The sequence below is a fragment of the Perna viridis genome, chromosome 9 (assembly GCF_037379345.1).
Source record: "Perna viridis isolate PV_CMFRI_1.1 ecotype Kerala chromosome 9, ASM3737934v1, whole genome shotgun sequence".
Taxonomy (NCBI): domain Eukaryota; kingdom Metazoa; phylum Mollusca; class Bivalvia; order Mytilida; family Mytilidae; genus Perna; species Perna viridis.
Genome location: NC_142453.1, coordinates 19,138,705 through 19,210,793, shown reverse-complemented (window position 1 = coordinate 19,210,793; position 72,089 = coordinate 19,138,705). Strand labels below are relative to the sequence as shown.

At 31.7% G+C, this 72,089-nt stretch overlaps 3 protein-coding genes across 3 annotated transcripts in view; 2 read left to right on the top strand and 1 right to left on the bottom strand.

Moving 5' to 3' along the window:
* LOC148607208 (fibrinogen-like protein 1) overlaps nt 1–2,838 on the bottom strand; it is a 3,090-nt gene extending 252 nt beyond the window's left edge. The window contains exons 1-5 of the mRNA XM_088543505.1: nt 2,706–2,838; nt 2,156–2,286; nt 1,671–1,767; nt 1,012–1,176; nt 1–256 (exon numbers count right to left, since the gene is read on the bottom strand). The exon at nt 1–256 is cut by the window's left edge and continues 252 nt beyond it. Of these exons, the coding sequence (XP_088399631.1) occupies nt 15–256; nt 1,012–1,176; nt 1,671–1,767; nt 2,156–2,286; nt 2,706–2,838 (768 nt within the window). The 3' untranslated portion in view covers nt 1–14. The remainder of the gene's footprint in view (nt 257–1,011; nt 1,177–1,670; nt 1,768–2,155; nt 2,287–2,705) is intronic.
* Nucleotides 2,839–35,494: 32,656 nt separating this feature from the next.
* Nucleotides 35,495–47,719, top strand: LOC148607207 (fibrinogen-like protein 1). Its single transcript, XM_088543504.1, has 5 exons — nt 35,495–35,603; nt 36,278–36,411; nt 37,573–37,669; nt 38,681–38,845; nt 47,383–47,719. Exons 1-5 carry the CDS (start codon nt 35,495–35,497, stop codon nt 47,634–47,636), a joined length of 759 nt encoding a protein of 252 aa, XP_088399630.1. The 3' UTR covers nt 47,637–47,719.
* A 4,736-nt stretch (nt 47,720–52,455) lies between these two features.
* Nucleotides 52,456–64,808, top strand: LOC148607206 (angiopoietin-1-like). Its single transcript, XM_088543503.1, has 7 exons — nt 52,456–52,495; nt 53,386–53,388; nt 53,671–53,835; nt 62,488–62,606; nt 63,386–63,482; nt 63,658–63,822; nt 64,561–64,808. The coding sequence occupies exons 1-7, from the start codon at nt 52,456–52,458 to the stop codon at nt 64,806–64,808; spliced, it is 837 nt and encodes a 278-aa protein (XP_088399629.1).
* Nucleotides 64,809–72,089: the final 7,281 nt, after the last annotated feature.

Genomic DNA, 72,089 nt, shown 5'->3' with positions numbered 1-72,089 from the left:
ACAAGTTTTCCTAGCTACGGATAAGGCTTGATCATCATGGTGATTCTGGATAAGCCATATCGACTTCGCCAGGTTTTCCAAATCATGTATTGCTCTCCCCATGCACCTGGGTTATATAGACCTAATACGTTACACTGCGAACATCCCCAATACCACCATCCCGATTTTCGGCTCGTTGGGCATCCAGTTTGGCGATCCCTTGTGACAAATGGTCTACCACTCAGACTTCCGAGATGGTAGTTTAGCATTGAATCACCTGAAAATGAATAGAACTGCACATATTTTATTTCTTATGACCCCTTTCTGTATTATGTAGGTAAAAAATCTGTTAAATAATTTGATGATACCGCCAATACAAAAAGTGTTACACAGCAAGGTGTAATTACCCCCCCCCCCCCCACACACACACCACTTCCACCGCTGTAGATAGACAAGAAATATATACCCCTGCCATACCAAAGCCTTTGCACAACCCCGTCATATCTGTTGGATTCCAGTAAACAGAAAACTGTGAAAAAATCAATGCATTTCAGCTGTTGAAATTGACAAACTTATTGATTACTCATAAAGTATCAGTATCAGTCGTTATAAATATGAGGCAGGAGGTGATGCATGGAAGCTGAACACCCATTGAATTTATTTTTACTTCCAATTCAGAAACACTTCCTTACCGCATAAACAGTTTGTCATTCGGTACATGCACTTTGTGACAAAAATTACATAGATTGTTTATGAAACTGGTCCTATGCAAGAGTTATTAGGTTAATAGGAAGCTGAATGTATGTTAAACTGAAATAAAAATAAAATAAAAAATGGGGTTTTCTACACCATGGATCACCTCTTCCATTTAAAGTGTAAATTTTATATAAACTGGTACTGACTTATTGTATCATTGGAGTGTACTTATTCGATTGAAGTCTTTCATATCTTATGACATCACTTGTAATAAGTGGGATCATTTTTGTCCCCTAGGAGTGTATTACTCTATCTTCGTGTGAATAATATAATTACCGGCCGTTCCAGAATAACCAGAAAGGTTGAGCGTATAGCTGTTTGTTTCATTAGCAACCCCAAATGTAGAATATAATGCGTAAGCAGTCTTCCCATCAATATCAACTAGATCAATCCTGACCTGGTACTGGGTTCTGGTGGTTATCTGATAGAGATTTTCGTTTCCTGGAGAATGAAAGGAGAGATTATACAATTCAACGTGAATAAACTCGATTAGCTTATGATAATTAGTTAATTTATTGTTAGTTTGTTTTTGTTTTGGCTTTCCTCTTCCTGTATCTTTAGATGGATCAGAAATTCCAATTAAAACTAAAACATTAAAATTACAATATGATTAACATAAGTACTAATAATAATAATTTGAGTTATGAATGAAGTGTAAACACATGTTAAACAATATTGTAAACAACAAAATGTTTCCAATTGCGGTAGCTTCTTACGGTACATTAGCATTATCAGCATTAGTGTCAGAATTTCGACTTATATATATTACTGCGTTGGACAAGTTCAATTTCTTGTTTTGATTTCCAATAGACTTTCAGATTACAAGACCTTAATATATTTTGACCACAACGGGGTTTTGTATAGGATGACATCAAATTGTCCCGAATTTTTGTTTTAAAATTATATTTATCTTTAAAGGAAATAAAATCAAATACCTAGCCAGAATTCTCCCGATAGATTTCCAAATCCAGTTTTGTAGTCTTGCCAAATTCTATCAAAGTCAACAGATCCATCAAGCTTTCTACTTATAACCTGAACGAAGTAAATGTGGTAAATTGTTATTCGTTTATTTTTGTTTCAACACATTTATTAATTAATCTCTTTTGCCCCAAACATGCCCTAAGATCAAAGGTATGTATTTGAGTCATGAAGGTTTGAAATTCTTTGCAAAATCATGTCATTTAAGCTAAACCATTGCCAAACAATGTCTAATGGATGAAGTTAAGCTTAATAAAGTTTGAATTTTTGTTTCTTATTTTCTTTATGTAATTTCAAGTACTTGATATAACAAGATTAGGCATACTGTATATGTCAAAGAGATAACAACCCCAGCGGGTTGAAAATGTCAGCCCAAGGTTACCCTTTGGTACATATTTGAACATTATGTATACATGCAGTATATTTTCTGTAATGTACATACTGTCCATCCACCAGATGTGATTGTCATCTCACAGAACACATTGATGGAAAGATAATCACTCTTCGGTTTGATCTGGTAAATTCCACTCGTACTGTTAAGGGGTAACTCACTGCAGTCATAAATTGGGTGTTCTGAAAAATAGCAACCGAATTAAAACGACGCGTTTGGTTGTTTATTACATTATAAAAATAAAAGTAAGTTTATTCTCAGGAAAGTAAAACAAGAGAACGATTAACTTTCGAAGCACCCGATTTTTGTCTTATCCACTAATTTTAATTTATTATTTGATTGACATTTTGAATGTTATTGTGATTTTATTCAACATTATCCAGTTGCTTGAATTCTTCCATCGTAACGAATTATTTATATTTCTTCTACCGCGGCAGATATATGATGGTAATTGCGGCATGAGTCATGAATTGAATATATAAGAGAACGTATGAAATAAACATATTTTCTAGTAGATAATTCATGATGTAAGACCTAGCCTTAAAATGACTTTTATAATTTACACAGATGCCCTGAAACACCACGAAAAGGTTATACATACCTTTTCCTAGTAATTGTAGCACATAGGACCCAGTACTTGGTACAGTTGTTAAAAAATGACTATTTGACAGTACACATGTCTTTGTTTTGCTGTCATATCCGGCTGAGAGATAAACATTGAACGAAGCATACATTGCACATTCTAACAACGAGAACGCTTTGAAATCAGTTTCAGTAGAGTTTATCAAATGAAGTTGCACGTCGATGTTCACATTGTAATTAAGTATACTAAGTGCAGAGCAGAAAAACAGAAAACTTCCATCGACCAAAAAGAATATCCTCATGATCACTTTCTAACGATCAGGTCTTCTCACAGCTGTTTGGTAAATAAAGGCCGATAAATAACATAATTAAAATATGGCGCATGTTATGGAACCCCAAACATTATGTATTGAAGGAATCTAACAGAACAAACCGCTTCCATAACAGGTAAATATTCAATTTAATTTACACCGTTCTACAAATTAGGCTGATGTAAACGAAATGATACGTTCATCACTTATTAATGCTAATGATTTAGTTTAAATATTGTTCCACTCATGCAAATCAGACAACAAAAGTACGTGTATTTCTTAGTCCTTTAACATGTTCAATATAACAAAACTATGACTAGAAAAAATGGATATTATTTTTTGAAGGTGTGATGGATTTGTTTACACCTATCAAGTAGGTGTTTTTGAGAATTATATTTAATACTTACTCGTTAGAATGTTTATGCTGTTTAATGAAGCATAACATTCAAATAGATAAAAAGATCAGATACCACCGTTGGCGAAATCAAGTCATTGAAGACAATGTGATGGAAGTAAACATTTGTTGCTTCAGTAATTGTTCTGAAATAGTTCTTTATAAGTATAGCATATTTACACCCTCCTTTATAATCGAAAATGCATATTTGTATTGCCTTCCTATCTTGTGGATTTTTTTGTCATATTCGTTGTGTTGGCTCCTTTTGTTTTGTCATTTTTTTGTTTTGTTTTGTTTTGTTTAGGTTTTGTTTTGTATTCTTACTGCTTGTTCGTTTTTATTGTCTGATCTTGTTTTGCTTCGTTCTGATTTGTTGTATTGTTTTGTTTTGTGTATTTCGTATAGTTTTGCTATTTTCTATAGTTTTATGGAATATTTTTACTTGTATTGTTTACCCTCTATATAAAAAACAAAATGTTTCATTAATAATAAACATAGATTACTTGAAATTGATTTCTTCCTTATGTCAAATATAACAGTTCAATGGCAATATATTCACTAATGTATCTATTCATCATGATGTTTATTTCTACAAAGAAGATGTCTATATAAATATTAGATATACTTTATGACAGAGACTAGAAAAAAAGTTCTTTAGTACAGGTTTGTCTTTAAAAAAATGAGCCATTAATACCATTGGGAAAAAAAATAACAACATATCCTTTTTACTCCATTAGAAACTGCCTTATTTCTCAATGACGTCCTTCAAAGAATCAATAATGAAAATCAAGTATTAGTTGAGATATCATAGATTATTTAACATGCCAGGCACCACTCTATATAAAATTCAGACACTGCCTATGGTTAGGTGATTCATGTTCTAGAAAAACCCACTGAACAAACGATGCTTTTTTGGTCTACATATATTATATTCTTTTGTGACAATATTTCTTTCTGTTTTGATCTGTACTTTTAAGAAAATCGACCCTTACCCTTACATTGAGATCAATTAAACCGAAACAAAATCAAGAACGATACTTCTTGCAAAGTCTTAATTTCATGTACAATCTTTATTATTTTTTTTTCTCAAAGTGCAACGCCAAAATGAAAGGCGAAGGCTGATTATGTTGTTGAATACTGATTCTGAATAAACTAATCAAGTAAATTCCATGGGATTACACTCATGCATTTATCACCTCTATTCTGATTTTTTTTTATAAAGAATGCTACTTGAAAATACAATTATACATTGCATCTTTCCCCTCATCACATTTTACATATTGTCAATATTTTCTTTCATGCAACAATCGCATAATGGTGGAAACAAAAACGACCTGATAATGACTGCACTGTTACATACATTTATTATTTTAAATTTATCATATAGATTCATATAATGAGTTAAACAACACGCAATGAAAATACTGGCATATTCAAAATCAAGAACAATATCGGCATTTACATATAAAACTGCGTAGGAGAATTACAGTCAATATATACATGTATGAAAATAAATTATTTAAGTATTGAAATTAATGATACTGATCGGATTGATAATATGGATTATGCATATACATTGCCTATAGAAGTGAACATCATGAGATTCAACGTTATTGACAGCTTTACAGAAATATGATTGCCTTCCTATCTTTAAGCTATGCTCCGATTTGAACAATACTGTCGAGGTTATATTTTTTCAAAGGGAGTTAGGTTCGTGAATATTTCATGAAGCAGAAAAAATATTCAAGAATGCATTTAAAACGACTGTATATTTTCAAACATAAACAGAATTTGTTTTTGTTTATTTTCACTTGGTACCATCTAAAGAATGATATTTTCACTTACACACACTTTGCCAAAGACCTCACTTTGTGCTCGCTATCAAATACTTGTTACACGAAATTCGTTAACTGTAGTAAAAAAAAACAAAAACAAATATGAATATTTTTCAACGTTTTATTTTGCTTTGAAATTTGCACATCGTTAACATTATAAAAATCAATTTCAAATAAATAAAAAATCAAACTTCAGCTTGGTGATAGATGTACGATAAAAAATCAAATATATCAAAAACAACCTTTAACGGTTCCTTATAATATAATACAGTTATACCTAAAAAGGTGTTTTGTCAACAATTTAATTTTAGAAATCGCTTTAAAACTCTTACTAAACCTTGTAGCTTAAGAACAAACTTCTTTTGGAAATAATGCCAAATTAAATAAAAATTTAAAGACGGAATCCAATGCATTTGTTTTTATATATACATTTGTAAACTTCAAAGGATTTTCTATGCTTCCATACCTAAAACAAAAGTATGCACAACTGAATTTCGTGCTATTTTATTCCTTATTGATATTAGCAAATACATAATAGGTTAGACAAGATTTAAAATTATTTAGATTGTTGGTAATGGACCAAAGCTAAAATATAAAATGTATATCATTTAATTTAAAGCATTTTGTCTAAAGAAAACCATGTTTCTCCCCAAAAAAATCTGAAGCCAAATGCAGCTGACATTATCTCTCAGATACTTAATCAGCTCTCGTGGTTAACAACATAAGGTCTTTCTAGCATTACGATATGTATGTACAGGTATGCCTTTTATGAATTTAATTCTTTTCCTGTCACGGCAATTGTAGGACTCCGTTCTACATTTATTGTGAAAGCACTTTAATTTATGGATAAGAAATTTTGTGGATTAGGGAAGAAACATAAGTTCCTTGATTCGTGAATTCATGGTTTCGAGGTTTTCAGTATATACGAAATCGCCCTTTCAATGGAAACGAAATTTCGTGGTTTGGCTTCCCACGAAAACCACGAAAATTGATACCCAAAGAACAATAGTATTTTCATAGAATATTCTTTCAATAACTAACATCTATAATGCAATAGTTAAATTTGAGCAATCGTGATGCATAGACGGTATATTTATTTGCGATATTATGTCACTGACAGAATATATCACTTTATCGCCTATTTTCATAACCTTATATGAGCTACCTGTGTATCATAGCGTTACTGTCGAGATTGGGAAGGCACTAGTGGGGAAGAAAAAAAATAAAACACGTTGTATAAAAACTGATTCGATTTAATATTGATTAAAATTGCATTTTAAAGACAATAACATTATATTAACTAGAAATAGAAACGATATACGAATTTGGCTCGAATCGGAAAAAGCGCCCAGCGTTTGACCTCAATTCCAAGTCTCATCTGCATTGCATATTTTTCTTTAATATTTCAAGTTAATACACTGTTTTTGTATATATAAAGTGTATAAACTTTTAATGATTATTTTTGTCGATAGATGTGAACAATATATGTCTATCTTTAACACAATGTTGCTTTATCGGTATCCTCCTCTCTTATTCAGTATAGGTGGAGCTCCGCAACACACAAACAAACAAACAGTGAAAATTATGTGTAAAATAATGATAAAATTAGCATTTTAATTGCGATTTAATACTTGACAACATTCATGCAGAACTTATCAAGCAACTTTCAATTCTTATCTGTCAACAAATAAACTTTGATTTACTCTTTTGAGTATCATGCATGAACCCAATTTAATTCATGAAACCAATGGAATTTGAAGCAATAACTAAATAATGCAAAATATCACTATAAACCATCGCTATAAAATTTATATTACTTGAATAGAAAGCTCAATTCCAGTCTAGTATTCATATTAAGACTGCTACTTAAATTCAATGAATCATAGGTTTTTCTATACTTATTTTTAATTCGGATAAGAGACGAATAAACACAATTGAAAACAGATTATATAGTCTTTTAAACTAGCCTAATCTTGACAGTCGTGCTTAAGTGTGTTTAATACATAGAAACAAGAAATGACTGAAATATTTAAAAAAAATCGGAGGATCTCAGACAAAATAATAGTACTGTATTACGTCGTCCATTGAAGGAGGTTTACCTAGGGTAAGGGACATAACTCTTGAAATCAGTGATTTGTATCATATTCAATTGTGTCCCTAACCCTCAAATACTCCTTAAAAGATTTGAATATAGCTAGGGAACACCTTAACACACTTGTCTATGTAAATCAGAAAAAAATACTTGATATTTTTTGTTCATTTAAACAAATCTTATTTGATAGCAGTATATATTATTTTTACAACAGATTTACATTTTAATGTATAAGACATTAATTAAAAAATAATTTGTCGCTCTTTGTGAACATCACACTAGCTTATTAAGTGTTAAAATCTTTGATATTTCAAACATCACTTTTTTCAAAAAATGAAGCACATTTCGACATGTAAACGCGATGTGGACTGAAAAGCGAGAAAAAGATACCCGCAAAACAGACTGTAAACAGTATATATTGCTAATAATTTTTGGAGACCGCGAACACTGATACCAGCGAATATCTCAATTTGACAGAATTTGTGAAAATAAGCAACCGCAAAAATTGACAAGGTTACAGAAAATGTTAAAGGCATTACGGAAAATATTGGAACAAGTAAATAGTAAATAAACATTTACTGTAACGTATGCATCTTACATTTTAGTTACTTTATGTTCTTTGTTGTGTTTCTCTGTTTTCCATGTCTGGTCTTTGTCCCTGGATTGCATTCGTTTGATTACCGCCTTGGTTTCCTTGATTACTCATATATTAGTAACAAAGACACATTGTGTTAGTTCAAAGAATTACACAAGGATTATCTCTCCTTTTTTTTTACTGAAGAAATATTACTTTGAGGGTCTTGACATTGAAAAATATGTCAATTTAAGCCGGGGGGGGGGTTCTAAGCCCTCGTGCTATAGTACTTAAGAAAACATGCATCGAATCACCATTACCATTGCAAAGATTCTGAAGAGAAATGCATGGAATTACCATTACTCTCGCTAAGTAATTCATTGAATCACCATTACATTTTACTATCAGAAAGAGAAACCAGTAAATAAAAAGGCACAATCAAAACACAGTACATGTAAGATAAATATGCGTTGATGAAAAGTTTTCATCTTAGGGAAATTATTAGATTTATTTTTTAATTGATCTTCTTTGGCACCTTTGTCAAGAATGTAGATAACAAGTAATTATGTGTCAATCCTTGTGAGAATCAGGCAGTAGGTGAACCCCCATCATATTGATAGTTTAATTGGACTGTTTGCATTATCAGAATAAAGGAAAACCTACAGGTCGGTGGGGCTTTGACATGCATGTTTCTGATGTCCCCATTTTACCTGATTCTTACAAATACTTATGCTCAAACTTATTAAAATGTCGACAGGATATAATAACTTTTTGATCGGTCTTTTGAAATTGTTAATTACGTAGCTTTTATAACGAAGTTTAAAATCAAAGTTTGATAAAAAGAAAATTTGTAATTAATTACTTCACTTACAATAAAAGGCCAACTAAAAATGATGTCTTGGTCCTGAAGTCATTCTCACGTTACAATTTTATCTCAAAAAGAAAAAAAAATTAATAATAATAATAATAATTCAAAACCTGTGTTCAACATAATTTTTTCTCTTCATTGATTAGTGTAAAATACGGTTTTCCTTCTGATTTGGACGATAAAAAAGGAGGAAAAAAGAAACACTGATTAACATGAATCAAGGGGAAGGCCTATGAATCAAGAAAATCAAAATAAAGAAATAATCTAATAATTTTTACCACTCCTACCCATCCCATTTAGGATCGCAATATTTTTTCTTTTGAATTAGCACATTATTTTTTTTTTATTTTATAGGATTTTCAAAAATATTTAAAAAAAAGCAAAAAGAACCTTCCTACGCACCAAACTTTTTGATAGAAAAAAACTTCTGTACTGGTAAATTAGTGTTTTGGTCGATCAGTTAGGGGGAGGGGGTGCACCGGGGGGTGTTTCTAAGCCCACGTGCTACAGTACTTTAAGAAAACATGCATCGAATCACTATTAACCATTGCAAAGATTCCGAAAAGAAATGCATGGAATTACAATTACTTTCGCTAAGTATTTTTTTTATTTCCCCATTTCTTTTAGTATTCTTTATGTAAGATTATTTTATATTTTCAGAGGTAAAAATCATGACACACTATGGGAAATGTGACCATCTTTTTGCAAATTATGTATTTTTTTTAGTATTAAGTGTTTTTGTTGTTTTTTTTAACACAATCTGTTATCACTGTACTTTATTCAGTAAACTTGATGAAAAGTTAATCTAAGTCTGTGTATTGTATTAGTATGAACATGCACAGTAGATATTGCCACATCACTGTTATGGCGGAGAAAACGACCAAACATTTGCTTCGCAATATTGAAAGTTCTTAGATCGTTGGGAATTTTTCAGACCCTTTATAAGTTTATATTATCTTCCCTGTATCAATTTAATCCTTTTGATCAGTGTAGCGAATAGTCACATTCTGAGACGTTGCATAAAATTGATTTGTTGTGACATGTATCGTTAACGTGATCCTCTATCCTACAAAATAATACCTAGATAAACTGTTCCGTACTACCATACATCGTGTACTAAGTTACAGCCCTAGATTAATCTTACGAGGAGGAATAACCTGGCCACCGAAAGCTATATTTTTATATAACTTAGCTGGCAGAGTGGTCAAGATGGCTGGACTTTGTGCAGGCGGTGTTGCCATAGATGCCACAGCTGTACGAGAGAACGACCAATAATTTGCTTCGCAAATTGGACAGTTTTGACATCGTTGGGATTTTTGAATTTTTCAGACCTATATATTTATCAGTGAATTACCATTTTTTTCCCTGTGTAATCGATTACGATATTTCAAATTTATTTGAAATTTATTCTGTATTTTCGATTCCCGATTTTCCCTTTGTGGTATTCATTTTATTCTTTATAACCCATGATTTTGATAAGCTTTTGCTTCCAAACTGCATTTTCAATTGTTCGATTGATCTGCACGAACTTATTAATCTATATTTATTTGAATTTACAATGCCGCTTTGAGATTAGACTTTAGTTCTCATCATGCATTATGTATAAGTATCAAAATGAGTTGCTAAAAATGTAAACATTTATATAGATTTCTTCAAAAGACAAGTTTAACATTTTAATTTCAGAGGCATTAATTTCAATAAATTCATATGTGATCTAATATCATGAAGTGTAACCTTGAACTCTAAATTAAGTAGAAGTTGAATAAACCAACAACATATCGCACAATTGATATACATGTTAAACTTTTAGTATATATAAAATATTTTCTCTCAAAACGAAAAATTATTGTCTCTATTGTATTTCTCTCAATACATTTAAGAAGAAGGAAGAATTTAAATTAAAAAAAATATCTCATGGAAATACATGTAAAATCACAGAAGATATTCCGTTCATTTGACTCTAGTTTGTTTCTAGAAAAGCAGAGGATGCCTACCGGTGCACCTGGTCCATGCTCCCAGTATTTAATGGAGTCTGAGTTGCTCATTTGCTTTTGTTACTTTGTATGTATGATTTTAGTTACTCTATGATCTTCGTTGTGTATATCTGTTTTCTATGTCTGGTCTTTGTCCCTAGATTACATTCTTTTGATTACCACTATAACCTTGGTTCCCTTGATTACTCTTTCAAATGGGGGTGTTCTTGCGTCTTTTCTTTCCATTTTATAAAAGATTCCCGGTACGGAAAACATCAAGCAGGAGGTGATTCATGCATATCAAAAACCCACTGAATTCAGTTTAAACCGTTATAGATCACAAACCAGTCTTCGTTTTTCATTTTGGGGTTGCGTTTTTGAGATAAAATTGATAAAGATTGTAAATGAAATTGGCACTTTGCAGGAGTTATGGTTCGTAATTGATTTTGTTTGATTTGGTTGATTTCAGTGGAAGGTTAAAGTGTAGATTTCTTAAAAGTACAGATCTAAATATAGAAAAGATATTATCACATAAAAAAATATTATATGTAGACACAAAAATCATCGTCTTGGTTTTTCTACACCATGAATCACCTTACCATATGCGGTATGTGAATTTTATAAGGACTAATAATAAAAGTTGATTCATATACATGTTTGTAGTTTTAATATATAATTATTTAATAGTCTTGACTAAATTTGTTTTTCAAGGGCTGTGAAAATAAACTACATGAACATTATCAGGTTTTTTTTTAAACACATACTCCTATCTTTCATAGTTTTATATATAATTATTTAGGAGTCTTGAACAAAGTTGTTTTTTCAAGAGCATAGACATAAACTCTGTGGACATTATCAGGGTTTTTTAACAGACATTCCTTTCTTCCTCGTTTTAGCAAAAAAAGAGACAAGGATTTATCGATTTTCGGTGTATACTTGCAGCATGTATCGAGATAATGTTCCTTTGTGCTTTTTAAAAGATGTTGAAGTATTGGTTTCTTTCATATCCGGGTAATAGGAGAGAACTATGGATTTAGCTGGTAAACTTACGTAACGAATACAGAAGATATGGTACATTTTTATACTGACTTTATAGTAAATATGAATTGTTTCGAATCCGGGACTTTAATATAGTTATTTTCTATCTGATCAATTTTTGAATTAAGGGAAACATGATTCTAGTGGAAATCAAAAGATATGAAATGAAAAACAGACAAAAACAACAAAGATCACACATTTAAAAAAATGATACATAAAAGTGAAAAAAAATATAAATGAGCAACTCGGATTAAACTCAAAATTGGGAGCATGGACTAGATGCACCTGTAGAGTAAGTGTCCTCTGCTTTTCTAGAAACATCCGCCGAGTCACCCCGAAAGAATTAAGTCCAGGTTAGACGAAAGAGGAAATGAAAGAAAAAAACTATGACACGTTGAATAAAATCAGTTTTCATGGGACAGATGAATACATCGTATCGATCCACGATCGTGGTGACGGCCTTAAAACTTCTGTATTGATGACTTTAATCTTGGAGCAAAATAACCACTTTCCAGAAGTCTAATTGTAAGAAGTCTAGGACGATACGAAATGTCTGCGTAGTTACAAGCTCTGGCATAATGTATGAGTTGTGATATGAAAACTCAAGACGCAGGTGCTGAAGGGATGTTGCCGCGAGATAAAATGAAAGTTAACAATACGGACTGCATTGTGTTTGTCGTATATTTTGTCAAAACGTTTTCTCTACCATCGATCTCTAAGTGTATGTCATAAGGCTGATTTCATAGTATCTTTAGTATCCTTTATCCCAAGTTCTTTGGGTTAGATGCGAGGTATCAAATCCCCGAAATTAGGATTGGTTAACGATAATACGTCATCCTTATAGTATAAACTGAGATTAAAGAATCTAGTTTAACGGTGTTCAATCTTTTGGATCTGATATGGTCAGCCTCATAAGCTTGCAGGAATAGGTCAGCATGTAGAGGAACACAATTTGTTCTCATTTGAATGCCGACCTTTCGTTAAAAAACGCGTCACCCACACTGGACAAATATGTTGTCGATCAAAATCTAGCACATTGAAAACATTTGGTAAATTTGGAAGATGATTTGGCGTTATTTTAACAAAGTATGAGGAATCTCTACCAAAATCTACTTTTTTTTTGGAATAACAACGATGTATAATGTTTTTGAGTCTGGAATTTAACTGAGTATGGGGAAAGAAGTACAAAGAGTTTAAATTGTTTAGGTTTTAATGCTATTGTGTTCTGATAATAATATTGAATTTATGGTTTCCATAAGATCTTTTGAATTTTTTCAAGATCCACATTGAATGCCAAAACGAGAGTAACAAGTGTCTTGGTAAGAGTAGAGACCTTTTTATACAGCTGTGAGTATAGACAATAAAAGTTTTGAAAGAGGTTTGGTGATGCATTTTTCAGATCTAGCTATTTAACTTTGTTTGTATAGATTCTTTTGGAGTGTAGGAATCCACTACATAGACGGAAGATCACGTTTAGGAGACAATATTGTTTTGGGCTTCATCTGCTGGTACGACAAAACATTTGTCTTGTCTTGTGTAGTAGAAAATTTAAATTTAAGATAAAAGAGTTCTATTAGTAAGGCCATGTTTTGATATGTGCATACAATAGAACTGCGAAGCATCAGAAAAAAAGAAAAAAAAATCAAAACAATTCAGACATCGTGATACTCATTTAAAAGACAGATTTTTTAAGTGATATTTGTTGACGTAGAACCTATTTTTAGAGTATAACACCATTACAAATTTTGCGAGTATGGTAGTAAGATGCAGTAGTCCAATATGTACGAATATCATATTCATGAATCGGGGAAATAAACAGACACATTTTTAAAAAGGCTTTATCTTATTATGATATGTTTATAAAAAACAATTAATACAAATTCTGAATATTTCGGTTTGCTTTACATATTTTGAATATTTGAGCTTCGGGGATATCATTTCATTCTAATTGTCATCTGGACTTTTGTAAGCAGAAAAAAGTAGTTTTTAACTAAGGTTTGTCTTGATATCAATAAAAATACCGGGATGATTAAAATACCCCCCCCCAAACGGCTGAAACGCGACCACATGAAACATAGACTAGCAATATAATTATAAACTACTATAAAAACCGGGAGTGACACCGGGAAGGTAAGCATGTCTTGCTCCGCTAGCAGCACCCGCTATATTTCAAGTGAGTATAATCCAGTAAACATCTAGCAACAATAATACTATTCCGCAACGATGTACATTAGGGTACAATTGTTCATGTTTAACACAATATCATCTTATAGCCGTAGTGAATATCTATAATATCCGATATTTTCAAAATTAGATTAAGGTAACGAAAAATGACCATAAAACATACCCAATAATGAATATTTATTTTAAATTAGAGAAATTGCTTTTGAACTTGAAATCATAAAGCAATAAGTCATGCGAAAAAAAATAACATAATGCCATAGGGAAACACTTTACCTGAAGATTTCATAGAAATAAAACGTATATCTCTCTGATATAATAAGACGGTATCACGACGTTTTCAAAATATGACATTAGTTTTAAAAAAGTGTAATCGAAAAATCAATACATATATTAGTCGGACCTCCGTATACAAGAGCATGGTCATTGACATATTGAGGTGCACTATGATTTAAAAAACTCAAAATCCGCACCCTCTTCCTGTAGGAGTTAAAACAAATCTTATCTCTCCGGGCATGCGCATGTGAACTTAAAATCAAAATGTTGGTAATTTCAACGCACTCCTAAAATAACAGTGTGATTGAAATGATTAATTGTAGTAGAAAATCGTTGTAAATATTATGGCCTAACCACTTTGTTTTGGGTCAAAGGAGCTACTTTATTGTGGCTCGAAGTGTCAAGTTCGGTGGGTATTCTTATAAAGGTAAGACGATGGTGCATTTGTTGCATTACGCCATATTTGTTCCCTTTTCTTTTGTAAAATCATCCACAAGCTATCGAAATAAGCATAAAAATTGACAAAGCAAAGCATGCAGATTTTTTTGAAAATACGAATGGACATAAAATAAAATGTCAAAAGCATATACGTATAAAAAATATACATGTAACTTGATTAAGAATGAAATTTAAAGTCCTCGGATTGCAAATGAAAACCAAGAGAACAAATGCAAAATAAAAGGCATCCTGACACAAGTTTTCCTAGCTACGGATAAGGCTTGATCATCATGGTGATCTTAAACAAGCCATATCGATTTCGCCAGGTATTCCAATTCATGTATTGCTCTCCCTGTACACCTGGATTATATAGACCTAATACGTTACACAGCGAACATCCCCAATACATGAACCACCATCCCGATTTTCGGTTCGTTGGGCATCCAGTTTGGCGATCCTTTGTGGAAAATTGTCTACCACTGAGACTTTCAAGTCTGTAGTTTTGCATTGAATCACCTGCAAATGAAAAGAAATGTGCATATTTAATTTCTAATGATCTTGAAGACTGTTTTCAGTATTATATGGGTAGAAAATCCGTTAAATATTTTGCTGACACCGCCAAATTCAATAAGATGAGATACCCCCGCACACACACACACACACACACCATAGATTGATAAGATAAGTATATCCCAGCTATACAAGTTTTTGAATAACCTCCGTCATTTCAGTTGGATTCCAGTGAACCAGTGAACAGAAACTGTAAAAAAATCAATACATTTCAGCTGTCGAAACTTGATGATTACAGATAAAGTAATTTCAGTATCTTCTGTCTTTACAAACTTCCGGTAGGATGTGATGCATGGAAGCTGAATACCCATCGACTTCATTTTACCTCAAAACTTCAACTCAGAAACATTTACTGACCACGTAAACAGTCTAAGTTTTTCATTCAGTTGACGCACTTTGAGATTACATACATTGTGTATTAAATTGGTCCTTTGCAAGAGTTATCGTTATCAATTTTGTTTGATTACATGTACGTTTTTTTCATTTGAAGTTGAAATTATGTATGAAAAAAAAAAACAACGATTTTGAAACATAAAGGACTATTGTTACGTTAAAATATAGCGTATGTAAACCGAAAAAGAATCGTTTGTTCAGTGGAGTTTTCTACACCATGAATCACCTCTTCCATTGAAAATGTATAAATTTCATATACACTGTAAACTGGTACTGAATTATTGTCCCATTTGAGTGTACTTACTCGGTTGAAATTTGATTTCATATCTTGTAACATCACTAAAAAAGTGGAGTCATTATTGTCTCCTAGGAGTATATTTATTATATTTTCGTGAAACACACATAAACGTATAAGTTTATCTATAACAAAAAAGAATTATCAAATTACCGGCCGTTCCAGAATAACCAGAAAGATTGAGTTTATAGCTGTTTGTTTCATTAGCAACCCCAAATGTAGAATGCAATGCGTACGCAGTATCTCCATCAATATCGACTAGATCAATCCTGACCTGGTACGGGGTTCTGGTGGTTATCTGATGGAGATTCTCGTTTCCTGAAGAATTAAAAGAGAAATTATACTGTTCAACATGGCGTCATTTTTTACCCAATATATAAAGTTCATTACCTTATGATAATTAGTTAATTTTTTGCTTGTTTGTTTTTGATTTGACTTTCATCTTCCTGTAGCATTAGGTTGATAAAAAATTCCAACTTAAATTTAATGATAACAATTTGATCGAAAAAGTACTGTTATTTTTAATTTGGGTTATGAATATCTTAACACATTTTTAGCAATATTGTATACGAAATAATGGCATGTTTCCAATTGTGGTAGTTTCTTCTTTTTTGTTTTAGTTTGTATATAAAATAAGTGGTTTGGTTAATAGGAAGACAAGTTTAATTTCCTGTGTTTCAGTATATATTCAAATTACAAGGCCTTAATATAAAATGACTCCATAGGGCTTTGTTTATGCAGACATCGAACTGTCCAATTACTATTTAAAAAGCATATCTTTATAATATACAGTCATTACCTAGCTAGAATTCTCCCAAAAAATTTCCAAAGCCAGTCCTGTAGTCTTGCCAAACTCTATCAAAGTCAACAGATCCATCGAGCTTTCTACTAACAACCTGAACGAAATAAATGTGGGCAGTTGTTAATCATTTATTGTTATTGAAACAACATTGTTTATTAATCTCTTTGCCCAAACATATCCAGAGACCAAAGGGGTGTACTCACATCATACAGGTTTGGCATTTGTTAAGCAGCCCAAAACTAAAGCATAGTCAAGTAATTCCTAGCTTCCACGATATAGACGGATCGTTTATTCTTGAAAATCTTCGGTTTATTTTCTATCTCCATATTGTCAATTAACAGAGAGCATTAGATTATAATGATTGAATGATGAATTTCAAATAGTTTCCTTTAATCTAAACATCAAAATAGACCATTGACTAGCATCTTTTCTATAATTTTACGTTATGAAACAAATCTTTGTTAAATAATAAACTATAATTTTTGATAGCGATGTTCATTTATTTGTCTGGATTTTGAGTTCATTTGTATTTGTTTTATATTTAGAATACTATTTTTAAGACTCACAGCACTTTCATGTTGATAAACGTCCTACTTTGAAGTACTGATAGGATGGGAAAGGGTGATGACAAAGAAGATTATCGATAGGAAAATGGGAATTTTCAATAGGAATAGTAAAGAAATGGATCCAAAATATTAATAATTTATTTAATTTTTTAATTCATGTAATCATAATTTATAGGTTGATGGTATGGCGTAAATCAAGAGATGTATATGAGAGAAAAAGAGTTCCATAAAATTCCATATTGATTTTGATCTTTTATGCAAGGCACACCTCTATCAATATTTGACTACGGTGAGTTACCATCAGACACTACTAGTGGTATTTACCAACTACAACTAGACGATGGACACACTGTTCAAGTTTTCTGCAACATGGCTGTTGGCCCTGGCGGATGGATCGTATGTTGTCAATCTACTTAATCATTAGTGTCTGTTTGAATCAGACAATGAGCTTAATCGTGATTAAATAAAATTTAAGATTATGTTTAATTTTGCCCGCTTAAACAATAGTACAAAATACTACATTTCTAATGTATTTTGGGGAAATCTAGTCTTTATGTGGTTAAATTTGCACAATTCTACCTTTTACGAGCAGAAACTAAACTGTTTTCTTACATGCATTTAAAGCATAATCGATTAATTTTTATCATTTGAGACAGAATGGCCTTCTTTAGAATTAAAAGAACCCAAATGAGTGTTAATATTTTGTCGGGTTGATAGGTTATCTACATACCTGTTTCCAATTCAGTGATATTTGCCCTTCCCTAACAAAGAGCTGCACTATGAATGCAAGTATAAGTATATAAGTAAGGATGAACTTTCACTATAAACAACAACATGTTGAGACTTGCACCTTACATTTATTCAAACTTTGATAATGAAATAGTTGTTAAGCATGAAACTCATTTTATTACACTAATTCCCCTCTAAAATACCACTATTAAGTCAAGACTATGTATAATTTTTTTTAATATTTGATGCATCTAAAAATCTTAATCAAAGAATGAAGATCAAACAAGTTACAATTCATACACAGTTACAAGAGTAAATGAACAATTCGGACTCCACTAAAAACTGGGAGCATGGAACAGGTGCACCAGTGGGGAAAGTGTCCCCCTCTATATTCCCTGACTGATATTGTAACATAAATGTTAGAAAACATATACGGTATTACCATGTTTTTTCACGTCGTGACATCTTTATTCTAAGGCTTAATAATAATATATAATTATGTTTCACGGCAGTAAGTAGACGGTTTGATGGTTCTGTTGACTTTAATAGAAGCTGGATAGATTGTAAAGCATGGTTTGGAGACAAATCTGGGAAATTTTGGTTAGGTATGGAAATATAAAATTATATGACAACAATAATACACTAAATAAATTTAAGTTGACAGTTTATTGCAAAGAGCAATCACGAGAACCTTAGTTCTAGCGGAACTCAAAATGTATTCCAGGGACAAAGACCAGACATGGAAAACAGACACACACAACAAAGAATATAAAATAACAAAATTATCACATCCAAAGTAACAGAAGTAAATGAGCAACTCGGACTCCACTGAAAACTGGGCGCATGGACCAGGTGCACCGGTATGGTAAGCATCCTTTCCGTTTAAAGAAATATCCACCGAGTGGTTCATAAAAAGTACGGCGAAGACGAAAGGAGAACAATGACACGTTGAACAAATCAGTTTTCATGATGCAGATGGATATACCGTAACAGGGTTTTATAATATTTAAAATGTTTACAAGGTACACATATGAATATGACCTCAAATTTAATCAAAGAATGCTGCAACATTTATCGTGCATTTTTGTCTATTGTGGTCTTGATTGATCGTTGTAAAACAAACGACAATAACGTAATATTGCTTTCAAAACTTCATTGAATGAATATTTTAACATTTCTTGTTTTCATTTAGGTACCTTTTTGTTTTATTACATATGTTAAAATTGCAAATTAATTTCCGTTGAAATGATCTACGCAAACCTTAAACATCACAAAAATGTTTGAAAAAATGTAAAAAAAATCAATTGTATTGCAGATTGCGATAAAGGAACACGAATAACAAACATAACTCAGAAATCGTTATAGAGTTTTCATCAGCGTATATAAAAAATAAGGAAATGTGGTATGATTGCCAATGATATAGTCATCAATCAAATGTCAAGCATCGAACTATTACACTGAATAATTATTTATGTTTCTATAGGTAACGAATTCATCCACGAGATAACATCCAGAGCACGTACCAAGTCAGGTTTGATCTAGTTGATGCAAGCGGATGAACGGGTTTTGTCTTATATTCAAACTTTGAAGTAGCAAACGAAACGACAAATTACAGGATCACTCTTTCCGGGTTCTCTGGATCGGCAGGTTGGTACCTAATTCTCAATGATTGAGTAATGTAAGGCTAATTCTGATTGGTGTTTTTTTAAACAACTCTTTACAAGTATTGATCAATTCGTCATGCATGTTGCTAAAACGAATAGAATAAATCATTGCAAAATTTATTTGTTTACAGAATAAAACTAGGCTTTTTTCATTCAAGCCTTTAATATAGACATAAGGTATAAATCTTTGCGAGAAATCGACACTACAATCCAAAAACCCAATATTGTGTATTAATTATCTTGTAAATTTACAACGGAAAAGTGTTTGAAAATGAAATAACTAAAATAATTGCTAAGGTAGATATGATTTTAACAAATAATGTTTTGACAATATATAACGCTGTATAAATCTTATATATTACACATGAGCTAACGAATATAGCTTTTTGAGGCATAAAACATATTGTAATTTTTCCAGTCACCCGATCGACCCTCCTTCAGACCACCAACAAATAAGATTTTATTCGTGATTTAAAAGAAAAGTAAAAATGCCTGGCCTCTCTTGCAGACAAAAAGAAGAAAATAAGCCCAAAGATATTTTATCCTAGATGGAAAAAGAAAGTGTTAGAGATACTGGTTGTTTTTACAATTTTTAGAATCGATTATAAGCACACATTTTGCCGTGGACTATGTCTATTACATGTTTAATCTTTGCAAATTTGGTTTTCATTGTATTCTGAGTTTGGTGTAACAATTATTTCATTCATAAGAAAATACCTATCTACCGAACATGCAAATGTTTAGAGGGGTCATCGACCTAACCTGATTTCTCAAAATTGATAAACCCGGGTGTTAGTTGAAAGTTTCTTTGTAAGATTAATGGTATATTTGTCTCTTATTCAAAACAGGGGATTTGTCTAAATTGAAACTTGGCCTGTCAGGAACGCCATTTTCTAGATGGGACCAAGATAATGATTTATCAGAGCTCAAATACTGCACAAGAAGAACATCTGGATGGCGATATACAAGTCGTGGAAGAAGCAATATCCTTGGTCTGTATGACCCAGGCAACAAAGGCGTGAAGTACATGGTTTGGAAACGTTGGAGAAGCTATACTGCTTTAGCGAGGACAACTCTGATGATAAAAAAAGTCTTTTAACTTTGAGACTTTGAAAAAGATATATATATATATTATAAATGTCAAATTGTACAATTTTTAAAAAAGGATAAAAATAAAGGAAAGTAGAAATAACCGGTGGAAATCATAATTATAGTTGGTATACAACCAAAAAAAGTGCAGACACATACATGCACGGGCACATATATAAACGTTTCTTCCGTATGTACAAGATTATTTTTTTTACTGTTATTAAACTAATTATCCATTTTTAAAACACGAATGCAATTAACGATAATATACAAATATAAACAAACCATTTAACTGTACTTCAAATACCAAAATATGATTACCAAGAAATGACACAATTTACACAAAACTAATGTAAACATTTTTTAGCGATTTCTATATGTAAATATTGGTGTGAAACTTGGAGGAATGATTTAAGGAAGTAAAAAATAGTTTTTAATGCATCCAAATGAGAGCTAAACGTGTACATAGGTCCACCACAAATTATTTTTGCAATTAGGGTTAGTTTAGATTTTTGTTTTGTTTTTTTATGGTTGTTTTAATTTTGTGTTTCATTTTTTTTAATTTTAAGCAAGTACCAGTTCTTAGCATATCACTTATGTGACGATATTTTAACGCCGATTGGTGTTTGGTTTGTTAATATATTTATTTGATAATTTTCTCCGCGGATAACGGAATATGAATACGGACATCTAGAATGATTCACAGGTAAACAGGTTGCATCTATCTATCTATCCACCTACCTGTCTATCTATCTTAATGCGTGTGTTTACATGTTTGAAACACCAAATTTAAATACATAGCAGTATTTTTTAACCCCTTACATTCAGTATGGCTTATCGTTTATTTTTCCAAGCAATAAATTATAAAAAAAAATTTCCCATTTCATGGTTCATTTATCATGGAAAACAGAACTGTATAGACTATCCCACTCCCCTGCGTCTACGACCTTTCGTAAATAGAATATCTTGCGATAATCATCATTTCCTTGTTATGAAATTCTTAGCAATCTGTGAAATGAGACCAAGACTAAATTACAGGATTGTACCTTAATGCTTGGTTAAAGAAATAAATCGCAGAAACTCCATTTTATCATTGTTTTACAACGAGCTGGCCATTTATGTCGCATTGTTCACACAGAGCGAAAGCGAAGGGTAAGATAACGATATAAACGGCCAGCCAGCGGTAAAATAATGATAAAATGGATTTCTCGTGATTTACTTTGATTCTAATAGGAATAGTTTCTCCGTGTCTTTGAAAAGACACAGCCTATGTTGGTCGTGTGTTTATCACTTTTATACCATGGCTGTCATATCAGAATTTATCTGTCATACGCCATGTAGTAACTTGGCTCTTGAAGCTTAAAGACACAAATGATATTTGATATGAAAAACAGGCAGTTTGTTGATGAACAATTTCGGATTTAAATAGAGACAATTGATAAATTTGTGTTTTCCTTTCACCAATACCGTGTTGTAACAGCGTTTATGGCCGTGTTGACATTTCAGTTTAAATCTGTTGATTCTAATCAGCCTTTTGAATGCTTTAATTCAATGAAACACTTCAATGGAAAGTAAACGATGTCGGCCGATACCAATGTTATCAAGAAGAAGAAAAGTACTGCCAAGGGAAAACTTCATGATGTATGGTAGATGTTAAGATGCGTTACAAAAATGAGGCAGACCTATTTGTATCAAGACCATATATTATAAAACATTGACAGAAAAGTACCGTGTGGCTAATACAAAGGATTGCAATGACCCAAGAATATATGACCTCTCAGGGTTTTTATTTCCTGTCTTCTCAGCAGAACAAAAATATTTCATCAATTGTGGTTCCGAACAATGTTTCAAATGGTTCAAATTTCAGACACTAATATAGGAACAAATGGACCAGGTTATCAATATATAGCGCAACTAGCCCGGTCCAGTCTCAAATGTCGATTTGCGTCAAATAGATAATTTTTAATCTTCGAAAAATCACAAACTAACATTTAATTTACTCAAAATTTACAGTTTATTTCAAAGAGACAATAAATACACCTTATTTTACGTCATGCATACACCCAGACCTTAAGGAGGTAGACCTAGGGTAAGGGACATAACTCATGGAATCTACAAGCGTTCAAATGATTTATGAGAGTTGTGTCCCTTACACTAGGTCTACCTCATATATCAGTTGTAGATACGATTTTGTAACAATGTTTTAAATAATAATTTTATAACAAATGAAATGACTTCCTTTTTTTCTTAGTGGTATTATATAACGACATCATTAGCTTATGGAGTATACATTTTACAGTTGATCAGTTACGGTTGCGCATGGTACTTGCAAGAAGAACAAAGAGTAATCAAGGGAACCAAGGTCATAACGGTAATCAAAATAATGCAATCCAGGGACAAAGACCAGACATCGAGAACAGACAGTATGAGTTGTGATATGAACACTCCATACGCAGGAGCCGAAGGGATGTTGCCACAGATGAAAGGAAAATTCTGAATGAAAAGTCATCACGTTTGTTCAATAGTTTTCCTTTACCATCGATTTCTAAGTGTAGGTCAAGATATGAGGCTGACTTCACAGTGTCTGTAGTATCCTTTATCTCAGTTCTTTTGGGTAGATGAGATATATCAAATCCCCGAAATTAGGATTGTTTAAAGATAATACGTCATCCATATAGCGGAAACTGAGATTGAAGGATCTAGCCAAACGATATTCTTTCTTTCTGATCAAATCAGCTATAAAGTCAGCCTCATAAGAGTGAAGAAATAGGTCAGCAAGTAAAGGAGCACAATTTGTTCCCATTGGAATGCCGACCGTTTGTTGAAAAACACGTCCACCACACTGGACAAGTATGTTGTCGATTAAAAATTTCAGCATTTTGTAAACATCTTCCTCTGTATATTTGAAAGATGATTTTGAATTATTTCTCTACCAAGAACTATATATTTGTATCTAGGTGTACCATCTTTTTTTGGAAAAACAACGATGTATAATGTTTCTAAGTCGGGATTTTAACTGAGTATGGGGAATAGAAGTATACAGTGTTGCAAAATTATAGGTTTTAATGCTATTATATTCAGATAATAGTCTTGAACTGATTGTCTCCAAAAGATCTTTCGAATTTTTTAGGATCCACATTGAATTAATACCACTACGGGAGTAACAAGTGTTGTGGTAGGACTGCAGACCATCTTTGGCAGTTGTAGGTATAGAAGTTAAAAGTTTTGAAAGAGGTTTAGTGGTACATTTTGCAGATCCAGCTATGAAACGTTGTATGGATTCTTGTGAAGTTTAGGAATCCAGTACATAGACGGTAAATCACAATCATCGTCCTTGGTAGAGAGACCAAAAGAGGATAGCACAGATCCACAATCTCTTCTTTGGATAGAGTGGTAGCAGTGTAGGTCTTATCAGTCTTATCACTGCTATTTTTTTCTACGTCTACTTCTGATAATAAACATTGGATATAAAACGTTTTGCAGACAAAAACAATATTGTTTTGGGCTTTGTCTGCTGGTACGACAACATATTTTTCATGTATAGTAGACAATGTTTTTGCTACTTCTGGCTCTTTGAAAACTGACGCAGCCTTGGCACTCATTGACCTACTTAAAACTGTTATTCGTTTCAAAATTATAGACCTCACGGCCTTTAACCACTCTGACAGAGAATCAATGTCTTTTTGTTCTCGTTTTATCCATTTTCTTGCATAGTCCTCGACGGCATCCATAAGAACTTTAAAGTTATAATTCCAATTGATGGAGCGTGGTTAACGGTACTTGGGACCTTTGAAAGAATATTACGTAGAGATTCGTTTTCGATAATGGTTAAATCTCCCGTAACGACGTGACCAGAAGGACAATATTTGAATGGAGAGCTTTTGCAAGAACGGTCGGGTGGTTTAGCCTTGAAGTCCTCAATCTCGAGGTTCTGCAATAGCCTTTTATAATTGAAAATTTTTGATGCAATGGGTGCAGTATAGGAATATGAAATAATTGGTATGGATTTGTCTTTGAAATATGGGGGAAATTTGTTGGTAACGTTTTTGTGATGGAGGATGTTAGCCAAATTAATTGCATCTATACCTTTGTTAACAAACGGTAGTGGAAGAAACGATCGTTTTTTTTCATCTTTACTTTTCACACAAACTGGTTTAAAGAGTCTGTGGAAACCAATATCCAAAATGATGGCAACAAGTCTGTATAATGATGAGGTGGGGTCAGAAACAGGAGTGTCAAGACTTGTTTTGTAAAGGGAGTGTAGTAGAGTGAGAGGTAAAATTAAGGAGTAATCTCCATTTCTTCGATGAAATTCAATGCTTTCTATGTAACTTATTTCTCTTTAATTGTTGCAGTTTATCAAGAACCAACATCAAGCTTTGAAAAAGGATGCATTTGTGAAGTAAATTGGATAAAACTATCTTGAAAACATAATTGTCATGTGCCACCCACTGCTTTGTCTTCGTATCTTTTACACCCTACGCAGTAAAAATGTAGAAAATGTAAAGTTCATGTTTTATATCAAAATAACCAAGCAATTACATTATCACTTTTAAGTAGGTACAAAGTCTGTTGAACTCCCCGACATTTGTGAACAGATGATTCTAAACACTCGTAATACATGTAAATACCTTTCAAAATCTAGTGCTAGAGGAAACAGAAACACATTAGCTCTTTAGAAAAAAATGTAAGTTCGCACATATATTTTAGGTAATCTAGATATAAACATAGTCACTTCACCCTTTAAATACAATTTTGTTTGGTTTAAAATATATCATGTCAATTATTTTTTTTACAAATGCACTGATCAGTTACTCACATTAGATGCATTAGCTGCATTTGTCACTCATTCCAGTACCTATGATAAAATCGTGATCTTTAGAGGTAGACCATTAGCTGCATTTGTCACTCATTCCAGTACCTATGATAAAATCGTGATATTTAGAAGTAGACCATTAGAATAATGAACATAATGAATAATAAACTAATCTGAAAAAAAAATCTGCAAGTGGAACTCTAATGTACATGTAATAAAACTACAAGTAGAACAGCCAACACTTAGAACATCTGATCGATTCGGATTCTCTCCAACATAGTCCATGACAAAACTCAAAATAATAGAAATTAATACCTAAAGCACCTGACTAAACGTGACCTTTTGAGCGAAACGTTGGCTACCTGCAACCAATTCCGGAAAAAAGAACACAAATGGTAAAACGCAACAAATGCAACATCGTATAATCTTTATAGATATAGTAAATACTTACATTGATCACCAAAATGTCTACAATAATTGTAACAATAAATATACCTCAATAAAAAAAATAAGGCAATGCAAAACAAGTAATATGTACTGAAATATGTATAAATGCAATGAATATACAAACATGAACCTACAAAAATAAATACATATTGCTTTACTGTTCGTCGTTCCCCCCATATGTTCAATTAAGTGTTATTTTGGTTATTATAACCCAATTAAATGGGGATATCAAGATAAGATTTGAAAAAAAACCTGGCGCAATCAAACTTGTCTGTTGAAACTATGATGATCAAGCCGCACCCACAGTCAATTTGTTTCTCTGCGAACTTGTTCATTGGTTCTTTTTATAAATGGAGTAATTGTTAGTTTTACACACATTTCAATTTTGATTAGTATTCTTTGTTTGTTTTTATGTGCTACCTGGGTGATTGATTTCAACGGTTCAACGCGTTTATTATATTTTTGTTAATGTTCTATTCTTTTTGGTCCTATATTGAAGGAAGCGGCTATTTATATGATGGCATCATTTGCATTATATATAAATGACTTCTTATGAATCTTCAAAATCACACGAAAGATAAAAACGGTTAAGAGAATGCATCCTTTAATTTGATATATCGATATATTGACGACGTTCTCTTCCACCAGAACAAGAAATTACTACTGTAGACTACTGACACAGCTTCCTCCTTGCCATTTTAAGAGATTTTCATCTCAAATTTTACGACATCATAGTACGAAATGCATATGACCAACAGAACGATTTTTTATTTAAAAATAATAAATAACTGAAATATGTTGATATATTTAGCACTGTACTGACCAATCTTGAGCTTTATTTTTTGTGATGAAATAAATGGAAGTGCGAGGGGAGGTTAATGTTGAAGGCTACAAAACCTCCGCTGACCTATTTTTTTTCATTTCAGAAATATCCTGTAGTATCCTTTATTTCAAACTTTATCTCAAGCATCTCCGCTTCGGCTCTCGTCCCTCCGCCTGTCCTCCCTTGCTCCTGGATTCCGCGGCGCTTGTTTACCCCCATTATATTCATCAGCAGACTAAGCAACACTTTTTCTAAATATCGAAAGAAACGTAATCAACAGTAAACTGACTCCGATGAAGCGAAAGCATTGTCTACTATACATGACAAATATGTTGTCGTACTAGCATCTAAAGCCCAAAACAACACTGTTTTTGTCACGAAACATCTTATATCCAATGTTTATCATCGGAGGTAGACGTAGAAAATAATATCAATGATAAGACCTATACTACTTTAATGCAAAAACAAAGATAAGCATAAAATATTTTTATTGTTATGAACCACTGGCCCGGAGTTTCTTCTTTTCATGTTTTTTTTGCAATTTTTAACAATTAACAAAAGCTTTCGGTTGGTCTTGTTTTATTGTTTAATGCTCCTATATTAGCGAGTACCGAACAAGGGATTTCGAGGTTTTTAATGCAGACGACTATATTATATATCTTTGGAAAGGTCTTAACCGTACTTTCAGAATTGCTTGGTCGTAAAAATGGGAAGTGGTCACAATTGTTTTTAATTTGCAAAAACAGCAAAGATGAGTTTTCAAAATCATATAACATTTCAATAAAAATGTCGTTGCAAATAAACCAAATTTTAAAATTATATCAAAATTGCTTTTTAATGAATTTAAATCTTTAAGTTAGCATTTTCATTTTTAAATTTACCTACTAGAAATTCTTTAGAATTTAGGAAAGACACACTTTATTTTGTAAAAAAATTTGGAGGTTTCCATATCAAACGACCGGCTTTTTTCTTGCCTTATAAACATAAAATAACTTATGTTTTCCTCACAAGAACATATTTCTTTTCTTTTGAAAACCTAAGATTGTGGTTGATATGCTCCTTTATTGCTCGAAATGCTGGTTTTTAAAACGCAAAAAAAAAACGGGCAAAACGGGCAAAGGTTTTAAAGCGTTAACTTATAATCGAAGACACTTGTTTATTATATCCAACGAAAGGTTGCGGGTATTTAATGTTTTGGTCCGTTCAAGTATCTGTCCGTACGTCTGTACCTGTGTCTGTCCGAACGTCCGTGCGTCCGTGAGTCTGTCCGTGCGACCGTCATAACGTATTGTGTCCTAGGTAATGCCTCCGTTTTTTTACCGATTTACTTTAAACTTTAGTGAATGATTAGTAACAATAATATCTCAGACGTTTTTTCACTTACATCGGTCAATGGGCAATATTTTATTTGGATTCATACATGTAAAGGTGTGAATATGCTAAAGTGTGTAAATGTTTGCGTGTTGGGTATTGTGCTCGCTAAATTTCTTCAAATGCTTCCCCTTTTAGTTCGACAATCATACAACTACAAATATCTTAATCGGCAGCTAAACCAAAAGGTCGAGGGCCACTGGCATCCTCAGAAGGCAGAATAAAGCATGTTGTGTAAGACGACAGGGGTCCATTAGGGGCCTGACGGGTGTATTTTATTAGAGAAAGACATGTAAGGCAACAATGAGAATAATGAAAGCAAATGAATGCCATAAATCTTTTTCACTCTTCACTATTAATTAGTAAATAATGCTTTAAGAATTTAGAGTCTAATTATAAATGCTCATTTTTAAAATTTGTTCTTTTTTACCCGAGGTTGCTTTTTTGCTTTTTATATGATTTTAATTTGCCCAATGTGAGAGAACGGCTCATAAAACTGTCAAATGTTGTATGCTGCATGCCAAAACACTTTGTGTATTTCGAGACATTCTTGTTACCTAATACAACTTCAAAACGAGCAGATCCAATTGGCTATATGTCTTACACAGAAGTATGTAACTTTGTACGGCACAGTTGGGTTGTTTTCCTGAAAGCATTTGGTAAATAGGAGTGACTGCATATAAATCTGTATCTACTAACAGATATCAAAGACTCCCATTTCCCATTTTTTTCCCAATGATGAATTAAAACACGGCAGGGTATAAAAGCCATCATACCACAGAATGTGTAACTGAAGACAGACGCTCAAGTATGTACAGAAAATTGTCGACATGCCTGCTCACATATTTCAGCACAACATTGACATTGTATTTCTGATTCTTGAACACAGTACACAAAATAATTTGCTGTTTATCAATTGTAGGTAATTTACATGGTAGCTCAACAATAGTACGTGGTAAATTTCTAAAGAAGTACCAAGTAATGAGAGACTAAACAAGAAAATCAAGGTTATAGCGATAATCAAAATAATCATAAACCACACCGTGATATGAAGCAAGGATTCTATGAGAATATAAGTGCTCAATTAGAAATTATGACCTTCGATATAGTACAACTGCAAAGAGATGTCAATACAAGGTTTGACTAGAGCATTTGTAAGCAATTACACAATTCATTCGGACAAATCTTAACTTTTTCTTATATATACAAAAGGAATTCAAAAAAAGGTTCCTTGTTCTACATTGCTGTAAGATTTATCATCAAAAAGTCATGTAATAAACCCTGTCGGTAAAGAAGGCAAAGTATCTAAAGGTTTCATCCGTGTCATTTTGTTCACAGTAGGATATTTATTGAAGAACAGTAATCATAAGTTTGCGTCTTAGAACTGAAACATCCAAATACAGTTTTTTGGTTTCTTTTTCTAAAGTTTGCGCAGACATTCGTAGTTTGACACATTTTTTTTCAGTTTTTAAACTAAAAACTCTTAGTGCCTAAGACAGTTGTGAAAAAAACTACTTGATACAAAATTTGACTTCCCCTGACCATGATCACATCAATAACTCTGTTGTCCAGGAAATATTCATGAAGAAAATGAGTTGGTCTAAATGACGCGTATTTGAATATCTTGTTGGTATGCTGAAAGCGATATTAGTTTTTTTTTCAGCAAGAGACTTTTTTTCAGAACGAACAACTCTACACTTATATAGATTTAATAAGTCACATGAATGGTACACATATTCTCATTTGAGTTTTTGTCAATTCTGTACCACGCCAAAGTTATGCTTTATTTTGAAATACAAATGAATACGATGGAGTTTCCGATCTTTTTTGCATAAAATGCAAGACGACCAATTGTGTAAGGTATAAGATATAGTCAATTTGTTTGAACATGTACCCAAAAAAATAGTTTTTCTTCGAGTTTACCTTTTTACACATTCAAAAATAATGAAAAACTCGATTGAGATTGAAGAGTAATCAAGGGAAAAACAATTCTAGCGGAAATCAAAAGAATGTCATCCAGGAACAAAGACCAGACATGGAAAACAGACAATCACAACAAAGAATGTAAAGTGTCGTTTATTTGTACGAGTCTTTTGTGATGCCTAATTTTGTTTGAATGAATGTCATCGAATGTATCAAATTCAATAAGCAACATTCTATATACACCCCTTTTCCTGCCTTAAAGAAGTTATAAAAGTCGGGAATATTTTATCAGTTGATAAGTGGCTAGTTTCTGCTGTGACAGTTTGGCATATAATGCCAGTTTATTGCATTTGTATACGTTTCAGAGGCAGGGTATGCATTCAACTGGATTGAAACTCGATCATGATACGCAAATATTATGTCTTTTTAAGGAATATTTCAATTTACACGATGAATAAAATGAGGCCGGGATAAACAAGAACGCAATCCAGAAGACAGCTCCACTGCTATTTATTTTAAAGGCTTGTAAAAATAACAAGTTGCATCATTGATCATCAATAAGTGAAAACATGGCTCAAATGTATTTGAAATAAGATTAAAAAAAGACTTATGAAAGTTCAAATACGTTATTTTGAAATCTAAAGAAATGTGATGTCATTGTGTTGTTTTAAGGGAGTCGACTCGTTGCATTTGATTATTTATAGGTTAATATTGTTTTATAAGATTTTCTCCTTTTTATGACAATGTTTTATCTTTCTATTAAGAAAAGAAATTATACAGCATCAAAAGTTTAAAAATATGTCGAATTGAATTTCACTGTATAATTACGAGCTTTTCGACAATATCTTTGATCTCGGGAGATTTTTAAGAAACGTGACCACGGGAAACTTTTACGACCAATCAAATCTTAAGCTATGATGACTTTCTTTCAATCCATATCAAAATTAGCCATGTGTTAGGTAGGTGCTTAAATACCTTAACGGGAGGCATATTTCCAAATTGCGCTCGCCCTATAGTAAAACATACGTACATGTATATGAGGATGTTAACTTCCGATACTCAGTACTTTGCCTCTTTTTTAAGGACGACTCGGTACTCCAAAGATTGAGTACCGTACTATGAATCTTTAAGAAATAGAACTTGGTGCTCTAATTATTTCGTATTTGGTACTCAATTCTTACATTAAGCAGTACTCGGTACTACTTTACAGATTTACTGTTAATTTTAAACATTATTAGCATGTCTAACGTTCCGCTGGAGTTTTTCAACGATTTTTTCAACGTTACTTTGAAATATTGAAACAATTATCAACAACGATCAATGATAAAGGAATGAGATATAAAATTAAGACATGAAATAAGCCCTCAAGCTAGGACACTGTACGGGTGCTTGCTGATTTACAAAGGCAAGGATATGGAACCAACCATGAAAAGTGCAGACAGTTCATGGAAATAACTATTTTCTAGTAAATAAGAGACCCCTCCAAAGTGTATGCACACCCAACCAGCTGGTCAGAAATGACGATTTAGTATAGAATTTCTTATAAAAGGTCATATTTAAGGTATATTCCACCTTTCCAATCTGCGTTGAGAATTGTACCTCCAGTCGGCACACGCATTATTTGAATTTTTGCTTCTAGTGACGGCTTTAAAAATCCAATTTTGTTTTGTTTTTTTTTTGTTTTCGGTGAAGTGGGCTCAATAAAAGTTTAATCAATTGTTATTGAAACAAATCACAGCGAAATGAAGGAGAATCAAACATTTCATAATGTTCTCACGGATACCACCCTGAACTACGTGAAACACGTGTACTGCATATCGAAATTTACAATATATAAACTGGTATTTTTTTGTATTTAAGAACCACTGGGTCAATACCACTGCTGGTGGACCTGAGGTCCCCAAGGGTATTCACCAACCCAGTAGTCAGACTTGTCTGACACCGAATAGTATCACATTTTATCTACCATATTTATGAAATCTTGCAGTATTCCAAATTCAAAAATACGTAAAACACCGAGGTTTCATTCCTTGCATTGCATAAGGTCGAACCTCTCGGTAATGGATTTGGCTTCCTATTTCGATAGATTTGGTTATGAGTACTTCTTGTATACAATAATGCTGCTGATGAGAGTTTACTCATTGAAACACGTGTACAGCATATCGAAATTCACAATATATAAAACTGGTATTTTGTCGTATTTTATAATACAACATTATCATTATTTGAACAATATAAATTTATATATTTGGAAGTCATCCGTGTTTATACATTGCATTTTCAATATTAAACTAAAGGTCAAAGGTGAAATTCGTTTCTTCGGATCAAATTCTTGAAGGCTTTGATGGAATGTATAATGTTTTTTTGGGTCGTGATATCAAAACTTTTCTTTTGATTTCAACATCTATGTTATTGCTTCTTTTGAGTATGAATATTTCTATGTGGTACTAAAATCTGTTATCATCAATGAAACTTGAAATAGAACAAAACAAGTAGAGTAGGTATTCAAAACTGTAAATACCGTATAGGGGATTATATATGGCGGGAGTCTAAGTTTGGCGTATTTCAGCAGTCTTTTTAAACCGCCAAAATAAATTCAGTCAAATTTTACAGTTGGCTTATCCACTGAAATTCCACACTTGTTCGTATACGTTTTTTCCTCAAAATCAGTAATATATTACAAGAAAAAAGTGTTTTGTATCATTAAAATATAATTTATTCAAAGACTCAAGTTTATACATGATATCAATTATCTTTTTTTTTGTAATGGATGCAATGTGAAATTCATCAACAATTTGTACGAGGATAAGTATGCAATCCATGACATAATAAATTAAAAAGGGATTTGAATCATTTCATGTTCGTTTCATGTATGTAATGCTTCGTGAAATAACCGTAATTGAGTATTTCCCTACAGATTTTACATATCATGTTTTTGTTTGTATACTTCAATACAAAAGGTTTTCATGGTTAGTATTTTGTTTGTAACTTTAATTGTACTTATTTGCAGGCGCTTAATTTCGCGATAATTGTTCTATGAACATATTCACATGCACATGTTTTCGCGAAAATCGTACTCGTTGCGTTTAGTATAATGGTAGAAATTCTCATTCGCACATATCTATCTTCACGGATAGTGCATGACCGCCAATTGCAAATGCGTGAAAACAAGTATCAAGTACAATTACAATATTGACTTTTCATAGAAAGAGTAATCAAGGGAACCAAGGTTATAGCGGTAATCAAAAGAATGTAATCCAGGGACAAAGACCAGACATGGAAAACAGACATACACAACAAAGAACATAAAGTAACTAAAATCATATATATAAAGTAACAAAAGCCAGTGAGCAACTCGGACTCCACTAAAAACTGGGAGCATGGACCAGGTGCACCGGTAGGGTAAGCGTCCTAGTAAAGGTATGTTTTTTCTTCTCCAGTTGATTTCCGGCGTTAAGTACACATACATAATATCAAAAACGAAGGAGGGGTTCAATTAACGCCAATAGTTCGACATACAGAAATACATTTTGTTTGTTACATATACATGATTGTTTTCAATTATTTTTCTACTGAGGCAGGATTTTCAGAAGAGACTCAGAGTGCCTTTTCAGAAAAAAATGAAATTAATCAGACAAATTTTGCCCTGTCACTACATTTTAATGCGGCAATTAATTAGATAAAATGAATAATAAAATCGACGGAATGTCAAAATGATTATGAAAGACTGAAATAAATTACATATTTTGTTCCTATTCAAGTTTCCTTTAGGATAAAAAAAATATATATGAACAGGAGGAATGCTGTATATTTCGAAGGCACAACCTTTCTTGTTATGTGCACACACAAATATTTACGTAAACATGATGAAGTTTTAGTAACGTCATAACTGTATATCCATAAATATGAAGGTCTCAAATGTAGTCCTTGTAGACATTAGTACATTTCACCCTTGCTGTTGGATAATGCTGATTCTCTTGTTCATTTATACACTACATCCGTTTTCCAACAAAGTTACTGATTTATGGAGATAAAATTAATTGCCACAGTGGGCTTATTTTGATGATTTTTCGTCCTTATTTCGGCCAGATAGTTTTGCATGCGCCTTTTCAGTATAATTTGTTTTATTCTAGATAAATAGATATTTGCATGTATAGCATGTGCAATTAATTGCGAACTCCATATTCTCATGTCTGCAATAAATATTGATATTTTACTAGAACTTGTTTTGTTCTCTTTAAAATATTTATAACAATCCACTTTTTTCGTAGTATTTCTAATTTAAAAGTTTTTTTTGCATCAGAAGTGTCGGGTTTAAGAATCAAGCAGGCCCAAGCCAACCAATCTTAGTGGTATTAGAAAAATAATGGACGAAATCTAAAAATATTATTTCGAGACTTTCCCAACAATTCATTTATCACGTAATATGTTGTTTCAATTAATTGTTTAAGTTTGCTTCATTGCTATTAATGTATAGATGAGTTCATATCGAAGGATATTTTTTCTATTAAAGATAATATAAATTCAAGTTTAAAAAAAAAACAAAAAAAAACTTGTTTTATCTTAATAATCTATAGCAACCTTCTATGAAATTAACAACTGTACTTTTAATCTGAGTAAAGAAAGACGCTCTCTTCATCACACTTTTTTTTCAACTGGAACGTGGTATGAACACATCACCATACTTTTGTTCATTAGTGATAATAATTGTTTCAGATAATTTAATTAAAATATGAATGCCTCTGTTACAAAAAAAAACGATGAGTCAATGCTCAATACAATAATGCTAGCAAATTGATTGAGTTTCTACTAATGCATTTTTTCATCTTACATTTCATGAAGAAATAACTTTTCAAGACGTTATGTCAATTTAATTACAAAAAAGAGACACTAACAAAGATTATGAATTTTTTAACGTCTAACATTTTCAGGAAGTTTTTTTTGTAAGTTTTCGTTTTAATCTAGACAAAAAGAATGTTGAATATAAATAAGATATTAATACAAACCTTAAATTGGATAGAGAAACCTCAAGACACAAGACAAGATAATTACCATGTGAGATAACTTTTACTGCTTTATAAATAAATTAACATGTACATTTAACAAAACCAACGGACAAAATTCAGGTGATCAGAATTCTGCTAAGACACTCAATTAATTTGAAACACAATGAAAATACTTTATATAATTTGTGGAATTCGACTAGGGTTATGTTTCTCGCTAACTGTATATTATTATAGCGTGAAAACAGATATGAAATTTCAATCATTTAATACTTTGAAAACAACGACAACCTCGTCATTACTGGAATGTGCAATGTACGGTAACAGTTATTCATATATGTCTGTTGAATATGAGAATACAGCAAGGACTTGCATTCCATCTGAATGTTTTCAGACAACGATTCCTGCTGCAGGTTCAAAGATACTACAACTCAAGCCAAGACCTGGTAATTTCAGTTTTATCAATTGAATAGGATAAAAGATTTATTATATAATGATAGATAATGAATGGGGTTTTCAAATCGAAACCTCTGCAGACATTAAGTTAAGAAGGGTTGATGAGAAGTTTATCCACCATTTCATAGGATACATTCGTTCTTCAAATTTATCTTTGATTGAAATAATTCTTGCAAACCTCTCAATATGCGACCCAAAAAAGATGCTAATATGTTAGTCCGGTATTATTATAAGTTCCTTTTTACTTTTTTAGTGGAGTTGCTCATTTGCTTTTGTTACTTTGTTACTTTGTCTGTATGATTTTAGTTACTTTATGTTCTTTGTTGTGTATGTCTGGTCTTTGTCCCTGGATTACATTATTTTGATTACCGCTATAACCTTGGTCCCCTTGATAACTCTTATATTTAAAAGACTTGCAATACTTTCGTGGTGATAAACCCATATTTTTTTTAGCATTGATAGGATGGAAAATTTAAAGGAGCATGAACAGTGAAATTGGAATTTTGAAAGGGAATATTAAAAAAAATAATAAAAAAATATGTTTTAAATTTTTAATTCATATAATCCTAACTTATAGTTAAATGTTGTGGTGTAATTGGAATGATCATTGAAGATTTGTAATTTAGATATAGAAACTCAATATTGATTTGATCTCTTATTAAAGGTACACCTTTACCCATATGTGACTGTAGTGAGTTACCATCAGATTTCCCAAGCGGTATATACAAGCTACAACTAGACGATGGCCACAATGTTCAGGTTTTCTGCAATATGGCTGTTGAACCTGGCGGATGGATCGTATGTTGTCCATATACCTAATCATTTGTGTCGGTTTGAATCAGGCAACGGGCTTAATCATGATAAAAAAATTTGGAAAGGACTGTAACATGTAATTTTTCAATTTGACCCGCTTTAAAATGGCATAAAATACACTTTTTGATATTTTTTGGGGTTAATTAAGTTTTTATGTGGTTGACTTTTCACAAGCACAATCATATCTTTTAATAGCAGAAAACTGTTTATTATGTTCGTTTAAAACATTATCGATCATTTGGATTATTTATTTTATTTTTTCGAGACACAATGGTCTGCTTTATCATGAAAGGAACCCCAAGTGAGTGTTAATATTTCGTTGGGTCAGTGGGTTATCTACATGTGCGTTTCAAATTTGCCCGTACCTCACAATGAGCTGCACTAAGAATGCATATGTAAAGATGAACTTTCAATTTAAGCAACAATGTATTTAAACTTGTATCTTTTTTTCATGTTAACTTTGATTATGATATACTAGTATTTTTGTTTAGTATGAAATTGTTGTCATTATACTTATTTCTCTTAGAAAATATAAAATGTCCCTATATTGAATAACTCTTTAAGCAAGATATTGCATAAAAATAAATACATTTATTTAATATTTTATATCTGAAATCTTCAAAGGCTGAAACAACAAAACGACATACAAAAGCCACACTAAACAATAACAAAAAGAAAGATACAAATTAAACCCATAGCAAAAAGACTAGGCGAAGGGGAAGGGCAGCTTCGTCCGTTATTCTATTGTAGATTTTTTGTTAATTAAATAAATCCATTCCCTTCATAGACTTTAAAGAAGAGCACTGTGAAAGTATTATTGTTTTTTGGATTCCAATCAATTTTCGTGATTTAGGTGGGTTTGTTAAACAACGAAATTTAGTTTAAACAGAAAGGAAATTTCCCATTTGCTTGTATGATATAATTGTCAAATCCGAGAATTCGTTAACCTATACACCGTTAACATTTTTCCTAACCACGAAAATAAGCATCCACGAATAAAATTACTTTCACAGTGTGCGTTGGTCGTGATTGTGAATTGAAACTATGTATTCCATGACTTTGATATTGTAACATAAATAGTTGAATACGCAATAACATGCTTTTCACGTCGTAACATTACATAATGCTATTATCTCTACTTAAAAGGTTGTAAGTAGACGGTTTGACGGATCTGTTGACTTCAATAGAAGCTGGATAGATTATAAAACAGGTTTCGGAGACAAATCTGGGGAATTTTGGTTAGGTATGAAAATCGAAAATATGACAATAAACAAACGTCATATAAACTTATTCAGCTGGCAGTTCATTTATTGCAAGCTCTTTAACATGTAAGTTTTACCGTCTTTGGAATGTTTAGCAGGCACAGAAATGATCATGGTATGAAATTAAAACAATGAATGATATTATAAATATCGTGCATTTTTTTCTTTTTCGATTTTGATTGACCGTATTTCCAAGCAAAGACACATTTTTTTAACGATTCAGCCTATTGAAAATAGCTAAGTATTGCTTTTGTATGAATCTTTATTGTATAAATATCATTTTTGTTGTTCGATATTTTATTACATTTTTGTTTAAGAAGCATTCCAGCTAAGATTCGTGTAAAATGTGATACATGGTTGGAAAGCCTACATATTTTTATTTTTGATATTTTGTTTAAAATGCTTTAGTAAACAGAAATTAACGCTTGGTTTTTCGTATAACCCGTGCTCATAGGAGATAAAATTTGTATAGAATGCACTGTTGAATTCAAAAGTAAGGGAGATAACTCTGTAAATGACACTCAAATACAACAGAATCTATTGGATTTCTATTTATCTATTTATTCTATATATCTTTTAAGAGCAGGCAGATTTGAATGAATAAATATACATTTGATAATATAGACCCATAAAACAACTTAATTACAAAAACAAAAATATGTAGCCTTTTTGGGGTGTATTACATTATATCAGATTTTGCATGATTCTTACAAAGACAGCTACTTAATTACACATTTTATGGTTGCAATTTATTTTTCGTCGAAATGGTCTACATGAATCACAAAACTCAAAATGTTTGAAAAAAAATGTGAAAAAAATTGTATTGCAGAATGGGATTAAGGAATATAAAGAACACATAAATAAAATACATGGTTATTAAATTTTCATAAGTGAATAAAAAAATATATTTGGTATGATTGCCAATGAGATAGTCATCAAGCAACTGCCAAGCAACGAACAATTGAAATAAATATCTATTTGTGTTTCTAAAGGTAACGAAAACCTCTACATGATAACATCCAGAGCTCAGTATCAAGTCAGGTTTGATTTTGTTGATGCAGACGAAGAAACGGCTTTTGCCTTATATTCAAACATTGTGATAACAAACGAGACAACAAAATACGGAATCACCTTGTCCGGGTGCTCCGGGACCGCAGGTTGGTATCTAATTCTTTATGAACTAGTAATTTAAGACTAATTATGATCGGTGTTTTTCAAACGGAAAAGCTTTCTTCATTTTGTGTAGCTAAAAACGATTATATTAGACACAAAATTGTTTATTTATTATCTTAAAACATCCCGAAAAGAAAAAGTAAAGTAAATGTTTTATCAAACACATATAATGAATTAGGATGCAGGAAGTTTTGTGCAATCAATATTGATTTTAGAATCTGGCCGGCGAGTTCGAGAATTGCTGACATCACGCGATATTTGCATTGTTTACATGTATTATCGCCACTCCGATCTGAATATTTGTTGAAAAAGTTGAAATTGTCAAAATACGCATCATATGTATGGCTGTGATACATTTATTTCAATTAACTTTCTCAAAAAGGACATATTTCTGCAGATTGAAAGGGTGCGAACAATTTTAATTTCAATAATGGCTCAAAATTATTGTAAAAATATTAAAAATGCCAATTTAAGTATCCGGTCGGTGGTTGCGATACTCATATTTCGGTAAAAAAATTTCAAAATGACATATTTTTGCAGTGGGTATATGTGCGAACACTTTTAATATACCTATTTACGGCACGCCAAATTAACCAAAACCCCGTTATCTATGGGTTAACAGACAGTTATCAAGGGTTAGCAGACTGTAACTCTTAATATCACCTGTGATCGATAATTAGTCCGCTATCTATGGGTAAGTAACCTGTTAAACCATAGGTAACGCTGGCTAATCCATAGATAACATTTGCTTACCCATCGATAACAGAAAAGTAATTAACATTACCGTTTGCTATTGATATGTAATTCTATTTAATTCATTTAAAACACTGTCATGTATGAATTAATTTACGAAATTAGCGTTATCTATGGGTTAGCAAGTTTTAACTATAGAATACCGAAGCTAATTCACAGATAACGCAATTAATTCATTGATAACACTTAGACCAATCAAATGACGTGTTACCAGTTTAATGTTGGCCGTGCGTGTCCGTTGGCAAGGGTGTACATAATTTGTTAACATAATATCGATCTTGAGAGATAATTGTTCTTTGAATAAAACTAAACCATTAAGTTTACTTTTGGAAGGAAGTTGAAAGTAAAGACAGTATAAAGAAAAAGTGATGAATAATATAAAGAACCAATTCGTGCGTTCTATGGCAAGTAGCCACGAGCCAGTACCATCCTCTATGTCTTTATTAATATTCCCTGCCTAAATTGAGTTTGTTTTGAGACCACAAAAAAAATCATGATTCTTCTCCAGCCAATTACTAAATTGCCTTTTAACTCCATTGACCCCTACGATGCATTCGTTTAGGTCAAGCTAGTGGTAAAAAAATTGTACACAAGGAATTTTGGAGTACATTAAAAAATCTTGTCCCTTAGAACCAATTGTTTTTTTTTTCAAATATATAAGGGGTGTAATTCTCCCCTCGAGTCCAGCGTACGATATAACTTTTGGACCAGCGTACAATTCACAACTCTGTATCTGAGTCCAATTAAGAAACTTTTGCATCCGGTAAAAAAACTGGTTTAATCTTGGATACGAAAGGGGAGGGGTTGTACCATCATTTATTTAATTATAAGAATATATGGACTTGTTGGTTGCCCCCAAAAATCATATAGGCCAAAGAATTACTTAGGTCCATTGAATTTGTAGATGAACATCTGGTCCATATATGTTTCCATTTCACCTGAAGTATCACAAACTAATGTACTATTGATCATCTGTGAGGAAAAGTAATTTTTAATGATGTCAAGTTCTTAAATTTAATAGCAAGGCGGTCAATATAATTTCCTACCAATCACTTTAATGTTATGAGGAACGGCACATGTATCTAAGAAAGTAAACACATTATCTTAAATATGATGAAGAACATGGCTTCTTGTCCACTTCATATTTCTGAACTAATTTTAGTGTTATGTTTTATTACCTTTGTAATTAGTGATATTCAAGATAATACAGGTTTTTGCTTTAACTTAAAACTAAGTTTTAAATGTATTTGACACTCGATTTTCTGAATACGAATTTTTCTTTGCCTTCAATTGATCCAAGTTGGTACCCGACACTCACCAATGCTCCAACAGATAGTTAGATTATATAGAATCATTAGAACAGCACCTTGTTAGCCCAGTTGAAAACTTTCCCCTATCTTTACGTGTTTGGTTTCGGCTGTGACCAGTATTTGACTGACCTTTAATATTTGTAAATCCAACATTGCCCTTCTATAGAAAATTAATGATAAAAATACATGCAAACAAGATTTATTTACTATTAGTAAAAGACACATTCAAATTTTTCTTTTTAAACTTGTATTTACATTTTATACATTTACATGTATATTTTGCATACCGTACATGTACATATTGTACATATTATATGACTATCCCCAAACAAACAGGAAGCGCAGTTTCCTTACACATATCTTTTTTTTTTTATAACATTGCCCCTTTTTACATTAATTTATCAAAAACTTGGATATCGTTTTTTAAACAACAAAACAACAATGTTGTTTATTTTTCCATATATATTAACATTCCATAGTTATTTGATCATGTGTTGAAATTGCCATTCACAGTCAATGTACACTAATCCCAATTGTGTCTATCCTCCAATCACAATTACTTCATCCAGAGTATATTATTAGTTTTTTAACATGTAAAGTAATGGAAATGTTAGAAGTGGTTAGTGAGACTTGAATTAAAGTGGTGGTTTAATATAATCAACAACCGGTACATATGGAGACTAACAATCCTACAAAATTTGAACAAAATACGTTCAGACGTTTCTGAAGAGTTGCATCCACTAAGTGTTTCTATCGTAAAGTATGTACACAAAAAACAAAGTCCCATGACTCCTGTACAATTTAGAGAATAAAAATGACGGTGCAATACTATTATATTCATATAATGACCAACAATATTACAAAATCTGAACACAATCCAACAAACAGTTTCTGAGGAGTTCAATCCAGTGTGACAGACGGGCAGACAGATGAACACTCCAGTATTTCTTTGTCCCTTTCCGCATTGCGGCATGTGACAAAACAATATTCTTCAACAGAACATTATGCAACTGAATGTGTTTCATTCCGTAAACCGCTTAAAGCAGAAAGTGTTTCAATCAATGATTTACATATATTTATGTATCCAAAATTGCCATTTGAGGATAAAAAAAAACAAAACAAAAAAACAACATTATAATGATTATCTATTATTTTCTCTACACTTTAATTTAGAGAAAGTAGGTGGTACATGTATCCCATATTACTTCAAAATTGCTGTATTAAAGTAAATGGGTATTCTTACCAAAACTTTCTGAAATTCTTAGGTTTTGATACTTGTAACAAGAGAAAGAGATTACAAAAAGTACTAACTTAATTAATGATGCTGACAATTGTAGTTGTGTGCTCATTCTGGCTTATATCACTTAATCATCCCCCTGAACTTATTCTATACTTCACAGCCTTCATCCTGAAAGTTAAACAAGGATTTGAGATGAACAGTTCCTTCATATGTAAAGTACTTGGAGTTGCATTCACTGAGAATAATAGCAAAAATAAATGCCTTCATTTGTCATCATCAGAACCGCACTATAAAGGATCAGTTTCATGTAAATTGACTATTAAATCGGAATAAATTTACACAGACACTGTACATCAATCAATTTGAAACTAATACATGAATATATAGAACAAAAACCATGAAAACCAGAACATTGAAATGTATGATATTAAACGTCAGTCCCGGCAAGAATCAGGCAGTAGGTGAAACATGGTATGAAACAAAACATCATTTTGATACTGTAATTTGACTATTCACACAATCAGAAACACGGAAAACAGACATTATTTTCCATATCATGCTGAACCATTGAGTTACAATTTCAGTGCAATGCACTGAAAATGAAGATGTCAAAGGCAGATAGCTCAAAAACCTCATTTTTCCAAGATTCTATTGAAAAATTTCTGAGCAATTCCAATGACGCAGAGACCAAATAATGATCTTTTCAAATAGAGAAAGCATCCTTGAGTAATATGTTATAGTCAGATCAGTGGGATTTCGACATCCATGTTTTTGATTTTTTTTTCATTTTTTAAGGTATTGAGTTCAACCTGAGTTGATTTTTGCTGGGTTGTTTCGCCTCTATTAATGCAATAAAGATTTTACATTATGTTGCTAAATTCAACAGTTTTAATACACAGATAATAAACAGAAGTTAATCAGTGTTAATTTTTTAGTACCATTAAAAAATACTATTAATTTACAATGTAGGTAACATCAATGTGAGAGATGGAGGAAATTTTACATAATAATTAAAAACAAAGTATCCTTTGCACAAGTCAGATAAGGGGAAAAGACTTGGGGCAAACAGGAATAGGGAAGAAACAATCGTGGTAAACACAGGGTGTGCAGCAAAACAACCCTAATAACGAAGAATACCATAATACTTTTTTTTAAATAGTTATGAAACATCATTAAACCAACGATGTGTTCAATATACAGCCCCAAATCTAGTTCATGTTAAGTTAAAAGCAAGAGGGGAATGCCTGGGGTAAAAAACCAAACCATTCACAAAACTCTATTTTTTATGCCGGCTTCTTTAAAACTTATCTATATACAGATCCCTTGTTCAACCTGCTAAATTGGGAAATCATTTTTGTTAAGATTTTATCTTGATTTTTTTTACAAATTTCTATCTCCCGCTATTTCAATCATTCCCTTTACTCGGCATTAAACCCATAACCTGAAATCCTGGGTCTGCCCTAGCATTGTTGTTAACATCATCTTCGGAATAGAGGTTGCCACCATAAGTCTTGTTGCAGTTCTATCAAAGTATACATGCCTCTTATGCTATACCCGTACCAGTTTTCTCTTCGATTCGGAACAATGTTTCAAAGAAGTAATAGAATAAGAACTATTTATTTTGTTATTTCAGAAGTTATTGAATAACTGGTCCAGACAAGACTTCCCAAAAAATAAAAAAAAAATAAAAAAGTTGGCAAAGTCAGGACGAGCGTTGAAATTGGGTCAATCTGGGCTGAGAATCTAGGAGTTTTTCATTCATGGTAGCAAATTTATTATTATGGCCTATATTCAAGTCGGTCAATGTCACTATTTCAAGTGAAAAGTCGTGATTTTAATCAACTGTTTTTTATGATCGTACTGTATAAGTTTTGTGGTTTATTTAAAAAAAAATTACATTACTTTTATATTTATATTTTGACCAGAAAAAATCCCCGAGCGCTTTTTCCCTTAGTCTGACGCTCCCTGACGCTTTTTAGTATGACCACTCAAGTCGATAATGAAACGTATCAGCGATGTGTGAAAACACTGGGAACGGAAATTAAACACGTATTTTTTTGGTCAGCCGGTACAGGAACAAGGTGATTCGGCCTCAAGACAAGTCGGCCTAACTTTATAAAGTACTTTACCAAGTCTTTGTTTCCTAGAACACAAGAAACTTTCTTCTCTTTCCAGCCATAATTTCCCACAAAACAAAACAGTGTATAGTACAACAACTCAGAATAGCATCATTGATCTTCATCCAGTGACAAAACATGTAAAAATATAACGACTATATATTTTATTTCATAGCTTAAATTAACATTTAAAGTGTGTTAAGATTTTTCTGCTTACAGAGCAGCATGTCCTAGTAAACGGGACCGACGAACAAACGATAATCAATACTTTAGTTCAGCACTCCGAATATAGATATAACACCTGATTTGATTGGTCAAAGTGTTATCAATGAATAAACTGCGTTATCTATGAATAAGCTTCGGCATCCTATAGTTAACACTTGCTAACCCATAGATAACGCTAATTTCGTAAACTAATTCATATATAACAGTGTTTTAAATTAATTAAATATAATTAATTATAAATAGCAAACGGTAATGATAATTATTTTTCCGTTATCTATGGGTTAGCAAGCGTTATCTATGGGTTAACCAGTGTTATCTATGGGTTAACCAGCGTTATCTATGGGTTAACATGTTGCTTACCCATAGATAGCGGAATTCAATTATCGATCACAGGTGGTATTGAGAGTTTCAGTCTGCTAACACATAGATAACGGTCTGTAAACTGTAGATAACGGTACTATCCTATAGATAACGGGGTTTTGGTTAATTTTGCGTGCCATACCTATTAGTCGACAATTATTGTAAAAATGTTAAAATAGTCTATATCATTATTATGTTGATGGCTGTGATACATATATTTCAGAGAAAAAGTTTGAAAATGAGATATCTTTTGGCAAATGAAATGAGTGCGAACACTTGAAATATCCTTAATGGTCTAATATCATTACTTAAAATGTTAAAATTCTCAAAACAAGTATCATATGCATGGCTTTGACACAATAACTCCAATCAAATTTCTCAAAAATGACATATTTCTGCACATTGTAAGGGTGCAAACAATTTTAATTTCAAAAATGGTCCCAAATTATTGTGAAGGATATAAGAAATGGCAATATTAGTATCGGGTTGGTGGTTGCAACGCTGATATTTCAGTCAAAAATCTTCAAAATGACATATTTATGCAAAGTGTATGTGTGCAAACACTTTTTTTTTATACCTATTAGTTTACAATAATTGTAAAAAATGTTAAAATTGTCTATATCAGTATTATATTGATACTGGTTTTGCAAATTAATGATTGCAAACACTCGAAATATCCTTTATGGTCCTATATTATTGTTTAAAATGTTAAAATTGTCAAAAAAGTATAATGTGTGAGGCTTTGACACATCGATTTCAATCAAATTTCCCAAAAAATGACATATTTCTGTAAATTGTAAGGGTGCGAAAAATTAAAATTTCAATAATGGTCCAAAATTATTGTTAAAATATTAAAAATGGCAATATTAGTATCCGGTTGGTGGTTGCGACACTCTTATTCATGTCAAAAATCTTCAAAATGACATATTTTTGCAAAGTGTATGTGTGGTACCAATTTAAATATACCTATTAGTCTAAAATTATCGTCTATACGATGGCTGTGAAACATATATATCAGACCAAATTCTTGAAAATGAGATTTTTTGGGCAAATTAAATGAGTGCGAACACTTAAAATTACCTTAATGGTCTTTTATAGTTGTTTGAAAGGTTAAAATTGTCACAATGTGCATCATATGTGTAACTGTGATACATTTATTTCAATCAATTTTTTTTCCAAAAAAGGACATATTCCTGCAGATTATAAAGGTGCGAACAATTTTAATTTCAATAATGATCCCAAAATATTGTTAAAAATATTAAAAATGGCAATATTAGTATCCGGTTGGTGGTTTCGACATTCATATTTCAGTCAAAAATCTTCAAAATATTTTTGCAAATTGTATATGTGGGAACAATTTTAATATACATATTAGTGTAAAATTATTGTAAAAATAATTGTCTATATCATTATTATGTTGATGGCTGTGATACATACATTTCAGACGAAATGTTTGGAAATGAGATATTTTTTGCAAATTGAATGAGTGTGAACACTCTAAATTACCTTCATGGTCTTATATTATTGTTTAAAATGTTAAAATTGTCACAATAAGCATTACATGTTTGTCTGTGACATATTGATTTCAGTTCAATTACTCAAAAATGGTATATTTCTGCAGATTGTAAGGATGGGAACAGTTTTAGTTTAAATAATGGTCTGAAATTCTTGTATAAAATATTAAAAATGGTAATCTTGTTATCCTTTTCGAGGTTGCAACGAATGACATATTACTGCCAATTGAAAGGGAATAAACATTTCATTTTTAAACGACTTGTTATTATTGCTTATTGTCAACATCAAAATCATACGAGTGTCTCCGACACAAAATAATTTCATCATGAAATTTCAAAAATTATTTATTTAGAAATCGTATGAGCGCGAACATTTTCAATCTATGATGGCCAGAAATTAAATTTTGTACAAATGTACTTCCGGTTTATATTAAAAAGATGTCAATGAATAATGAATTTCGACACCTGTAATAGTTAAAAATTACTCTAAAACAAGCTTGTTTAATATTTTCTTTAATTGTTGTCATAGAATTATGATAGGTACAACAACTTGTTTGATTGACCAATCAAACTTATTCCCTCGCCATTGCTATTTCCATTGCCCTATTTATTTATCCCATTCCCAATGCCACATTCCTCACTGCCCCATTCCCCATTTCCCATGCCCAATAGCCCTCTCCCCCATTTCCCATCGCCCCATACCCCTTAAAATGGGAAGTTTATCACAGGTACTGTAATTTCACTCAAGGATTCTTCCTCTATGTGGAATTATTATTATTTGATCTATGCATAACTAGATTTGCTCAAAGTTTTTTTTTTCAATAGAATGTTAGGAATGTTCATTTTTATTGAATTGAATGAAATTATAACCAATTCGGAATTTACCAAAATGATATGGATAAACTCGTAATAATTATGTGAATTTTTATATAATGTTCACCAACTGCCCGATTCTTACATAGACTGCCACTTTAAGGTATGCTTGTTCTTTATTCAAAATAGGAGATATGCCTGAAGCCAAATACAGCCTGTCAGGAACCCCCTTTTCTACGTGGGACCAAGATAATGATTCATCAGAGGACAAACATTGCGCAACAAGAAGAGCAGCTGGATGGTGGTATACAGGTTGTGGAAGAAGTAATATCCTTGGACTGTATGATCCAGGAAAAGATGGGGTAAAATACATGATTTGGAAAAGTTGGAGAGGCTCTATTGCTTTAGCGAGGACAACAATGATGATAAGAAAAGTCTTTTAACTTTGAGACTTTGAAAGAGGTTTTTTTAATTAATGTCAAATTGTAAATTAAAAAAAATCAAGGTAAAAATAAAGAAAAGTAACCAATGGATTTCATGGTTATAGTTGGAATGCAACCAAAATTATGAAGCCACAAACTCCCACACACATATATAAAGGTTTCCTCCGTATATACAAGAATATATTTTGTATTTCGTTATTTAACTAATTGTTTGTTTAAAAAAATGAATGTTATTAAAAATGAAAGGAAAATATAAACAAACCATTTAACTGTAAAGAAGTATTCAGTTCATTCCAATACCGAAATATGAATTCCAAGAAATGACACAATTGACACATATATAATGTAAACAGTTTTCGTCCAAATCTACGCGTAAATATTGGTGTAAAGCTTTTGACAATTTCACACATTTAACCATCAAAGGAAATAAACTCATCATAGACAGAACATTCAAAATCGACTTTATAGTAAACATAATTTACTTAATTTAGATTTTTTTGCAAAAACCTTTTACGGTTATGTTTGTTTTTCTTTTAACATTGAATAAGTTTTCGCTTCACATGAAGCTTTGCATCTAATTGTAGTAAAAATTTCAGGAAAGTATCAGAAAAAAAATGACACTTTGACTGCCAAATTAGCAATTCCATGTGTAAATATAAGTGTATATTTACCGTATTTAATGTTTAGCATAATTATTTCATTTTACTAAGAAAAAAAAACAGCAACACTAAAATTATCAACCATAACATGCTTTTTTAGGCAAACATTCCGATTTTTGTTCGTGTTTTTCTATTTACAGTGATAATTTTTTCCTATTTGATGTATCGGCGAAACTATATGGAAGCATCAAAATCAAAGCATATCGATTGCCATTTTTTAAAAAGTTTTCTTTAGTTGTGAGTGTAGATTATCTGCTTTTCCGTGTTAAATATCTTGTCAGATCTTTGATTCTTATATATCTCAAGTGTATTCTGTGATGATGCTTCCGTGTGTAGTCGGATTACGAAATCGGGGTTATACACAAATAATACTTTTCAATCGTACTTCGAATTTCCGACAGCATGTTATACGACAAATACAAAGAGAAACACATTCTAAGATAATTACACGAATAGACGACATGTACAAATATGTATAACAATATAAACAATAGCACATACAGATATCTTTACCGTAAGGTGAACAGCAGATTTCGTTAACAACAACCGGGAGCTACTAAGAAATTACACTATTTCCGCAATGTTAGTAATACATGTATGATACACTGCAAAAGAACACGGTGCTTTTTTACTAAGACTCTAAACGTAGATAAAATACAAATAAACTCATAGTTCAATTTCGTATTTTTCCAGAATGAACATAACATGCAATACTTTAGATGCTGTCCAAGTGAAAGTCAAGCTGATCCTTTGATATGGATGGCACATGGGAAATTTAATCCAACTGAATTGTTTTATTCTAGTGCAATGTATATATCATATGTATGTTAATTACTATTAGGGTCGTTCTAAATCGACAACGGATAGCTCAGAAGATGATTATAAAGTTTCTTAACAAAGAACCAAATTTTGCTCAAATGAAGGATTTATATCCATTTCTTTGATGAATTTCAATGCTTTCTATGTAACTTATTTCTCTTTAATTGTTGCAGCTAATCAAACACCAACATCCAACTTTGAGAAAGGATGCATTTGTGATGTGAAATTGATAACATTATTTTTAAAACAAAATTGTCATGTGCGATCCACTGCTTGGTTTGTTTATCTTTTACACTCTTTTACACTTGAATTACTACGCATTGAAAATGTAGTAAATGTTAAGTTCACATATTCTATCAAAATATTTGAGAAATTACATTATCACTTTATAGTTAGTAGAAAGTCTGTTGAACTCCCCGAAATATGCAAACAGGTGATTCTAAACACCCGTAATACATTTAAATACATTTTCAAATATAGTGCAACATGAACCAGAAACATATTAGCACTTTAAAAAGGTAATATGGATATCGACACAGTCACTTCACCCTTTAAATACAATTTGTTTTGTTTAAATTACAACATGTCAAGGATATTGTTAGCAACTAGCTCTGGTCAGTTACTCACATTAGCTCAAAGTCCATGACGAAAGTCAAACTAATATAAATAAATACCTAAAGCACCTGTCCAATTTCACACCTGAGCGAAAACAAGACTACCTGCAACCAATTCCCGAAAAAGAAACAGAGATGGTAAAACGCAGCAAATGCAACATCGTATAATCTTTATAAAAATAGTAAATACTTACAGAAGTCACCAAAATGTCTTCAATAAGTGTAACAGTACAAATATACCTTGATTAAAAATAAGACAATGCAATACATATATGATATTTACTGAAATATGTTTTAATGCAATGAACATACACAAGTAGACCTACAAATATATACTAAATATTACATATCAAAAACTATATCATATGCTATATCAACCCAATACTCCCATATCAACCTAATATTCCTATATCACCCTAAGGGCCACCGGGAATATCAATATATGATTTAAAAATATGGCGTAATCAAACTTGTCGGTTGAAAATAATTATGATGATCAAGCCGTGCCCACAGTCAACATTTTCCTTTGAATTCGTTCATTGGTTCCTTTTGTAAGTGGACATATTGTTAGTATTACACACATTTCAATTCTGGATGAGTTTGTTTTAATTTGTTTTCATTCGCTACCCGGAAGATTTTTACATAATCCTTAGTTTCAACGGTTCCACGCATTTTTTTTTATTTTTGTAGTGTTCAATTCTCTTTGGATCTATATTGAAGGAAGCGACTATTTACATGCTGGCATCATTTGTATGATATGTAAAGAACTTCTTATGAATTTGAGTTCCTTTAATATCACGCGAAAGACAAAAACGGTTAAAGAAACTACATCCTTTAAATATTACATGCGATATATTGACGATGTGTTCTCCATTAATAATTCAAATTTGTAGAAGAACAAGAAATTATGGAAACTACTTACTCCTTGCTATTTTAATAAATTTTCATCTCGAAATTGACGACAGTCGTCATCACAGTACAAAATGTATATGACCAACAAGAGGATTTTTTTACTTAAAGTGTGAATAACTGAAATATATGTTCATATATTTAGTACTGTATTGACCACTGGTTTTACCAATTTTGACTGTTGGCAATCATGTGCTTTCAATTTGTGATGAAATAAATGGAAGTGCGAGTGGGAAGGTTAACGTTGACGGGTTATGAAACCTTATTCATTCCATTTCTTCATTTCTTCAAAGAAATGCCCACACAAGTCAGGAATGCTGTGGTGTTTTCAATTTTTCTGTTTTTACGGTGATATTGCCTTTGTTATACACAATTTGATTTGACTAATTATTTTGACTATTGTCAATTTATCGGTTCTGTTATTTTGTTATACTTTGTAACCCTTCATTTGATTAGCATTAAAACAATTAACAACAGAGCACGTTTACCCTACGGTGCACCTGGTCCAATTAATAACTTTTAGACAAAAACAAAATAATTAGTAATGCTTTTTCAGTGATATCCCTTCTCTTTTCCAACGAATGCATATAGGAAAAGCTAAAATGCATCATTTATTTTATGATAAAGAATGTGTGCAAATTCCAAACAACTGCTAATGGGTGAGTTACATATTTGAAGATGCTACTCCATTCCCTTGGTCAAATTAAGGAACACGAAAGGTTGTATAATGCAAATATAAATTACAATCAGTAATACTCTGTGGCTTCATAAAATTTTGGACTAAAATATGATCAATTTTTATTTACGCTTTTTTAACGAGAAAAAGTGGGGATATAATGCCAGCAAACCAGTAAAGAGATCAGGATTATAAAACAGATCCAGGGACAAAGACCAGATTAAACACCATTAAATTCTCAAATAACCGAAAAACTTCTATAGAAACCGATGCATGAATTTAGACTCTCCATTCTAAAGACTGGAAATATGGATTATTTAAATCGGAATGGTAAATTTAAGATAACGTCCACTGCTACTTTAGGAGTGATCATCGCGGAAAATTAATATTGTAAATCTGTTCACAATCATATGCAGGATATGATCAATGAGCTGCACTCGGAATTAGAACAAGTGCAAAAAGGCAAGTACATACAAATAACGAGGAATCATCATTTGTTATTTGCTCTGTACTTCATTTCCTTAATTTGTATCTCATACTTTCGTAAACTTGAAGGATGATTTTTCTTGTCATGGATTAATCCTTACCGAAACGCAAATTGCATTACTTTATTTTATCAGGATGCAAAAACTGATAACAACTGTCTTTATCGTCGATGATATTAAACCATATTAAACAAAATAATCTAATTTTCTTAAAATTAATCGGGGATTATGCCGCTTGAGAATCCATACGTACACATATTGACGATGACAAGGATCATGTACGGATAAATTGATTTCAACCTCTGACCCATTAACAATCGGTACGTATTTTTTTTTCAATTGATTGGCTGTGGAGTTTATCAGCTTTGGTTTATAAATCTGCACACCCTTTTAATATACGTTTTTTTCTAAGTTACCATGTTTGTTCTTCATATATTGATTGGGAGTTATCCATTTGTATGTACTGCGTTTTCAATTATGAACTATACGGTTAACTCTGATGTAAAATTCCTGTCTTTGGATCAAATGTATAAAGTCTTTTATACTTCTCCTTTCATGGAATGTGCAATGTTTGGCTTGTTTTATCCATACTTTTATATTGAATTCAACAACCAAACTAACACATGTGTTCTGTCTAAATGTTCCCGAAAAAATGCTATGAATATTGGCTCAAGTGTTCTACAGAAACAAGGAATGGGTATGTACATGTATAATACACATGCTTTACTATTTTGCACACTGTTCGAATAATTTGAAAGAAAAAATCAATTTTTGTAACTTTTCACATATTAATTAAAATCTATTTTCGATGACAATTCCTCAAGTGTTAAAAAAGTGGTAAGTGACACTTTCCTCGATACACTTTTGAGTTGCGCATATAATTCAAACTTGAAATTGTTTTAACGTCTTTAAACGATTGAACTAAAACAAATGCCAAAAAAGTAAAAAATATAAAATGAAATAACAAAAAAAATTAAACAAACAAACAAACAAAAAAAAAAAACAAAAAACAAAAACAAAAAAAAAGCAAAATGAAACAATCTTCAAAACAAAACAAAAATAAAACAGATTCTGTGGAAATATAAAAAACAAATATTCTCGAAAGAACAACAACTTTGTGACTGCAGTGAGTTGCCAGGGAATAATAGCAATGGGATTTATCGGATCAACTCAAATGACGATGGCAACTATGTGAGCGTTTTATGTGAGATAGATGGATGGAATGTAAGTATTAAGCAAATAATTGAAACTTGTTTTACATCTGTCTTATTTGTGGAAATGGAGATAAGGCCTTTCTCATTCGTAAATAAATCAAAATGTATATAACGCTGTCTTTGTTTATGTAAAACTAGGAATGATTTACGAAGGTCTATCGTCTATCGTATAACTCAAACGATAAGTGTATTTTGTAAGCAATTCACGCTAGAAAATCTATAGGGCCTAGGTATTTGGAGAAAGCTTTCAAAATCGTGTTGTGAATACAATAGAAGAACACGGCAACATCAAACATCTGTTTTAAAAAAGAAAGAATTGAATGAGGGAACAATTGCTCATTAATACTTGTAACCTCTTTCTTTTTCTCTTCAGGTTGTAAGCAGAAGGTTTGATGGTTCTGTTGATTTCAACACAGCTTGGCAAGATTAAAAAATTGGTTTTGGCAATATATCAGGAGAATTTTAGCTCGGTATTTAACTTATAACACATTTTTAAAATATTAATCGACGAAACAAAATGCCTTAGTTTTAATATTGTTAAACGCTTTTCTCTAATATTCTAATACGAGTTAATCCAAATGACCAAAGAATGGGACAAAAAGTCTTGTTGAGTAATATTTTCCCAAAATAGCTCAAACTATTCCATACGTATTTGCAGGCAATGAAATTCTCTACCAAATAGCACCAAGAGCCTACTACCAGGTCATTTTTGATTTGGTCGATGCCGATGGAAACACATCCTATGCACTGTATTCTACGTTTGGAGTTGATGATGACACCACTAATTATACACTGAAGCTAACAGGTTATTCTGGAACTGCCGGTATATATATTATTGAAAACAAATTAGTTTTTTTTCCCAGTTTACATTTTTTAATAACTATTTTATACTTTATGACCTAGAGCGCTAGGTATTAGTTTTGTATAAGACAAGATTTTCTGGCTTATCTGTCGTTTTGAACCCACAAAATTAAAAAAAAAATCTTCCTCGCTGTTAACTGCATAAGAAAACTATATGCAATTACTTTGCCTGCTTTGTTCTTCTAGTGACATCGTTTATGTAGTAATTGTATGTTGTATTGTTTGAAGTAGTGAAGTATTAAATTAAAATTGCAAAGGAAAATAATTGAACTACCAAGATTGAATCATTGTTAAAATCTAACCTTCCATTGAACTTAAGGAGGTAGACCTACAGTAAAGAATACAACCTTAAAAATCATTGGAATGTTTGTGTTCAGCATTTTACATCAATCTCATGTAAGCATCAAAGTAACTTGGATTGATTTCATTCCGTATGAAATAAAAGCTTGATAGACCTTGGTTAAAATGAATATGATACAAGCATATCACTGATTTCAAGAGTTATTTCCTTTACCTTAGGTCTACCTCCTTAAAATACCACGAGGAAATGATATGCTAAAATGTAGTATAACAACTGCCGTATTTCAGTCATGCTCCATGTTAGATGAGATTCATTTATCATAACATAAATTGTACTATACATTTATACCATTAAACAGGAAATTCTATGAAAAAGTATAAATCGAAAAGTTTGAGTGGCATGCCCTTTCTGACTAGAGATCGGGACGATGGCTGTCCTCGACGCCTAAAATCTGGATGGTGGTACAGAAGTTGTTCGCAGTGTAATGTTCTTGGTCTATGTGGGCCAACTAAACAAGGAGAGAAGTACATGACCTGGAAAACCTGGAGAAGAATCGGCTTGGCAGAAATGTCAGTGATGATCAAGCCGAAAAGTTCTTGATAGATTAACTTATTGTTTGCTTTTTTTTCAGTTTATTAGTAACAGTAATTTCGATACTACAAAATAAGTAAAAAAAATACAACATACACATTAATGAAATGTATTGCGTTTCGAATTCACAACAAACGTGTAAACAAATGTAAATTTAGGTATATTTTATCAGATAAATATTATTTGATCTTTTTGTCATATTTGTTTAATATTCTTTAAATGTAAAATGAGTAAGTTTGTCATATTGCAATAAACAGTGTAATCACATTTACACCATATACATCTCGTTATTTGCCGAGAAACAGAGGATATTAATCAAATCAGTGCACCTGGTCTGTGCACTATGTTTAAAGTAGATTCCGGGTTGCTCTTTTATCTTACGTTCTATCTGTGTGTTTTTTTGTTTTTTTTTTCGTTTTTTTTTCTTTGCTTTTTGTTCTTTTGTTTTGTTTTTGTTAGTTTATGTGCTTTATTGTGATTTCTCTATTACCGTTCTAAATATAGTTTCTCAATTTTCCTTTGCAGTATATTTGTTTTGAAAAGCATAATCAAGGAAACCAAGAGTCTATCGAAAATCAAAAGAATGTAATCCAGGGATAAACACCAGACAGGGAAAACAGACAAACACAACAAAAAATATAAAGTCACTAAAATGATACATACAAAGTAACAATGATAAATGAGCAACTCAGACCCCACTTATAACCGGGAACCTGGACAAGGTGCACCGGTACTTTTAGCGTCCTCTGACCTTATAGAAACACCTGCCGATCGCGAGTTGCTCATAAAATGGCAGGTACATGGTAGAGGAAAGGGAACCTTTGACACCTGGAACAAATCAGTTTACATGTTGCAAATGGATACATCGTAATGATCCACGAGTTCATGATGAAGACCATAAAACTTTTGTAGTGATGACTTCAATCTTGTAGCAAACATAACCATGTTACATATGCCTAATTGTAAAAAGGTCTAGCGCAATACAAAAAGTCTGCGTAGTCACGACAATTTCAGGCAGAACATATGAATTGTAGTATAAAGAGTAAGTGCTGAATGGACATTGCAACCTATTAAAGGAAAGTTGACAATTCTGAATGAAAGGTCATTAAGTTTGTCATCGATCTGTAAATGTAGGTCAAGATGTGAGACTGATTTCACAATGTTTGGACTATCCTGTATCCCTTTATAAGTACCTAGGGGTAGACGCGATTAACTCCCCAAATGTTTTTGGAATTTTTAACGGATTTGGAATTGTTTTTTACAAAGTATGTGGATTCTTTACCAAGAACTATATATTTGTATCTAGGTGTACCAATTTTTTTTTAGAAAAAACGATGTTTGATGTTTTTGAGTCGGAATTTTAGCTGAGTATGGGGATAGAAGTATACAGTGTTGCAAAAAAATCATAGGTTTCAATGCTATTTTATTCTGATAATAATCTTGAATGGAGGGTATCCAAAAGATCTTTCGAATTTTTCAGGATCCACATCGAATAAATACCACTACGGGGATAACAAATGTTGTGGTAAGACTTGAGACCCTATTTGACAGCTGTGAGTATGGAAGTTAAAGATTTTGAAAGAGGTTTGGTGGCACATCTTGTAGATCAATCTTTGTAAAGTTGTTTGTATGTATTGTGGAATTTAAGAATTCAGCACATAGACGGTAAATCACAATTCGTCTTTGGTAGAGGGACCAGAATAGAATAGCACAGATTTATGATTTTCCATTATGTCTTCTTTGGAGATTGTAAGGGCAGTATAGGTCTTATCACTGCTGTTATTTTCTACGTCAACTTCTGATAAAAAACATTGGATGTAATATGTTTTGCAGACAAAAACAATGTTGTTTTGGGCTTTGTCTGTTGGTACGACAACATATTTGTCATGTATAGTAGATAATGGTTTTTTTACCATGAGATCTTTGAAAACTGATGTAGCATTGACACTTATGGATCTACTGAAAACTTTCATTTGTTTCAAAAGACTTCACGGCCTTTACCCACTCTAACAGAGAATAAATATTTTTCTGTTCTCGCGTAGTCCTCCACGGCATCCATAAGAAATTGTTTAAATTCAATTAACTTCATTCCCGCTTGATCTCTTAGATGTAAGAAAAATGATTAAAGCAATATCACATGTAAACTATAGTCTAAAAAAATCAATTAATGGTTTAATACAGGAATAGACAAATTAGTTTGGTTCCCTTGATTTTCCTTAGGTACAATTATATTAAATCTAAAATTGAAAGTAGAATTATGTTCAAATAAAATTTCACCTGTAGTAAGAAAAGGAAAATTAAAAGACAGCGCGTGTCGGGTATCTTTGTTCTGTTGCAGCATTGGTATAAATATCGATACAAACGCTTTGAAATAGAAAACAGATCAGATAGGCAAAGAAAAAATGCTAAAGGCATTCCGACAGCTTGGTGAAACGCCCGTCCTTTTAATTAAAACAAAGTATTTGATCAGTTATTCAAGCAGTTTCACATCATCAAAATAAAAATACACAATGTACGACTCGATTTGATGTTTCACAAAATATGAACTTTCTTTACCTTTTCGCATAATGTTTTATGTGGATACACTGGCGAATGGGTGACATATATCCCACTTTTCATTTGTAAGTGTGGTTTACAAGATAGAAAAAAATCTATTAAACTACTATTACAAATATAAACGATATTCCAACTTTGGGAAAACTCATTAATTTAGACGTTTCCCCATTTTCGTAAAGGTTATTTGGGGTAAAATGGCAGTAAAGAGGACATTTTCACGCTTGAAATATTTCTTTATGGATTTATAGTAAAAACAGATTTTTTGAAGTTTAGTAACGCTCTTACTATCTACAAAAGGAAAATTGCGTCGATTATAACTTATTTGGAAGGCAGACAACGTTCCACATGTTTCAGACAAAAGTTTTGCAATATGTATATGCTTATCTTGATCTTAGTTTTTTCCAGTAAGTGTGCATAATTACGAAACAATTCCGGATTTCCTACTATGACAAAATGTCAATTCAGGTATGCTGATAATAGAAATTACAAGTGTGCATAATTACGAAACAATTCCGGATTTCCTACTATGACAAAATGTCAATTCAGGTATGCTGATAATAGAAATTACATTAATTTAAGTCCTTTAAATATTAAAAAATCACCACATATAAGTTTTTATCAGGAATAAAGATAACAAAATAGATAATCCTAAATATAATTAAAAACAATTAATGCATAACACACGTTTATAATATAAAAGTTTTACTTCAAAAGTGATTTCTTTTACATTTACATCAATATCACATAAGAATTGATGTATTGCCAAAAGGAATCTTTTCTTTAATCATTTCATTATTTTTGTATTCATAAAACAATGGTCATTGAAAAATGAATAAAATATGAAACCAAGCTATAGTTCTTGTCATTCCTTGTTTATAGGTTTGAAAGTTAACAAATATGTGGTAGTTGTTTTGTGTTCTGATTGTACCTGTGGGTAAGCATACACTATGAAAATTGAACTGTTCAATGTATCATAGTTTTACTTTCCTCTTTCGCCTACCTACTTTTTCGAAAATCAGAGGACGTTTACCTTACCGGTACACCTGGTCCATGCTGCCAGTTTTTAGTGGAATCCGAGTTGCTCATTTGCTTTTATTACTATGTATGTATGATTGTAGTTACAGTATGTTCTTTGTTGTGTATAAATACAAAAAAAATACCAGTTTTATATATTGTAAATTTTGATATGCTGTACACGTGTTTCAAGGAATAACCTCTCATCAGCAGCATTAAAATCAAATATGTAGGAAGATCATAATCAAAATATAAGTTGTATACAAGAAGTACTCATAACTTCTTGAATGTCTGTTTTCCATGTCTGGTCTTTGTCCCTGGATAACAGTCTTTTGATTACCACTATAACCTTGGTTCCTCTGATTACTCTTATGCACCATACTTTTTTTGTTGTACCCTGTTAAATATATTCTTCCAAATGAAATCAAGATTATTGTTCCTTAGTCATTACGTTTGATTGAACATCTCTATCCTCAGGTGCAGTCTATACAAAATAACAAAATAAATTAACCAAAAAACCACCAAAAAAAAAAAAACAAAAACAAAAACAAAAACATAAAACAAAAACAAAAAAAAAGAAAAGAAAAACAGGTGATTCATCATGCATATGAAAAACCCACGACTTGTCTTTTCCACTTCCAGTTTCATGTACAGACCACATCACTAGTCTTAGGTTGTCATTGCATTTTTTGCGTTTTCGAGATTTATATAGTTTCTGTGTGGAATTGGAACTTTGTAGTTATTGTTCTTGATCTGTCTTGATATGGCTGACTTTAGTGGGACATCAATGTGTGGTTTTCTGAAAAAAAAAAATAAATAAAAAATAATAATAAAATAAAATAAAATAAAATGCGGATCTGAATACAGAAAGGATATCGTTACGAGAATATAAAGCATATATAGACAAAAAAGTATCGTTTGTTCAGGGGATTTTTCTTCACCTCAACCATAAGTAACGTCTTACTTTTGCATTGTTTGTTTCATAACTCTTTATTCCAAGAGTAGTTATTATTGAAAAAATATTGATTTCGATTTAAAAAATTGATATTTGAAATTCAAAACTATGAATGTTTACGATATGTCATTCATGTCAGACAAAGAAAACAAACCTCTACTGGAAGTCAATTAGGAATATTTCTAATCATCATATTCTTCAAAATACACTAACTGAACTTATAAGAATAATTGAAAACAAAAACGTGAGTAACTGTACACCTTTTGAAAAATATCCTACCTGTAATTGAGGAATAATCAAAATTGCGATTTTTCAAATATGGTAATCCATTGAGGTACATTTTCCTAAAAATAAATGCAATTATTATGATGTGATTTGCAGAAGTTAAACGCTTTCTGATAGACCAAATTTTGTAACGTGTCTATAACGTCATCAACATTTTTAATGATGTATTCGTCGAATTTTGATACTAAAATTAAATTATAAGGAATGCATATATGTTTTCGGTCTATTTGAAATAACCTCAACGCCCGTGGTACACACTTGACAGTAACTGCTACTCGGGTTATTAAGTGTGCATCTTGTTGTTTAGGTTATTTTCTTCACAGACCAAAACAAAAACAAAAAAACAATAACAGACATTCCTTACAAATTCTCAGGAATTGTTACTTCCAATTACCTACGATTGATTGAATTTTGAATTATGGTTGACTAACGTTGTGTGTATATATATTTTTTTTTATGTTACATGTGTATTACAGGTGTTATAGCACTGTCAATTAAAATGACGTAACAGTATACTATATAACTAGTAACTATCATTAAAAGAGATTAAACGGCAAACCTTCATTTAAAATGACATTACAGTACTGTTCTTTTTGGTGATATTACTGAAAACTGTCATTTTCAATCACGTTTCTGTTAACTACCATTTTCAATGTGGTTACAGGACTGTCGTTTACAGTGTCGTTAGTGTACTGTCCTTTGTTATGTTGGGAGTGTTACATAATACTACAACTGACAGTGACGTTAGAACAATGTCAATTACAGCTATCACTTTTTTGACACAAATGCTCATATATCAACCTGTAAACATCTACATGATTCTAAAATGTGGGGGACTGAATTACGTATAAAGCATAGGGAATGTTTAAATAAAGGGAAATAACTCTATATAATGATCATAATTAAGTTTATCTATTATGGAACATGTACTAATTCTTGTTTAAAATAGGAAAGTCCCAGGTATCTAGAGTTGAATATTACATTGAAAAAAAATGATAATAATATAATGAGTTTTATTATGTGCTCTATTTTACTTCTACTTATACAATCTCTTTAAGTCTTAAAATTTCGGGATTATGTATCCCCTTAATAATGCAACACGCACAGAAATGGAGGTGCTGTTGATAGGTAAATGGTCAGATATAAAAATAAATATTTGGATTAAAGACGACTGTTCTAACGACCTATGGTGAATCGTGCTGTTGCTCTCGAAATCAGATCAAGTGCTGAAGAGACGATCAAATTTAAAATACATATAAATAAACGACAAGGAAAAATTTTAATCCGTACTGTCATTCTTTCATTTGTATTTTATACTTTTTTACATCTTCAAACACGATTTACTCATTAATTCTTAATCTTTTAAATACAATCTATATCACGTTTGTTGGTAATGACACCAGTCAACAACAGCCATTATCTGTGATGAGAATTTAAGCATATTGAGAAAGTCGTAATCCCAGAATGATATTTTGTCTCAAAACTAATCGACGATGGTGTCTGTAGAGATTGCTAACAAGATGACGATGACAATGGATCTTGTATTTTTTAATCGCTTATAATTACTTGTCGTTAAAAATTGACACGTATTTTTTTTCAGCAGATCAGATTTGGTATAAAAACTCAAACATTATTTAATTTTGAAAAAAATACTATGTATATGCATGCTTTACATGCATTATTTTGCATTCTTTTTTCATGCACTGCGTTTTCAATGCAAAACTATAAGGTTATATCAAATGTGAAATTCGTTTCTTTGGATTCGTTCCATAAAGTCTTGGAGACCTCGTCTTTGATGGAATGTGCGATGTTTGGATCGTCAAATCTATACTTTTCTGTTGAATTCAACAATCAAACCAAAACATGTATTCCGTCTAAATGTTTTCGAAATACTATAAAAAGTATTGGTACAAGTGTTTTACAGTTACAGGAGATAGGTATGTATATTACATATATCGTACTATTTTGAATGATTTCCCAATATTTGTCTAAGTAATTGTGAAATATTGCATTACAATAACATTTCACACTCTTCTTTAAAAAAAGATCATTGTAATTAATTTTCAAGTTAAAAATCGTCAAGTAATCACTTTTTAAATTAAACCTTAACTAACACATATCTTAACTTATCTTTAAGTTGCATATAAGAATAAAAAGATTGCTTCTCAAACATTAATATCTGTTAAATGTCTTAAAACGATTAAAAAAAACCACAAATATTTTGCAATGAAATTCGGTTCATAGCCATTATCGAGCAGTCTTAATAAAAGTCAGACAGGAGGTGATATGTGCATGTCAAACACCAACTGAACTCAGTTTAATTTTTTTTTGTTTTGTTCAGAAACAGTTATGGACACAAAACCAGTCTTAGTTTTTCAATTGGGTGTTGCGCTTTTGGGATAAAATCTATATAATTTGTACATAAAGTTAGCACTTTACAAGAGTTAGAGTTCTTGATATAGTTTGCTTTGGTTGATTTAATGGGAGGTTAAGTGTAGTTGTCTAATAAAAAAACGAATCTGAATACAGAAAATAATTGTGTCTCATAAAACTACAGCATATATAGACCAAAAACGCATCGTTGGTTCCGTGGGTTTTTCTACACCATGAATCACCTATACCATAGGCAATGTCTGAATAATATATGGACTGGAGTTAATTTGTGGTTCATTTCATTTTTGCCTGCATCTTAATTTAACCAATCTAAATATAACCTGTCATTCAAGACCATAATTGAGAAATGCAGTTTCAGTACTAAAATAAACAAATACAAACTAATTTATGAAAATATATATGATTCGAATAAATTCTTAAGTTACCTACAGTCATTCTGAAATCATTATGTCTTGTAGGCTATAAGTTGTGCACTGATCCCAGTTGAGAGATTTAAAGTCATGTCATTTTTTTTAAAGAACGACCAATTTGTGACTGCAGCGAGTTGCCAGGGAACAATAGCAGTGGAATTTACCAGATTATTTCAAATAATGATGGCAGCACCGTCAGCGTTGGTTGTGAGATAGGTGGATGGACCGTATGTATTTGAAAACTATTTAAAACTTTTCAAACACCTGTCTTAGTTGTGAAACGGGAAACAGTGCCTATTTTGTAAATGAAGTAATTAACGGAACCAAGATTCGAACTAAAATCAAAATAATATCTTCCCTGGTTAGAAAGGGAACATAGACACCCACAAAAAAGAACATGTATAAAGAAATAGAAGTCAATATCCAACCTAACTCTACTAAAAACAGGAGAAAATAAAATAGAATAGGTTTTTCGGTTTGTTTGAGCGTCATCATCTTTTCTAATATTACCCGCCGACTTGCACATTCATCATTCAATGTCACTTTTGGGTAGACAAAGGAAAATAATGCACAGTGAACAAATTTGTTCTCGTGATGCATGTAAATACACAATAACGGTCCACGCGTCTATAATCCATTTTTGTAATTACTTTAATCTTGCACCAACATATCCCTGATAGGAAACCCTACTTGTAAGGAGACTAGCATGGTACAGATGTTCAATGTAGTTTCGTGAAGTCTTGGAATGACGTATGAATTGTGATGTGAAAAATCGTACATATCGTGCATTATGTGAATCGTGTGTCAAATAATGTGTTAATAATAATACTGTGCGCGGCTCATGCTGGTTAACTGAGTATGTTCTACGTTTTGGGGACATCTTTTCACATCTAAGCTACGTCGAGTTGCGAGTAACTCGGTAACATAAAACGTTTGGTTTTTTGCTAAAAAAAATTGATTGATTAGAGAAGAAGATCTTATTAGACCTTCATTTTTCTTTTTTCAGGTTGTTGGCAGAAGGTTTGATGGTTCAGTTAACTTCAATAGAGTTTGGCAAGATTATAAGATTGGTTTTGGAAATATATCAGGAGAATTCTGGCTCGGTATTTATATTCAGAAAATCAAATGATGAAGCTAACACTGCTATATGTATGTATTTGTTTTTGTAAAACACGCATCGCCAATTTCCTAATTGTAAGTTCAGGTTTATGAAACTGTAATGGCTTATCGTTAATATTTCCAAAGAGACAGCTTAAACAATTTCATAAGTTATTTCAGGCAACGAAATTCTCTACCAAATAACATCAAGAGCCCAATACCAGGTCCGGTTTGATTTGGTTGATGCTGATGGAAACACATCTTATGCACTGTATTCTACGTTCGGGGTTGATGATGAAACCACCAATTATACACTGAACCTAGATGGTTATTCAGGAACTGCTGGTAAATATCTCATTGGAACTAATTAACCAACCACTGTAAGAGATTCAAGGTATTATTGTTGCATTAAACGAAAACGTCTGACAAATCTGTCCTTTTGAACAAAAACAAACAACAAAAACAAAAAACAAAAAAAAACAAAAAAAACAAAAACTAACAAACTAACAAAACAAAAACAAAACAGAAATAGATAAGAAATTAACAAAAAAAAAATAAATAAAAAGAAATAGACAAACAAAAGAAAAAGAAACAAAGCGGAGAGACTGGTGATCTATTTCGTCTTTACTCAGAAAAACTTACGATACAAACGTACTGTGCTTAATTTCGGTGAAGACTTAATAATATATGTATATATCACTATTTTGCTGAAATAATACTAAAACCAGCGAAAATCTACCAAGCAACTATTTATTTCGTGATTACGAAATGATCGTTCACAAGACTTGTAGAAGTTGATCAAATTCTATTCCTTAATGTGTATATATTTTCTGTTCAAATTTGATATTACATAATGTGTCACTTCTCGAGGTAAAAATTGAAAGTGCAAAAGAAATCATCAAGCTACAATTTGGCAAATTTGAACTTTACTTAAAAAAATAAAACTATCATTGAACAAAAAGAACTATGTTGAAATGTATATGATGACGCTAATAAACAACACCCCAATCCAAGTTTTCATTTTACTTTGATGTTCATTAACCATTATATTAATTGTACTGTACAATTTATACAATTAAACAGGAAATTCAATGATAAACTACAAATCGAAAAGTTTGAATGGTATGGCATTTCTGACTAAGGACCAAGACGATGTCTGTCCTCTACGGATGAAATCTGGGTGGTGGTACAGAAGCTGTTCTCAGTGTAATATTTTTGGCCTTTATGGACCAGGTAAAAAGGGAGTGCAATTCATGATCTGGAAAACCTGGCGAGGAAAAGTTGGCTTAGCCAAAACAACAATGATGATCAAACCGTATAATCCTGCATAGATTTTGTTTGTGTCTTGTTTGTGTTTTGTTTTTATCATGGTAAAGATAATGTCAAAATAATTGATTCCAAACATCTCAAACTTCGATAACATCCACATTTACGAAGAAAAAATCTAAGTAACGAGTTTTGTCCCTAACTAGTTGTAGTTTTGTATTGTATTGTTTTTTTTTTTAAGTAACATAATTCATAACAGTTTTTAATTAAGAATATGTATTACTGTAGATCATTAAAAAATTATAATATTCTATTGGTAAAACGTTGCTCAGCTGATATGTACAAATCCATAATTTTGACAGCATCCGGTTTGATTATCTGGTATTGAAAGTCAATGCCAAAAATTCAAACTGCTATTCAATCCCCTTATATAGAAACATATCAATGACAACGACATCTTTGTCATTAGAAGACGATATAAATATGTCAGACGAACAGGAGAGGTTTGCATTCAATGGTCATTTAAACCAATTCTTTAAATTAGTGTTATTCCGAAAAAAAGTTCTGTGTTGAATATATTAGTATTTTTATCAAGCTTCACCCAGTTGATGTGCTGCTTTTGTTTACCAAAGAAGATATTAATTTACAGTACTTTCCGAATCATAATGTCAGAAAAACTGCTTACATATCGTAAAGTTGCCGAGGATTTATTGCATATAATAAACGAAACTATTACCTTAAATACAGAATTGCTCATTTACGTTTCTTGAAATATGATCAACTGAATAATTCTATGATCTAATAAAACAATGCGATTGATTTTAATTTGGCTTATATTAATTACTAAATAAACAACTCAACTCTTGGTTTTGGCGAAAATTGTTATGACTTTAATAAATTCAACAAAATCAACTTGTCAACAAAAAAATTGAATGTTGACACAGGAATGATAAAAGTATATTGATGTTCAATGATGGGCAACCATCATATAGTTTGTAAAGTCACCACCGGACAACAAGTAGGACGACTGATGAATTCCGCCAACACACATTATTTTTTCTAGACACATTGTTTGGCAAGTCATGACGCTTTGTGGTTACTGATGATACTGTTCTATCCGAAAAAGAAACCAAACAGCCGAAAAAACATATCGAAATAAAGGGTTTTGGTTGGCAGGGATTTCGATTGTATTCCTCACAATATCAAACTGTGAATGATGAACTAATAACATTCCTTCATAAATACAATTGCTTTGAAAGCGGGAAAAGTACATGCATTTGCACGGACTAAAAACGATAACAAATTGTAATAATGCAATAAACGAATTTAATGGTTGATTCATTAAATTTAGTTATTTTAATGAACGATAATTGGAGTTGTAAATTATTAAAGTAAATTATTGTCTCAAATATGCATTGGAAAGGCGTTGCTTAAACTTAATTTCGTTTAGACAAAATGAGGAATGAAAGCTGATATGTTCTTTCATTTATATTCTGAATTTATCTTTGGTACATTTCCATAGTTTTTCTTTCCTCTTTTGTCTACGCCGGCCTTACCTTTTATTAGCAGCTTGACGAATTTTTCTTGAAAATCAGATCACGCTTATTCTATAGGTGCACCTGGTCACTGCTCCCAGTTTTCAGTTTAGTCCGAATTGCTCATTTACTTTGTTGCCTTCTATGTATTATTTTTGTTATTTTATATTCTATGTTGTGCTTTTGTTTTCTATGCCTGGTTCTTGTCCTAGGATAGCATTCTTGATAGAATATGATAGAATCTTGGTTCTCTTGATTTCGCTACCATGTGATATTCAAATCATACCCGAGATACATAGATGCATGTAAATTATATCATAAAAAGTAATTTTATTTTGAAACCTGCAGTATGTGATAAATGTAAGACAGTAATTTGCTTTGTCGTTTAGTCATGGATATATTGCGACATTCATTACCTGTTTCTAACAAGTTTTCTGAGGATTGGTGCATATTCAATACAATTGAAAGGATTTTGAATCATTTTATAATTTTAATAAACTTTTTTTCACTACTTTCCTAATTCGTATTCGTTTTTCTACATCTAAAAATTCCTGTCCGTTTGTTTGAATGTATTACATGTATAGATGCATTATGAAAGATGGGATTATTTGAATAACACAAAACAAAATATAATAATATCAGAAAATAAATAGTTATGTGCTACATAAAAAAATGACTTGAATTTTTAAGATGTTCATCATTCTTTGATTAACGATACCATATATTCATTTTCGTTTCAAATATTTGAACATTTGATAGTTTAATTTTATCAATTGACCATAAATCTACTATTCAAATATCTAAGGATATCAATATGAAACAAAAAATGTTGATATAACCTGTTTACACATACGAATATATTTTTTTACTTACAGAATTAAAACATTTTTTACCTTGCTTGAAATTCCTTTTTCAAATCCAACTGACCTTAATGGAACATTTCAATGGAACTCCCATTCAATCTTTTAGAATTGGACCCCAACTTTGGAACTCATTATCCATATTTTTAGTTTGTTAAATGGCAATTTCATCTTGCTGTCCTGCAACTTTATGGAATAAGATTTCATTTTACTGTCTTGTAGTCATTTCGTTTTGCCATATCCATTGCTATATTATCTGATTTATACGTGTGCTGCATAGATGAAAACATCTGTATGATCTACATTTTGCAAACCATTCATTCGATGATACACAATCCGCATTATCAATATGTTTATTTTTTGTAGCGCTTATAGTTTTTTGTCACTATTTACCTAACTTATACAAAACTTAAAAATCATTAATATGTACATGGTCGCTTTTAAAATTCCAATCGTTGTTTGACATTCAAGATAGCAAAATGTCTTGGTCTTTGATGCATACTTTTAATTACAAAACTTACCACAAATTTATACTCCATCCCATATAAACTTAGTTTTTTTAGCATACCCATTTTTCTCGATAGAACCTTCCTATTATACTGAAACAAAACCAAAACAAAAACGAAAATTACAACATCAAAAAGAAAAAAATAGATATAATAATATTTAAATACAACAACAAATACAATCATACCATTTAAATCGTTATTAAATTTTGAATATAAAGTACTTTTGTGACAAAATTTATGCTTTTGGATTTGTCATCCCAAAACGTATATTTTGTCACAAAAGTACTTTAAACCGAGCAATATTTTTTCTTACATCATATTGAACCTAGTTAGCTAGCTTTTCCAAGCAGTCAAATATGGTTATTAAGGACTGTCTTTTAGAAAACCATGCAAAATCGTCCAAAAGTGATTTCAGAAATTTCTAATAATTTATATTGCATTGGGGAGGACGAAAAACTGCAAAATATTTTTTTTCCGTAAAATTCAAAAATGGCCGAGAAATGACCGCCGTTTTGTTTTCTGAGAGTTTACTAGGAAAATGACAATTTTCAGGTAAAAACATGCAAAATTAGGACAATCTTATAGCATGATTGAGTTGGCATGGTGGGGCGAGAATTGCTAGGAATCAAAACCATTCTGGTGTTCACCATTGATCCTTCATCTCAATTAAAGTGTCTTTACGGGTAAGAAAAATCTAGAAAAGATTTTGCAACTTGATACTTTATGCTAATAACATACAAGTAAGTAACTCCTATGTACTGACATATAATAGCAAAACATAAGCTGGGGAGGATAAGGGTCAAACACAGAATACCAAATTTAGGTATTCTGCTTGCATGTTTTAACAGAAAAAAATAATCATGCATAAATATTTATATCTACCACAAAATCAAAAGCATTCATCATCAAGAATATTTTCCACATAAAAGCACTAATATATGGTACATCCATAAAACTGACAATGAATCTTTTACAATATACATATATCATGTGTATCCTTTAACGGGAGATAATTTCTTCAGAATGGAAAATTAAAATATAGCAGATTTGGATACACATGGACATGCATGCTGCACAACGTGTGTCTCCCACTGACAATTTTCTTAACTTCTGTATAATTAAAATATCTTGCCAATATCTTTCTGAAAAGATAGATTCACTTTTAATTTTCATAACATGACATACATGTACATGTACATTATGTTATACTGTTTGACAGTCTTACATGCAGACATACATGTACATATATATGTAACTGAAACTTTTACATATATGTGCATATATGCAATATGTAAATTTCAAATTCTTGAACATTTTGTACATTTGTATTTTTTAACAAGGTTGGTTATGTTTTTGTCCAGTTTGTTTCAAAATTTATACATTCTGTTCTTTTTCAATTAGAGGCTCTTAGCGTTTCAACACTTTCTTCTCCCTCACACTCTCCTAGAAGACTGATTTGCCTGCAATAGAAATGTCAATATTTCTCTTTTTATTGGCATCTTTAAAATTTTGAACAATGCCCTTTAATAAATAAATTGTATTACTCAGAATTTCAATGAATACTAGGAATCACCATTACATGTACGTTCATGTACAAATATAACAAATAGAAAACCTCATGAACATTTATTATTGATGAATTAAATGATAGACGAGGAACTTCAATGCTTCAATCACCTTCTTTCACACTATTCAAACCCATTTCCTTGCGAATGACATGTTTAAGATAATTAAAATCATTAAGGAACAAAAAATATAAAATAATATGGACATTTATATGTTCATTGTAACTACTTGTAAATTTTTATCTACAACAATGAAAGTGAGAAAAAAATATAATAAACAAGCAAATAAATCCCCCCCCCCACGCCAAAAAAAAAAAAAAAAATTTGAATGTGAATACTGGTTTACTTTACACAGAAAAATAAACATACATGCACTGTTACATTTTATAAACAAATCTGTATATACATACCATAGTTTTTTCAGCATTTTACAGACAGAGTAATTTTATGAATATATTTGGATGCTTTTTATCTTATTTTCAAGAAATCAAAGCAGGGAACAAACTTTACAAGGACCAGGCACCCAATACTACTAAAAATTTTATCGGCCCCAAAATTGAAAAAAAAACATCTTTTTATGAATCAATTTAAAAAACATTTACAAATGCAAAATATATGGTCGGTATTTTTCCATGTTTGTTGTAGGTTGTACTTAATTCTTTGTGGCCATTGGGCGGCCAAATCAGAAAAAAACAGCCACGGACACTGAATCCCAAAACCGAAAAGGGATTAGGTTGTACTGCAAAATACAAAGAGTATTCACCACATTGGGAATCAGGTTTATTCCATGCCAATTCAGTACATTGCACCATGATACATTGTACATTTTTGTACATGTGCAACTACAAAATGTACATATATACTTTTTGTAGTAGTAATCGATATGTTTTGGGCTATAAGATTTCTTTTTTTTTTTATAAAATAATGATTAAATCAGTACATTTGTCTTACTTGTATTTATTTAATCCATTACTTGCGTTAGAGTTTCCGTGATTCTGTCTATATTTCAATACATCAGTCACCATTTTGGTCTATCCTTTACACACAAATATTGCAACATTAAAAAATGTCGTGCTGTGTTCTCTCAAGGCCTTCAAAGCATTGCTATAATTCATGCTAAATAGCAGTCTGTGTTGGGCACATAAACAATTTTCTAATTTCCACGAAAAATACCTCTACTTTCATGCGCATAAAAAGTTATGAAAATGTAAAAATCCAAGCTCGACATTTTACAGATAGGTAATTGAAAGCAACACTGATCTTTTAAAAGTAACTATAGTTACACATATCAAAACAGAAGGAAAAACCCTACAATATTCATTAACTTGGCAGCGTGCCAATTTTCAATATAAACTTTACAACTGACTTTCTTTAACTTAAAAGAGCCCCGTTTTTACACTTTTTCAAAATTATTTTGTATTCAACATTCTAACACTTTCATCTTTTAACATTGAACATAGTCTAAAATTAATGATGACAAATGGTGGAAAATCAATAAAATTATGTTATTACTTAAAAATGACAGTTACTATAAATAGAACATTGTTTGACAATAATAATTAGCATTTTTGGGAATCTTAACTTAATACCTTCCAACCCCAACACAAATTTTCAATCAATGCAAAATGACTTTTGGGTAAAAAAAAATGAGATTTTGCATGGTTTTCTCAGAGAAAGCCTCTTAAAAGACAAATACGTCTCACAAGTATAAGGGTAAAAGTTGAGGGTATTTGAGTGTCCTGATACAAAAAATTCAAAATGACTTTACTTGAATGTTACCCGTTCAATTTAGCAAATTTGAAGGGTCCTATCAATGATACTTAATCAATGGGAGTTATAATTTTCATCGACCCATTTTGTGAAAGACCGCCTTTTCTGTAGGAGAAATCAATGGAACAAAAAGTCTAGCGGAAATCAAAAGAATGTAACCAAGGAACAAAGACAAGACATGGAAAACAGACAAACACAACAAGAACATAAAAAAAAATAAAATAATACATACGAAGTAACGAAAGTAAATGTAAACTCGGACTCCACTAAAACTGGGGGCATGGACAGGTGCAACGGTAGGGTAAGCGTCCTCTGCTGTTTTTAGAAACACCCGCTGAGTTGTTCATAAAAAGTCAAGTCCCGGATTGACGAAAGAGGAAATGAGAACTATGACACATTGAACAAATCAGTTTTCGTGGTACAAATGGATACACCATAACGATCCACAAGTTCATAATTACGACCATGAATCTTCTGTAGTGATGACTTCAATCTTATAGCAACATAACTCTGTTCCAGAAGCCTACTTGTAAGAAGTCTAGCGCGATAAAAAAGAAAAAAAGCATCACTTATGATATGAAAACTGTATACGCAGGTGCTGAAGGGATGTTATCAAATATGGAAAGAAGGTTGACAATTCTGAATGAAAAGTCATCACGTTTATCGTAAAGTTTAGTCAATAGTTTGCCACAATCATCGATCTCTTAGTGTAAGTCAAGATATGAGACTGGCTACACAATGTCAGCAGTATCCTTTATCTCAACTTCTTTGGTTAGATGCTATGTATCGAATCCTCGAAACTATGATTTTTAAACTATAACTCGTCAATTCTATAGCGGAAACTGAGATTATAGGATCCAGCTAAACGATGTTCCTTCTTTCGGATCAGATCATCTGTAAAGTCAGCCACATAAGAGTGACGGATTGGGTCGGTGAGTAGAGGAGCACAATTTTTTTCTTATTGGAATGCAGGTCTTTTGTTGAAAAACGCATCCAACACACTGGACAAATAAATTATCGATAAAAAATCCCAGCATTTTAAAAACATTTTCTTCTGTATATTTGGAAGATGATTTTAATTTTTTTTAACAAAGTATTATCAATCTC

Excerpts from the sequence above, each read along its gene's own strand:
- LOC148607206 (XM_088543503.1), top strand. The coding sequence starts at position 52,456 with ATGAATATTGGCTCAAGTGTTCTACAGAAACAAGGAATGG. Across the intron at positions 62,607-63,385 it reads GTGAGATAGGTGGATGGACC|GTTGTTGGCAGAAGGTTTGA; the intron begins GTATGTATTTGA and ends TTCTTTTTTCAG. Across the intron at positions 63,483-63,657 it reads ATCAGGAGAATTCTGGCTCG|GCAACGAAATTCTCTACCAA; the intron begins GTATTTATATTC and ends AAGTTATTTCAG.
- LOC148607207 (XM_088543504.1), top strand. The coding sequence starts at position 35,495 with ATGTCTGTTGAATATGAGAATACAGCAAGGACTTGCATTCCATCTGAA. Across the intron at positions 36,412-37,572 it reads TTGAACCTGGCGGATGGATC|GTTGTAAGTAGACGGTTTGA; the intron begins GTATGTTGTCCA and ends TCTACTTAAAAG. Across the intron at positions 38,846-47,382 it reads CGGGTGCTCCGGGACCGCAG|GAGATATGCCTGAAGCCAAA; the intron begins GTTGGTATCTAA and ends TATTCAAAATAG.